This window comes from Heptranchias perlo, chromosome 14, assembly GCF_035084215.1.
Source record: "Heptranchias perlo isolate sHepPer1 chromosome 14, sHepPer1.hap1, whole genome shotgun sequence".
Taxonomy (NCBI): Eukaryota; Metazoa; Chordata; class Chondrichthyes; order Hexanchiformes; family Hexanchidae; genus Heptranchias; species Heptranchias perlo.
The window spans coordinates 7,565,947-7,637,827 of record NC_090338.1 but is presented as its reverse complement, the minus strand read 5'-3'; the positions used below and the strand labels follow the sequence as shown (position 1 = coordinate 7,637,827).

The following is a 71,881-nucleotide window of genomic DNA, read 5'->3' as shown; positions in this document are numbered from 1 at the left end:
ATATTCCATCATTCAGCTTTTGTAATGTGTCTGTCCTTAATTAATCCTCGGCGCTTTTAAAGGAAACGTGTCCAAGTTGTGTGATTTTCGGAGTGAACTCCAATTCGCTGACTGATTCACTATTATATATTTTGCCCAGTGCAAGTTTTGTGTGTGTGCCTGTGTTTCAGAGGGATCGCGAACCTCCCAAATTCAGACGTTGGATTTTCCAGCTCATTAAGTTAGAACCAACATTAATTTCGGAAATTTAAGTTTCCGAGTTCCCGAACCTCAATTTGGCATCTACCCGACAATGTGGAAAATTGCCCAGGTATGTCCTGTCCGCAAAAAACAGGACAAATCCAATCCGGCCAATTACCGCCCCATCAGTCTCCTCTCAATCATCAGCAAAGTGATGGAAAGTGTCCTCCACAGTGCTATCAAGCGGCACTTACTCACCAATAACCTGCTCACCCATGCTCAGTTTGGGTTCCGCCAGGACCACTCAGCTCCAGACCTCATTACAGCCTTGGTCCAAACATGGACAAAACAGCTGAATTCCAGAGGTGAGGTGAGATTGACTGCCCTTGATATCAAGGCAGCGTTTGACTGTCTGTGGCACCAAGGAGCCCTGGTAAAATTGAAGTCAATGGGAATCAGGGGGAAAATTCTCCAGTGGCTGCAGTCATACCCAGCATAAAGGAATGTGGAAGTGGTTGTTGGAGGCCAATCATTTCAGCCCCAGGAAATTGCTGCAAGTGTTCCTCAGGGCAGTGTCCTAGGCCCAACCATCTTCAGCTGCTTCATCAATGACCTTCCCTCCATCATAAGGTCAGAAATGGGGATGTTCGCTGATGATTGCACAGTGTTCAGTCACATTCGCAACCCCTCAGATAATGAAGCAGTCCCTGACCACATGCAGCAAGACCTGGACAACATCCAGGCTTGGGCTGATAAGTGGCAAGTAACGGACAATACCCATCTCCAACAAGAGAGTCTAACCACCTCCCCTTGACATTCAATGGCATTACCATTGCCGAATCCCCCACCATCAACATCCTGGGGGTCACCATTGACCAGAAACTTAACTGGACCAGCCACATAAATACTGTGGCTACAAGAGCAGGTCAGAGGCTGCGTATTCTGTGGCGAGTGATGCACCTCCTGACTCCCCAAAGCCTTTTCACCGTTTACAAGGCTCAAGTCAGGAGTGTGATGGAATACTCTCCACTTGCCTGGATGAGTGCAGCTCCAACAACACTCAAGAAGCTCGACACCATCCAGCACAAAGCAGCCTACTTGATTGGCACCCCATCCACCACCCTAAACATTCACTACCTTCACCACTGGCGCACTGTGGCTGCAGTCAGTACCATCTACAGGATGCACTGCAGCAACTCGCCAAGGCTTGTTCGACAGCACCTCCTAAACCTGCGACCTCTACCATCTGAAAGGACAACGGCAGCAGGCACATGGGAACAACACCAACTGCACGTTCCCCTCCAAGCCACACACCATCCTGACTTGGAAATATATCGCCGTTCCTTCATCGTTGCTGGGTCAAAATCCTGGATCTCCCGACCTAACAGCACTGTGGGAGAACCTTCACCACACGGACTGCAGCGGTTCAAGAAGGCGGCTCACCACCACCTTCTCAAGAGCAATTAGGGATGGGCAATATATGCTGGCCTCGCCAGCGACGCCCACTTCCCATGAACAAATAAAAAAAAACTCTGAAACTTAATGTGAAATTCTATCATATTATGATCACTCTACCCCAGAGGATCCTTAACTATAAGATTACTAATTAAACCTGTCTCATTACACACGACTAGATCTAAAATAGCCTGTTCCCTAATTGGTTCCTCGACATATTGTCGGTGCCCACAAGGATCATGACAACTTTATCCTCCCCCTCCTTCTCCAAGTCCTTCTCCAGCTGCAAGGAGATGTTCTTAATCCTGGCACCGGGCAGGCAACACAGCCTTCGGGACTCGGAACAGTATCTATCCCCTGACTATACTATCCCCTCAAACTACCACATTCCTTTTCACTCCTCCCACTTGAATGGCCTCCTGTACCACGGTGCCGTGGTCAATTTGCCCATCCTCCCTGCAGTCTTTGTTCTGATCCACACAGGTAGCAAGAATCTTGTACCTGTTGGACAAGGGCAAAGACTGAGGCTCCTCCATCACTGCATTTGCAGTCCCCTTACCTGCCTGACTCACAGTCACATCCTCCTGTCCCTGACCACTTACCAAATCTAAACCACTACCTAACCTAAGGGGTGTGACCGCCTCCTGGCTCAAAGTGTCCAGGTAACTCTCCCTCTCCCTGATGCATCGCAATGTCTGCACCTCGGACTCCAGCTCAACAGCTCTGAGCCGAAATTCCTTGAGTTGCAGACACTTACTGCAGATGTGGTTACCTGGGATCGTGCTGCTCTCCACAAACTCCCACATGCTGCAGTCAAGGCACACCACCTGCACTGCCCTCTTTATCCAACCTTGTTTTATTTATTTAATTAGTCAAAGTTTTTATGTAATTAACTGACTTGATTTATTTTTAGTTTTTGTAAACTAATTAATTTATCCAGTTTAAACCAGTTTCCCGCCCTTTTTAACTGTTCAGTTTTAAGGCTTTTTAACTTACACTAACAGACTAACCAATAAAAACACTAAAGACACTAACCACTAAACACAATAACCACTAATTACACTTACCAATAAACTAAATACTTACACTGACTTACCCTCGACGCTCCTCTGTGACGTCACTTCTTGTCTTTAGCTTGGACGCAGCTGCTCAGAGGAGAGACAAGGTGCACTGAAAACTGGGAGGGACAAACTGCAACAGAATAAAGAATTGTTTGGAAAGTGCAGGAATTAGATGGAGGAGAAAAACAAAGCCGACTGGCACGGTGTTGGAATGCAGGTGTGTTGATGTGAGGAGTGTCACAAATAAGGTGGACGAGCTACAGCAGCAAGTTGCCGCATGGGGTTATGATATTGTGGCTTTAACGGAGACCTGGCTTAAACATGGACAGGAATGGGAACTAAACATTCCCGGCTACAATGTACTCAGGAGGGAAAGGGGAGGAAAAATGTCAGGAGGGGTAGGCAGTATTGATTGAGGATAATATTACAGTTCTACAGAGGGATGATACACCAGAGGGTTCAAAGACTGAATCTATTTGGTCAGGGTTAAGGAACAGAAAAACAGCTGTTACATTGCTGGGTGTTTACTATAGACTCCCAAATAGTGAGAAGGAGATAGAGGAGCAAATCTCAGAGAAATGTAAAAATAATCAAGCAGTAATAGCGGGGGACTTCAATTACCCTAAAATAGAATGAGAAAAAAATAAGAGTAAAGGGCAAGGAGGGTGAAGGATTCCTAAAATGTGTACAGGAGAACTTGTTTTCATTTCTTCATTTCTTTCTTTCCTTCCTTCCCCTGCTATGGCCACCATCTTCACTCCTGCAAGGCCAAGGGGCACAGGCTTGGGCCTATCCAGTGCACAACACACTTAACCATCAATCACCATATCAGGATGGACAACAACAAGCACTTTCAGGCCTCACCCTCCTCTGCCAAGTCCGCCTACTACTCCAGGGTCATCCTGGAGAGCAATGATAACCCTCCGCTTCTTTACTGCACCATCAATCATTTCCATAAACTCGCCCCTACCTACCCCTCACTTCCAACAACAAGTCGCGAGGAACTCACTGTCGCCGTGGTGCGCTATCCCCCCCTCAAACTCACCCTCATGGCCCGTAGTCATCGATCACCGTCATGCCTGGGGACTCGGCCTGCTGCAACGCCTGGTGTGGAAGGGCATCTCGGGAGCATGTTGTTAGGGCCAACGCAGAATACGCCATCATTTACAGGGAATAATACTGAAAGAGGTGAAGAGAGAAAGATCGAGGTGTTATTGTGCACAGATCACTGAAGGTTCATGACCAATGTAGAGATGCTGTAGCTGATGCTAACGATATTGGGTTGTATTAATAGGACCATCCAGTACAAATCAAAGGACCCCCTTCTGTCATTATACAGGTCGCTCGTTGGACCACATCTTGAGTACTGCAGCCAGTTTCCTCCCCTCACATGGTGGGTGATATAGTGGCCTCGGAAAAGTTTCAAAGGAGAGCGACAAGAATAATTCCAAGCTTAAAGAACCTCAGTTACTCAGATAGGCATTAAGAGTTCGGTCTATTCACTTTAGAGCAGCGTAGACTTAGATGTGACCTGATAAGAGGGAGACTGGGGAATGGGGGTGGGGAAGAGAGGAATGTGGCAGGATGAGTCGGGCAGAGTCGGGTGCAGCAGCAAGAACATGGTGAGTGGGAGTGACGTCGAGAGAGGAGCAGCGAGTAAAGGGGTGAGTGAAACCTGAGGACCTTACTGTGGGTAAATACTGAAAGATTATTTCCACTGACAAGCCAGGCCCCACTCTATAGAGGGCTGCATGGCACCAATTTATGCCAGTCATTGTGAACCTGGCATCACGCGTGGCACACTATTAAAACTCCACTGTAAAAACTCCACTGTCTGCTGGAGGAGTGAGGCCTCCACATCGAGCAGCCTCCCACCTCGCTTTGACTCTGAAAACACTCCACACCAGGCCAACCCAGCGATTGACTTGCAGGCAAATATGTGGCCCCATGAACGGGCATTGCAAGATCATGTGGGCCTGCTCTGGCCGTTTCTTGGAAGCTGAATTTGACAAATCCACAGCATCGACTATTTTACATAATTTCCTCAAACTAAACACTCTGGGAGAGAGCTGGGGTGACTGATGGGGCATTGTGTGCAGGTCATGGATTGTTTTCAGGTTTATTGGGTAGAAAGTGGAATGGGAGGGGTCACCTTATACATTACAAAGTGAATAGTGACACTGCATCCGTCAAGCTCAAAAACATGATCCAGGTCTAATGGGGAGACTATTCCCCACTTTCCCCGTTGCTCTGCTACCCCCTTGCCCCATTGCTCTGCTCTCCTCCCCCGTTTCTCCCTGCTCTGCTCTCTCCCCCTCCCCTACTGCTCTCCTCCATCCCTTTGCCCTCTGTTCTGCTCGCCTCCTCCCTTTCCCCCCCACCTCAGCTCTGCTCTCCTCCCCCATTCCCCCTTGGCACTGCTCTCCCCCCACTTTCCCCATCAGCTCTGCTCTCCTCCCCCATTTCCCTTTCCCCCTTGGCTCTGCTCTCCTCCCCCCTTTTCCTCCTCCGCTCTGCTCTCCTCCCCCCCTTTCCCCCTCTGCTCCCCTTCTCCCCCTGCTCTGCTCCCCTTTCCCCCTCCGCTTTGCCCGTCACTGCACGCCTTTCACCGGCAGCAGATCGCGATTTTACATCTCAAACTCCTGATGATGGTGAGAATATTGTGAAATATCTGGAGTGAGCCGATAATCATGATGTCACCTTTAAATAGCTTTTCCAGCAACTCGCCTCTCGGCGTCGGCTTTAGCTCAGTAGATACTTCGATCTGCAATTTCAATCCCTCTAGTCGCGAGTTCGTGTCTAGTCACCTACGGGCGCTGTCCGACGTTTTGCTTTATTTTTTCATTATTTTGCTAATTATTCCGCCAAATGATGTGCTTTTCCGAAACGACAAACCAGGGTTATTAGGTTTGTCGTGTTGCAGCAAACTGGGAACAGACACCGATTTCAGTGCCAACTTCCAGTTCTGACGAAAGGCCATCGACCTGAAACATTAACTCTGACCTGCTGAGTGTTTCCAGCAGTTTCTGGTTTTATTCCAGTTCTGCAAAATCTTAATACTTCCCTTTGTCTTTTTTTGAATTTTTTTCCCCTAGTTTATAATTCACTGTGTGTCTTCTGAGCTGTGAAAAATCAGATCCCAATATCACCGTGTCTCTGGAATCAGCCCCTGCTGCACACATGATGGGACCCTTCAAACGCACTCTCTCCTGCTCTCGGCTTTTCGCTTCCAAACAACCAACAAATCCTCATGCTCCGGGAAATGAAACGAGGGAATGAAACCGGGGAAAGTTTTATCACAGTGCACGGGGGGTGAGTTTGTGATCCAGAGAAAGGGGGAACATCGCGATTTCATACATTGAAACTCCAAATGAAATGGGAAACGACTCCAAACCTGGGAAACCTTCCCTTGCTGCACTTTGACCAATGATCTCACCCTTCAAATGCTTTCTTTTTAAAATATATTCCATCATTCAGCTTTTGTAATATTTATGTCCTTAATTAATCCACGGCGCTTTTAAAGGAAACGTGTCCAAGTTGTGTGATTTTCGGAGTGAACTCCAATTCGCTGACTGATTCACTATTATATATTTTGCCCAGTGCAAGTTTTGTGTGTGTGCCTATGTTTCAGAGGGATCGCAAACCTCCCAAATTCAGACGTTGGATTTTCCAGCTCATTAAGTTAGAGCCAACATTAATTTCGGAAATTTAAGTTTCCGAGTTCCCGAACCTCAATTTAGCATCTATCCGACAATGTGGAAAATTGCCCATGTATGTCCTGTCCACAAAAAGCGGGACAAATCCAATCCGGCCAATTACCGCCCCATCAGTCTCCTCTCAATCATCAGCAAAGTGATGGAAGGTGTCCTCCACAGTGCTATCAAGCGGCACTTACTCACCAATAACCTGCTCACCGATTGTCAGTTTGGGTTCAGCCAGGGCCACTCAGCTCCAGACCTCATTACAGCCTTGGTCCAAACATGGACAAAAAAGCGGAATTCCAGAGGTGAGGTGAGATTGACTGCCCTTGATATCAAGGCAGTATTTGACTGTCTGTGGCACCAAGGAGCCCGAGTAAAATTGAAGTCAATGGGAATCAGGGGGAAAATTCTCCAGTGGCTGCAGTCAAACCTAGCATAGAGGAAGATGGTAGTGGTTGTGGGAGGCCAATCATTTCAGCCCCAGGAAATTGGTGCAAGTGTTCCTCAGGGCAGTGTCCTCGGCCCAACCACATTCAGCTGCTTCATCAATGACCTTCCCTCCATCATAAGGTCAGAAATGGGGATGTTTGCTGATGATTGCACAGTGTTCAGTTCCATTCGCAACCCCTCAGATAATGAAGCAGTCCGTGCCCGCATGCAGCAAAACCTGGACAACATCCAGGCTTGGGCTCATAAGTGGCAAGTGACAGACAATGACCATCTCCAACAAGGGAGTCCAACCACCTCCCCTTGACATTCAACGGCATTACCATTGCCGAATCCCCCACCATCAACATCCTGGGGGTCACCATTGACCAGAAACTTAACTGGACCAGCCACATAAATACTGTGGCTACAAGAGCAGGTCAGAGGCTGGGTTTTCTGCGGCAAGTGATGCACCTCCTGACTCCCCAGAGCCTTTCCACCGTTTACAAGGCACAAGTCAGGAGTGTGATGGAATACTCTCCACTTGCCTGGATGAGTGCAGCTCCAACAACACTCAAGAATCTCGACACCATCCAGGACAAAGCAGCCCACTTGATTGGCACCCTAAACATTTACTCCCTTCACCACCGGCGCACGGTGGCTGCAGTGTGTACCATCCACAGGATGCACTGCAGCAACTTGCCAAGGCTTGTTCGACAGCACCTCCTAAACCTGCGACCTCTACCATCTAAAAGGACAACGGCAGCAGGCACATGGGAACAACACCACCTGCACGTTCCCCTCCAAGCCACACACCATCCTGACTTGGAAATATATCGCTGTTCCTTCATCGTCGCTGGGTCAAAATCCTGGATCTCCCTCCCTAACAGCACTGTGGGAGAACCTTCACCACACGGACTGCAGCGGTTCATGAAGGCGGCTCACTACCACCTTCTCAAGAGCAATTAGGGATGGGCAATATATGCTGGCCTCGCCAGCAACGCCTACATCCCTTAACAAATAAAAAAAAACTCTGAAACTTAACATGAAATTCTATCATATTATGATCACTCTACCCCAGAGGATCCTTAACTATAAGATTACTAATTAAACCTGTCTCACTACACAATACTAGGTCTAAAATAGCCTGTTCCCTAATTGGTTCCTCAATATATTGTCGGTGCCCACAAGGATCATGACAACTTTATCCTCCCCCTCCTTCTCCAAGTTCTTCTCCAGCTGCGAGGAGATGTCCTTAACCCTGGCACCGGGCAGGAAACACAGCCTTCGGGACTCGGAACAGTATCTATCCCCTGACTATACTATCCCCTAAAACTACCACATTCCTTTTCGCTGCTCCCACTTGAATGGCCTCCTGTACCATGGTGCCGTGGTCAATTTGCCCATCCTTCCTGCAGTCTTTATTCTCATCCACACAGGTAGCAAGAATCTTGTACCTGGTGGACAAGGGCAAAGACTGAGGCTCCTCCGTCACTGCATTTGCGGTCCCCTTACCTGCCTGACTCACAGTCACATCCTCCTGTCCCTGACCACTGACCAAATCTAAACCACTACTTAATCTAAGGGGAGTGACCGCCTCCTGGCTCAAAGTGTCCAGGTAACTCTCCCTCTCCCTGATGCATCGCAATGTCTGCACCTCGGACTCCAGCTCAACAGCTCTGAGCCGAAATTCCTTGAGTTGCCGACACTTACTGCAGATGTGGTTACCTGGGATCGTGCTGCTCTCCACAAACTCCCACATGCTGGAGTCAACGCACACCACCTGCACTGCCCTCTTTATCCAACCTTGTTTTATTTATTTAATTAGTCAAAGTTTTTATGTAATTAACTGACTTGATTTATTTTTAGTTTTTGTAAACTAATTAATTTATCTAGTTTAAACCAGTTTCCCGCCCTTTTTAACTGTTCAGTTTTAAGGCTTTTTAACTAACACTAACAGACTAACCAATAAAAACACTAAAGACACTAACCACTAAACGCAATAACCACTAATTACACTTACCAATAAACTAAATACTTACACTGACTTACCCTCGACGCTCCTCTGTGACGTCACTTCTTGTCTTTAGCTTGGACGCAGCTGCTCAGAGGAGAGACAAGGTGCACTGAAAACTGGGAGGGACAAACTGCAACAGAATAAAGAATTGTTTGGAAAGTGCAGGAATTAGATGGAGGAGAAAAGCAAAGCCGACTGGCACGGTGTTGGAATGCAGGTGTGTTGATGTGAGGAGTGTCACAAATAAGGTGGACGAGCGACAGCAGCAAGTTGCCACATGGGGTTATGATATTGTGGCTATAACGGAGTCCTGGCTTAAACATGGGCAGGAATGGGAACTAAACATTCCTGGCTACAGTGTATTCAGGAGGGAAAGGGGAGGAAAAATGGAAGGAGAGGGGTTGGCAGTATTGATCGAGGATAATATTACAGTTCTACAGAGGGACGATACACCAGAGGGTTCAAAGACTGAATCTATTTGGTTAGGGTTAAGGAACAGAAAAGCAGCTGTTACATTGCTGGGTGTTTACTATAGACCCCCAAATAGTGAGAAGGAGATAGAGGAGCAAATCTCAGAGAAATGTGAAAATAATCAAGCAGTAATAGTGGGGGACTTCAATTACCCTAAAATAGACTGAGAAAAAAATAAGAGTAAAGGGCAAGGAGGGTGAAGGATTCCTAAAATGTGTACAGGAGAACTTGTTTTCGTTCCTTCATTTCTTTCTTTCCTTCCTTCCCCTGGTGTGGCCACCATCTTCACTCCTGCAAGCCCAAGGGGCACAGGCTTCGGCCTATCCGGAGCACAAGACACTTAACCATCCATCACCATATCAGGATGGACAACAACAAGCACTTTCAGGCCTCACCCTCCTCTGCCAAGTCCGCCTACTACTCCAGGGTCATCCTGGAGAGCAATGATAACCCTCCGCTTCTTTACTGCACCATCAATCATTTCCATAAACTCGCCCCTACCTACCCCTCACTTCCAACAACAAGTCGCGAGGAACTCACTGTCGCCGTGGTGCGCTATCCCCCCCTCAAACTCACCCTCATGGCCCGTAGTCATCGATCACCGTCATGCCTGGGGACTCGGCCTGCTGCAACGCCTGGTGTGGAAGGGCATCTCGGGAGCATGTTGTTAGGGCCAACGCAGAATACGCCATCATTTACAGGGAATAATACTGAAAGAGGTGGAGAGAGAAAAAGATCTAGGTGTTATTGTGCACAGATCACTGAAGGTTCATGACCAATGTAGAGATGCTGTAGCTGATGCTAACGATATTGGGTTGTATTAATAGGACCATCCAGTACAAATCAAAGGACCCCCTTCTGTCATTATACAGGTCGCTCGTTGGACCACATCTGGAGTACTGCAGCCAGTTTCCTCCCCTCACATGGTGGGTGATATAGTGGCCAAGGAAAAGTTTCAAAGGAGAGCTACAAGAATAATTCCAAGCTTAAAGAACCTCAGTTACTCAGATAGGCATTAAGAGTTGGGTCTATTCACTTTAGAGCAGCGTAGACTTAGATGTGACCTGATAAGAGGGAGACTGGGGAATGGGGGTGGGGAAGAGAGGAATGTGGCAGGATGAGTCTGGCAGAGTCGGGAGCAGCAGCAAGAACATGGTGAGTGGGAGTGACGTCGAGAGAGGAGCAGCGAGTAAAGGGGTGAGTGAAACCTGAGGACCTTACTGTGGGTAAATAGTGAAAGATTATTTCCACTGACAAGCCAGGCCCCACTCTATAGAGGGCTACATGGCACCAATTTATGCCAGTCATTGTGAACCTGGCATCACGCGTGGCACACTATTAAAACTCCACTGTAAAAACTCCACTGTCTGCTGGAGGAGTGAGGCCTCCACATCGAGCAGCCTCCCACCTCGCTTTGACTCTGGAAACACTCCACGCCAGGCCAACCCAGCGATTGACTTGCGGGCAAATATGTGGCCCCATGAACGGGCATTGCAAGATCATGTGGGCCTGCTCTGGCCGTTTCTCTGACGCTGAATTTGACAAATCCACAGCATCGACTATTTTACATAATTTCCTCAAACGAAACACTCTGGGAGAGAGCTGGGGTGACTGATGGGGCATTGTGTGCAGGTTATGGATTGTTTTCAGGTTTATTGGGTAGAAAGTGGAATGGGAGGGGTCACCTTATACATTACAAAGTGAATAGTGACACTGCGTCCGTCAAGGTCAAAAACATGATCCAGGTCCAATGGAGAGACTGTTCCCCACTTCCCCTGTTGCTCTGCTCTCCTCCTCCGTTTCCCCCTGCTCTGCTCTCTCCCCCTCCCCTACTGCTCTCCTCCATCCCTTTCCCCTCTGTTCTGCTCGTCTCCTCCCTTTCCCCCACACCTCAGCTCTGCTCTCCTCCCCCATTCCCCCACACCTCAGCTCTGCTCTCCCTCCACTTGCCCCATCGGCTCTGCTCTCCTCCCCCATTTCCCTTTCCCCCATGGCTCTGCTCTCCTCCCCCCTTTCCTCCTCAACTCTGCTCTCCCCCCTTTTCCTCCTCCGCTCTGCTCCCCCCCCCCCCCACTTCGGCTCTGCTCTCCTCCCCCCCATTCCCCCTCTGCTCCCCTTCTCCACCTGCTCTGTTCCCCTTTCCCCCTCAGCTCCCCCTTCTCCCCCTGCTCTGCTCCCCTTTCCCCCTCCGCTTTGCCCGTCACTGCACGCCTTTCACCGGCAGCAGATCGCGATTTTACATCTCAAACTCCTGATGATGGCGAGAATATTGTGAAATATCTGGAGTGAGCCGATAATCATGATGTCACCTTTAAATAGCTTTTCCAGCATCTCGCCTGTCGGCGTCGGCTTTAGCTCAGTAGATACTTCGATCTGCAATTTAAATCCCTCTAGTCGCGAGTTCGTGTCTAGTCACCTACGGGCGCTGTCCGACGTTTTGCTTTATTTTTTCATTATTTTGCTAATTATTCCGCCAAATGATGTGCTTTTCCGAAACGACAAACCAGGGTTATTAGGTTTGTCGTGTTGCAGCAAACTGGGAACAGACACCGATTTCAGTGCCAACTTCCAGTTCTGACGAAAGGCCATCGACCTGAAACATTAACTCTGACCTGCTGAGTGTTTCCAGCAGTTTCTGGTTTTATTCCAGTTCGACAAAATCTTAACACTTCCCTTTATCTTTTTTTGAATTTTTTTCCCCTAGTTTATAATTCACTGTGTGTCTTCTGAGTTGTGAAAAATCAGATCCCAATATCACCGTGTCTCTGGAATCAGCCCCTGCTGCACACATGATGGGACCCTTCAAACGCACTCTCTCCTGCTCTCGGCTTTTCGCTTCCAAACAACCAACAAATCCTCATGCTCCGGGAAATGAAACGAGGGAATGAAACCGGGGAAAGTTTTATCACAGTGCACGGGGGGTGAGTTTGTGATCCAGAGAAAGGGGGAACATCGCGATTTCATACATTGAAACTCCAAATGAAATGGGAAACGACTCCAAACCTGGGAAACCTTCCCTTGCTGCACTTTGACCAATGATCTCACCCTTCAAATGCTTTCTTTTTTAAATATATTCCATCATTCAGCTTTTGTAATGTGTCTGTCCTTAATTAATCCACGGCGTTTTTAAAGGAAACGTGTCCAAGTTGATGTGATTTTCGGAGTGAACTCCAATTCGCTGACTGATTCACTATTATATATTTTGCCCAGTGCAAGTTTTGTGTGTGTGCCTGTGTTTCAGAGGGATCGCGGACCTCCCAAATTCAGACGTTGGATTTTCCAGCTCATTAAGTTAGAGCCAACATTAATTTCGGAAATTTCAGTTTCCGAGTTCCCGAACCTCTGTTTAGCCCAACCCCTAAATCGGAGTTCCCGAGTGATCCAGCGTCCCGAGCAATCCCTGATATGCCTAAATTAAATGACTAATAATCCTTCTGCACCTATCAATATTTTTTTTATTACTCTTTATTTTTTCCTGCTCGCTGCTTCTGAATCTCGCGGTTCGCCAGGTGTTAATACCTCGCTCGACTGACCCGAGTTCGGGGCGTGCAGTCCCCGCCGACACTTATTTCTCCTTCCCTTTTTTATGTCACTGGTTCCTCTCCTGTTTTTGAGGCATTGACTCATTGTTGTGGGAGCGACCCCATGGCTGTTTTGCTCTTTGCTGCCTCGCCCAGGCGCTCGCCCTTCCTGCATCAGCCCAGACAGGGAGCGCCAAGCTGCATAAGCGCACTTTGCCAGCAGGAGTCACTCACTGGGCGGTGATCGGGAGTCACTCACTGGGCGGTGATCGGGAGTCACTCACTGGGCGGTGATCGGGAGTCACTCTCTGGGCGGTGATCAGGAGTCACTCTCTGGGCGGTGATCGGGAGTCACTCACTGGGCGGTGATCGGGAGTCACTCTCTGGGCGGTGATCAGGAGTCACTCTCTGGGCGGTGATAAGGAGTCACTCACTGGGCGGTGATCAGGAGTCACTCACTGTACGGTGATCAGGAGTCACTCACTGTACAGTGATCGGGAGTCACTCACTGGGCGGTGATCAGGAGTCACTCACTGTACGGTGATCGGGAGTCACTCTCTGGGCGGTGATCAGGAGTCACTCTCTGGGCGGTGATAAGGAGTCACTCACTGGGCGGTGATCAGGAGTCACTCACTGTACGGTGATCAGGAGTCACTCACTGTACAGTGATCGGGAGTCACTCACTGGGCGGTGATCAGGAGTCACTCACTGTACGGTGATCAGGAGTCACTCACTGTACAGTGATCGGGAGTCACTCACTGGGCGGTGATCGGGAGTCACTCTCTGGGCGGTGATCAGGAGTCACTCTCTGGGCGGTGATAAGGAGTCACTCACTGGGCGGTGATCAGGAGTCACTCACTGTACGGTGATCAGGAGTCACTCACTGTACAGTGATCGGGAGTCACTCACTGGGCTGTGATCGGGTAAAACTCACTGTCCAGTGATCGGGAGTCACTCACTGGGCGGTGATCGGGAGTCACTCACTGGTGTGGATCAGGAGTCACTCTGGGCGGCGATCGGGAGTCACTCACTGTGCGGTGATCAGGAGTCACTCACTGGTGTGGATCAGGAGTCACTCACTGGTGTGGATCAGGAGTCACTCACTGGTGTGGATCAGGAGTCACTCTGGGCGGCGATCGGGAGTCACTCACTGTGCGGTGATCAGGAGTCACTCACTGGTGTGGATCAGGAGTCACTCACTGTGCGGTGATCAGGAGTCACTCACTGGTGTGGATCAGGAGTCACTCACTGGTGTGGATCAGGAGTCACTCACTGGGCGGCGATCGGGAGTCACTCACTGGGCGGCAATCGGGAGTCACTAACTGGGCGGTGGTCGGGAGTCACTCACTGGGCGGTGATCAGGAGTCACTCACTGGGCGGCGATCGGGAGTCACTCACTGGGCGGCAATCGGGAGTCACTAACTGGGCGGTGGTCGGGAGTCACTCACTGGGCGGTGATCGGGAGTCACTCACTGGGCGGTGATCGGGAGTCACTCACTGGGCGCTGATCGGGTAAAACTCACTGTCCAGTGATCGGGAGTCACTCACTGGGCGGTGATCGGGAGTCACTCACTGGTGTGGATCAGGAGTCACTCACTGGTGTGGATCAGGAGAAACTCTGGGCGGCAATCGGGAGTCACTCACTGTGCGGTGATCAGGAGTCACTCACTGGTGTGGATCAGGAGTCACTCACTGGTGTGGATCAGGAGTCACTCACTGGTGTGGATCAGGAGTCACTCTGGGCGGCGATCGGGAGTCACTCACTGTGCGGTGATCAGGAGTCACTCACTGGTGTGGATCAGGAGTCACTCACTGTGCGGTGATCAGGAGTCACTCACTGGTGTGGATCAGGAGTCACTCACTGGTGTGGATCAGGAGTCACTCACTGGGCGGTGATCAGGAGTCACTCACTGGGCGGCGATCGGGAGTCACTCACTGGGCGGCAATCGGGAGTCACTAACTGGGCGGTGGTCGGGAGTCACTCACTGGGCGGTGATCGGGAGTCACTCACTGGGCGGTGATCGGGAGTCACTCACTGGGCGGTGATCGGGTAAAACTCACTGTCCAGTGATCGGGAGTCACTCACTGGGCGGTGATCGGGAGTCACTCACTGGGCGGTGATCGGGAGTCACTCACTGTGCGGTGATCAGGAGTCACTCACTGGTGTGGATCAGGAGTCACTCACTGGTGTGGATCAGGAGTCACTCACTGGTGTGGATCAGGAGTCACTCTGGGCGGCGATCGGGAGTCACTCACTGTGCGGTGATCAGGAGTCACTCACTGGTGTGGATCAGGAGTCACTCACTGTGCGGTGATCAGGAGTCACTCACTGGTGTGGATCAGGAGTCACTCACTGGTGTGGATCAGGAGTCACTCACTGGGCGGCGATCGGGAGTCACTCACTGGGCGGCAATCGGGAGTCACTAACTGGGCGGTGGTCGGGAGTCACTCACTGGGCGGTGATCAGGAGTCACTCACTGGGCGGCGATCGGGAGTCACTCACTGGGCGGCAATCGGGAGTCACTAACTGGGCGGTGGTCGGGAGTCACTCACTGGGCGGTGATCGGGAGTCACTCACTGGGCGGTGATCGGGAGTCACTCACTGTGCGGTGATCAGGAGTCACTCACTGGTGTGGATCAGGAGTCACTCACTGGTGTGGATCAGGAGTCACTCACTGGTGTGGATCAGGAGTCACTCTGGGCGGCGATCGGGAGTCACTCACTGTGCGGTGATCAGGAGTCACTCACTGGTGTGGATCAGGAGTCACTCACTGTGCGGTGATCAGGAGTCACTCACTGGTGTGGATCAGGAGTCACTCACTGGTGTGGATCAGGAGTCACTCACTGGGCGGCGATCGGGAGTCACTCACTGGGCGGCAATCGGGAGTCACTAACTGGGCGGTGGTCGGGAGTCACTCACTGGGCGGTGATCAGGAGTCACTCACTGGGCGGCGATCGGGAGTCACTCACTGGGCGGCAATCGGGAGTCACTAACTGGGCGGTGGTCGGGAGTCACTCACTGGGCGGTGATCGGGAGTCACTCACTGGGCGGTGATCGGGAGTCACTCACTGGGCGGTGATCAGGAGTCACTCTCTGGGCGGTGATCACTCACTGGTGTGGATCGGGAGTCACTCACTGGGCGGTGATCAGGAGTCACTCTCTGGGCGGTGATCAGGAGTCACTCACTGGGCGGTGATCACTCACTGGTGTGGATCAGGAGTCACTCACTGGGCGGTGATCGGGAGTCACTCACTGGGCGGTGATCAAGAGTCACTCTCTGGGCGGTGATCACTCACTGGTGTGGATCGGGAGTCACTCACTGGGCGGTGATCAGGAGTCACTCTCTGGGCGGTGATCAGGAGTCACTCACTGGGCGGTGATCACTCACTGGTGTGGATCAGGAGTCACTCACTGGGCGGTGATCGGGAGTCACTCACTGGGCGGCGATCGGGAGTCACTCACTGGGCGGCAATCGGGAGTCACTAACTGGGCGGTGGTCGGGAGTCACTCACTGGGCGGTGATCAGGAGTCACTCACTGGGCGGCGATCGGGAGTCACTCACTGGGCGGCAATCGGGAGTCACTAACTGGGCGGTGGTCGGGAGTCACTCACTGGGCGGTGATCGGGAGTCACTCACTGGGCGGTGATCGGGAGTCACTCACTGGGCGCTGATCGGGTAAAACTCACTGTCCAGTGATCGGGAGTCACTCACTGGGCGGTGATCGGGAGTCACTCACTGGTGTGGATCAGGAGTCACTCACTGGTGTGGATCAGGAGTCACTCACTGGTGTGGATCAGGAGTCACTCTGGGCGGCGATCGGGAGTCACTCACTGTGCGGTGATCAGGAGTCACTCACTGGTGTGGATCAGGAGTCACTCACTGTGCGGTGATCAGGAGTCACTCACTGGTGTGGATCAGGAGTCACTCACTGGTGTGAATCAGGAGTCACTCACTGGGCGGCGATCGGGAGTCACTCACTGGGCGGCAATCGGGAGTCACTAACTGGGCGGTGGTCGGGAGTCACTCACTGGGCGGTGATCGGGAGTCACTCACTGGGCGGTGATCGGGAGTCACTCACTGGGCGGTGATCGGGTAAAACTCACTGTCCAGTGATCGGGAGTCACTCACTGGGCGGTGATCGGGAGTCACTCACTGGGCGGTGATCGGGAGTCACTCACTGTGCGGTGATCAGGAGTCACTCACTGGTGTGGATCAGGAGTCACTCACTGGTGTGGATCAGGAGTCACTCACTGGTGTGGATCAGGAGTCACTCACTGGTGTGGATCAGGAGTCACTCTGGGCGGCGATCGGGAGTCACTCACTGTGCGGTGATCAGGAGTCACTCACTGGTGTGGATCAGGAGTCACTCACTGTGCGGTGATCAGGAGTCACTCACTGGTGTGGATCAGGAGTCACTCACTGGGCGGCGATCGGGAGTCACTCACTGGGCGGCAATCGGGAGTCACTAACTGGGCGGTGGTCGGGAGTCACTCACTGGGCGGTGATCAGGAGTCACTCACTGGGCGGCGATCGGGAGTCACTCACTGGGCGGCAATCGGGAGTCACTAACTGGGCGGTGGTCGGGAGTCACTCACTGGGCGGTGATCGGGAGTCACTCACTGGGCGGTGATCGGGAGTCACTCACTGTGCGGTGATCAGGAGTCACTCACTGGTGTGAATCAGGAGTCACTCACTGGTGTGGATCAGGAGTCACTCACTGGTGTGGATCAGGAGTCACTCTGGGCGGCGATCGGGAGTCACTCACTGTGCGGTGATCAGGAGTCACTCACTGGTGTGGATCAGGAGTCACTCACTGTGCGGTGATCAGGAGTCACTCACTGGTGTGGATCAGGAGTCACTCACTGGTGTGGATCAGGAGTCACTCACTGGGCGGCGATCGGGAGTCACTCACTGGGCGGCAATCGGGAGTCACTAACTGGGCGGTGGTCGGGAGTCACTCACTGGGCGGTGATCAGGAGTCACTCTCTGGGCGGCGATCGGGAGTCACTCACTGGGCGGCAATCGGGAGTCACTAACTGGGCGGTGGTCGGGAGTCACTCACTGGGCGGTGATCGGGAGTCACTCACTGGGCGGTGATCGGGAGTCACTCACTGGGCGGTGATCAGGAGTCACTCTCTGGGCGGTGATCACTCACTGGTGTGGATCGGGAGTCACTCACTGGGCGGTGATCAGGAGTCACTCTCTGGGCGGTGATCAGGAGTCACTCACTGGGCGGTGATCACTCACTGGTGTGGATCAGGAGTCACTCACTGGGCGGTGATCGGGAGTCACTCACTGGGCGGTGATCAGGAGTCACTCTCTGGGCGGTGATCACTCACTGGTGTGGATCGGGAGTCACTCACTGGGCGGTGATCAGGAGTCACTCTCTGGGCGGTGATCAGGAGTCACTCACTGGGCGGTGATCACTCACTGGTGTGGATCAGGAGTCACTCACTGGGCGGTGATCGGGAGTCACTCACTGGGCGGTGATCAGGAGTCACTCTCTGGGCGGTGATCACTCACTGGTGTGGATCGGGAGTCACTCACTGGGCGGTGATCGGGAGTCACTCTCTGGGCGGTGATCAGGAGTCACTCTCTGGGCGGTGATCAGGAGTCACTCACTGGGCGGTGATCAGGAGTCACTCTGTGGGCCGTGATCGGGAGTCACTCACTGGGCGGTGATCAGGAGTCACTCACTGGGCGGTGATCAGGAGTCACTCACTGTACAGTGATCGGGAGTCACTCACTGGGCGGTGATCAGGAGTCACTCACTGGGCTGTGATCGGGTAAAACTCACTGTACAGTGATCGGAAGTCACTCACTGGGCGGTGATCGGGAGTCACTCACTGGTATGGATCAGGAGTCACTCACTGGTATGGATCAGGAGTCACTCACTGTGCGGTGATCAGGAGTCACTCACTGGTGTGGATCAGGAGTCACTCACTGGTGTGGATCAGGAGTCACTCTGGGTGGCGATCGGGAGTCACTCACTGGTGTGGATCAGGAGTCACTCACTGGTGTGGATCAGGAGTCACTCACTGGGCGGCGATCGGGAGTCACTCACTGGGCGGCAATCGGGAGTCACTAACTGGGCGGTGGTCGGGAGTCACTCACTGGGCGGTGGTCGGGGGTCACTCACTAGGCAGTGATCGGGAGTCACTCACTGGGTGGAGATCAGGAGTCACTCACTGGGCGGTGATCGGGGGTCACTCACTGGGCGGTGGTCGGGGGTCACTCACTGGGCGGTGATCGGGAGTCACTCACTGGGCGGTGGTCGGGGGTCACTCACTGGGCGGTGATCGGGAATCACTCACTGGGCGGTGATCGGGAGTCACTCACTGGGCGGTGATCGGAGGTCACTCACTGGGCGGTGGTCGGGGGTCACTCACTGGGCGGTGGTCGGGGGTCACTCACTGGGCGGTGATCGGGGGTCACTCACTGGGCGGTGGTCGGGGGTCACTCACTGGGCGGTGATCGGGAGTCATTCACTGGGCGGTGGTCGGGAGTCACTCACTGGGCGGTGGTCGGGGGTCACTCACTGGGCGGTGATCGGGAGTCACTCACTGGGCGGTGATCGGGGGTCACTCACTGGGCGGTGGTCGGGGGTCACTCACTGGGCGGTGATCGGGAGTCACTCACTGGGCGGTGGTCGGGGTCACTCACTGGGCGGTGATCGGGAGTCACTCACTGGGCGGTGATCGGGAGTCACTCACTGGGCGGTGATCGGGGGTCACTCACTGGGCGGTGGTCGGGGGTCACTCACTGGGCGGTGATCGGGAGTCACTCACTGGGCGGCAATCGGGAGTCACTCACTGGGTGGCGGTCGGGAGTCACTCACTGGGCGGTGATCGGGGGTCACTCACTGGGCGGTGGTCGGGGGTCACTCACTGGGCGGTGATCGTGAGTCATTCACTGGGCGGTGGTCGGGAGTCACTCACTGGGCGGTGGTCGGGGGTCACTCACTGGGCGGTGATCGGGAGTCACTCACTGGGCGGTGATCGGGAGTCACTCACTGGGCGGTGATCGGGGGTCACTCACTGGGCGGTGATCAGGAGTCACTCAGTGGGCGGCGATCTGGAGTCACTCACTGGGCGGTGATCAGGAGTAACTCACTGGGCGGTGATCAGGAGTCACTCTCTGGGCGGTGATCAGGAGTCACTCACTGGGCGGAGATCGGGGGTCACTCACTGGGCGGTGATCGGGGGTCACTCACTGGGCGGCGATCCGGAGTCACTCACTGGGCGGTGATTGGGGCTCACTGGGTAGTGATCAGGAGTCGCTCGCTGGCTGGTGATCGGGAGTCACTCACTGGGCGGTGATCGGGAGTCACTCTCTGGGCGGTGATTGGGAGTCACTGGGTAGTGATCAGGAGTCACTCACTGGACGGTGATCGGGAGTCACTGGGTAGTGATCAGGAGTCACTCACTGGGCGGTGATCGGGGGTCTCTCACTGGGCGGTGATCGGGAGTCACTGGGTAGTGATCAGGAGTCACTCAGTGGGCGGCGATCCGGAGTCACTCACTGGGCGGCGATCGGGGGTCACTCACTGGGCGGTGATCAGGAGTCACTCACTGGGCGGTGATCGGGGGTCACTCACTGGGCGGTGATCGGGGGTCACTCACTGGGCGGTGATCGGGGGTCACTCACTGGGCGGCGATCCGGAGTCACTCACTGGGCGGTGATCGGGAGTCACTCACTGGCGTGGATCAGGAGTCACTCACTGGGCGGTGATCAGGAGTCACTCACTGGGCGGTGATTGGGGGTCACTCACTGGGCGGCGATCCGGAGTCACTCACTGGGCGGCAATCTGGAGTCACTCACTGGGCGGTGATCGGGAGTCACTCACTGGCGTGGATCAGGAGTCACTCACTGGGTGGTGATCGGGAGTCACTCACTGGGTGGCGATCGGGAGTCACTCACTGGGCGGCGATCGGGAGTCACTCACTGGCGTGGATCAGGAGTCACTCACTGGCGTGGATCAGGAGTCACTCACTGGCGTGGATCAGGAGTCACTCACTGGGCGGTGATCGGGAGTCACTCACTGGGCGGTGATCGGGAGTCACTCACTGGGCGGTGATCGGGAGTCACTCACTGGCGTGGATCAGGAGTCACTCACTGGCAGTGATTCGGAGTCACTCACTGGGCAGTGATCGGGAATCACTCACTGGCGTGGATCAGGAGTCACTCACTGGGTGGTGATCGGGAGTCACTCACTGGGTGGCGATCGGGAGTCACTCACTGGGCGGTGATCGGGAGTCACTCACTGGGCGGTGATCGGGAGTCACTCACTGGGTGTGGATCAGGAGTCACTCACTGGGTGGTGATCAGGAGTCACTCACTGGGCGGTGATCACTCACTGGTGTGGATCAGGTGTCACTCACTGGGCGGTGATCAGGAGTCACTCTCTGGGCGGTGATCACTCACTGGTGTGGATCGGGAGTCACTCACTGGGCGGTGATCAGGAGTCACTCTCTGGGCGGTGATCAGGAGTCACTCACTGGGCGGTGATCACTCACTGGTGTGGATCAGAAGTCACTCACTGGGCGGTGATCGGGAGTCACTCACTGGGCGGTGATCAGGAGTCACTCTCTGGGCGGTGATCAGGAGTCACTCTCTGGGCGGTGATCAGGAGTCACTCACTGGGCGGTGATCGGGAGTCACTCTCTGGGCGGTGATCAGGAGTCACTCACTGGGCGGTGATCAGGAGTCACTCACTGGGCGGTGATCAGGAGTCACTCACTGGGCGGTGATCAGGAGTCACTCTCTGGGCGGTGATCAGGAGTCACTCACTGGGCGGTGTTCAGGAGTCACTCTGTGGGCCATGATCGGGAGTCACTCACTGGGCGGTGATCAGGAATCGCTCCCTGGGCAGTGATCAGGAGTCACTCACTGGGCGATGATCAGGAGTCACTCACTGGGCGGTGATCAGGAATCGCTCTCTGGGCAGTGATAAGGAGTCACTCACTGGCCGGTGATAAGGAGTCACTCACTGGGCGGTGATCAGGAGTCACTCACTGGGTAGTGTCACTCACTGGCGTGGATCAGGAGTGGGATTTCCTTGGTGAGATTTGTCCAAAGCTAGACTGTAGCGCCCCCTAATGCCTTCTGAGCTGTATTACAGCACGGGGAATTGGACAAAAGGTAATTTCAGCTCAATAGGAAATTGAATATATACTCAAAAAGGAAAAAAATTGCAGGGCTGTGGGGAAAGAGCAGGGGAGTGGGACTACAAAATTGGATTGATGACAGAAGACAGAGGGTGGTTGTAGAGGGTTGTTTTTCAAACTGGAGGCCTGTGACCAGCGGTGTGCCTCAGGGATCGGTGCTGGGTCCGCTGTTATTTGTTATTTATATTAATGATTTGGATGAGAATTTAGGAGGCATGGTTAGTAAGTTTGCAGATGACACCAAGATTGGTGGCATTGTGGACAGTGAAGAAGGTTATCTAGGATTGCAACGGGATCTTGATAAATTGGGCCAGTGGGCCGATGAATGGCAGATGGAGTTTAATTTCGATAAATGTGAGATGATGCATTTTGGAAGATCGAATCAGGCCAGGACCTACTCCGTTTATGGTAGGGCGTTGGGGAGAGTTATAGAACAAAGAGATCTAGGAGTACAGGTTCTTAGCTCCTTGAAAGTGGAGTCACAGGTGGATAGGGTGGTGAAGAAGGCATTCAGCATGCTTGGTTTCATTGGTCAGAACATTGAATACAGGAGTTGGGATGTCTTGTTGAAGTTGTACAAGACATTAGTAAGGCCACACTTGGAATACTGTGTACAGTTCTGGTCACCCTATTATAGAAAGGATATTATTAAACTAGAAAGAGTGCAGAAAAGATTTACTAGGATTAGGTACTGGACCTAATTCTAGGGAATGTGGCCGGCCAAGTGGAAGAAGTGCTAGTAGGTGAGCACTTTGGTGACAGTGACCATAATTCGGTGAGATTTAAGGTGGTCATGGAAAAGGACAGGGAGGGGCCGGAAATAAAGGTTCTAAATTGGGGGAAGGCAGATTTTAATAGGATAAGGCAGGATCTGGCCAAAATGGACTGGGATCAGCTGCTTGTAGGAAAATCCGCATCGGAGCAATGGGAGTCTTTCAGAAGGGAGATTGAGACCATACAATGGCAACATGTTCCCGTAAAGGTCAAGGGTGGTTCCAAGAACTCCAGGGAACCTTGGATGTCAGGGGATATACGAGAATGGATTAGGAAAAAAAGGAGGGCTTTTGGCAGATACAAAAGGCTAAAGACGGAGGAAGCCCTAGAGGAGTACAAAAAGTGCAGGGGGATACTTAAAAAAGAAATTAGGAGATCAAGGAGGGGCCATGAAATAACACTGGCGAGCAAAATAAAGGAAAATCCTAAGATGTTTTATAAGTATATTAAGGGTAAGAGGATGACTAGGGAAAAAATAGGGCCCATTAGGGACAAAAATGGCAATCTGTGTGTGGAGCCGGCAGATGTAGGAGGGGTTCTAAATGAATTTTTTGCATCTGTTTTCACTATGGAGAAGGACGATGTAGACATAGAAATACGGCAGGGGGACTGTGATATACTCGAACATATTAACATCGAGCGGGAGGAGGTATTGGCGGTTTTAGCAGGCCTAAAAATGGATAAATCCCCAGGCCCGGACGAAATGTATCCCAGGCTACTGTGTGAGGCAAAGGAGGAGATTGCGGGGGCTCTGACACATATATTCAGAACCTCTCTGGCCACAGGGGATGTGCCAGAGGACTGGAGAACCGCTAATGTAATACCATTATTCAAGAAGGGGAGTAGGGAAAAAACGGGGAATTACAGGCCAGTGAGCCTAACATCAGTGGTAGGAAAATTATTGGAAAAAATTCTGAAGGACAAAATTAGTCTCCACTTGGAGAAGCAAGGATTAATCAGGGATAGTCAACATGGCTTTGTCAAGGGAAGATCATGTCTGACTAATTTGATTGAATTTTTTGAGGGGGTGACTAGGCGTGTGGATGAGGGTAACGCAGTGGATGTGGTATACATGGATTTCAGTAAGGCCTTCGATAAAGTCCCCCACAGGAGACTGGTCAAGAAGGTACGAGCCCATGGAATCCAGGGTGCCTTGGCACTTTGGATACAAAACTGGCTTAGTGGCAGAAGGCAGAGGGTGATGGTCGAAGGTTGTTTTTGTGACTGGAAGCCTGTGGCCAGTGGGGTACCACAGGGATCGGTGCTGGGTCCCTTGCTGTTTGTGGTCTACATTAATGACTTGGATATGAATGTAAAAGGTATGATCAGTAAGTTCGCTGATGATACAAAGATTGGTAGGGTGGTAAATAGCGAGGAGGATAGCCTCAGTCTGCAGGACGATATAGATGGGTTGGTCAGATGGGCGGAACAGTGGCAAATGGAATTTAACCCGGAAAAGTGCGAGGTGATGCACTTTGGAGGGACTAACAAGGCAAGGGAATACACAATGAATGGGAGGACCCTAGGCAAGACAGAGGGTCAGAGGGATCTTGGTGTGCAAGTTCACAGATCCCTGAAGGCGGCGGAACAGGTAGATAAGGTGGTAAAGAAGGCATATGGGATACTTGCCTTTATTAGCCGAGGCACAGAATATAAGAGCAAGGAGGTTATGATGGAGCTGTATAAAACACTGGTTAGGCCACAGCTGGAGTACTGTGTGCAGTTCTGGTCGCCACACTACAGGAAGGATGTGATCGCTTTGGAGAGGGTGCAGAAGAGATTCACCAGGATGTTACCAGGGCTGGAGCGCTTCAGCTATGAAGAGAGACTGGGAAGATTGGGTTTGTTTTCCTTGGAGCAGAGGAGGCTGAGGGGGGACATGATTGAGGTGTACAAAATTATGAGGGGCACAGATAGGATGGATACTAAGGAGCTTTTTCCCTTCGTTGAGGGTTCTATAACAAGGGGACATAGATTCAAGGTAAAAGGCGGGAGGTTTAGAGGGGATTTTAGAAAGAACTTTTTCACCCAGAGGGTGGTTGGAGTCTGGAACTCACTGTCTGAAAGGGTTGTGGAGGCAGGAACCCTCACAACATTCAAGAAGCATTTGGATGAGCACTTGAAATGCCATAGCATACAAGGCTACGGACCAAATGCTGGAATATGGGATTAGAGTAGACAGGGCTGATGGCCGGCGCGGACACGATGGGCCGAAGGGCCTCTATCCGTGCTGTATAACTCTATGACTCTATGATGCTACCGGGACTTGATGGTTTGACTTATAGGGAGAGGCTGGATAGACTGAGACTTTTTTCCCTGGAGAGTAGGAGGTTAAGGGGTGATCTTATAGAAGTCTATAAAATAATGAGGGGCATAGATAAGGTAGATAGTCAAAATCTTTTCCCAAAGGTAGGGGAGTCTATAACGAGGGAGCATAGATTTCAGGTGAGAGGGGAGAGATACAAATGGGTCCAGAGGGGCAATTTTTTCACTCAAAGGGTGGTGAGTGTCTGGAACGAGCTGCCAGAGGCAGTAGTAGAGGCGGGTACAATTTTGTCTTTTAAAAAGCATTTGGACAGTTACATGGGAAAGATGGGTATAGAGGGATATGGGCCAAGTGCAGGCAATTGGGACTAGCTTAGTGGTACAAACTGGGCGACATGGACATGTTGGGCCGAAGGGCCTGTTTCCATGTTGTAAACTTCTATGATTCTATGATTCTACTTGGACAGCTCTTAGCCGGCATGGGCACGATGAGCCAAATGGCCTCCTTCAGTCCTGTACGATTCTATGAGACTGGAATTCAAACTGGGGAACTCTCGAGTTTACATTGGTTAGTATAGCACCCAGCAATTCATTCATCCACTCACTTCTAAAATGCTATTCTAAACTAATAAAATTCACTCTGTCTATCGCGGGGGAGGGTAGCATCACCTCTTCCAGTTCTGCCCCAGTTACAGTCCAATGCCAAGTGGTTTTGTTTACATTGCTATTTTCATTCCATTCTGCTCTGGCTGTTCCCAACAACATTCTTTGTGACTGTGACTGTGGTACACCCACGTCCTTCTCAATCTCTGCACCGCATGCAACAAGCTAATCCACTCAATGCTCCTCCAACATTTCTCCGTCTCCTACCTTTGCTTCTGCTCCTACCTGTCCCAACACAGCCAGCATACCTCCTGGAATGGTGTTCATTGTAATGCTTGATACTTTTATAAAGTTTGCTGATATGCATGCTGAACTCACCAGAAGATATACAATGGATTTCATAAGACTTTGCAGGTTCCAGTCCTTTGAATGATGGAGCGTGTCTTTTACTAGTACAACAACAACTTGCATTTATATAGCACCTTTAACGTAGCAAAATGTCCCAAGGCGCTTGACAGGGGCACTAGCAGACAAAATTTGACACCAAGCCACATAAGGAGATATTAGGACAGGTGACCAAAAGCTTGGTCATGGAGGTAGGTTTTAAGGAGCGTCTTAAAGGAGGAAGAGAGAGGTAGAGAGGCGGAGAGGTCGCGATTTTACATCTCAATCTTCTAACGATGGTGAGAATATTATGAAATCGCTATAGTTTGTGCATGATCATGATTTCACCTATAAATTGCTTTCCTAGGAAGGCTTTTCACAGCATCAGCTTTAGCTCAGTAGTTACTTTGATTTTCTGTTATGAGTTCGCGTCTAGTTAACTACGAGCGTTGCCTAAACATTTTATTTCACTTTACTTTTTTTTTCCATTATTTTGTTAATTATTCCACCAAATTATATGCTTTCCCGAAACGACAAACCAGGTTATTGGGTTTGTTATGTTGTAGCAAACTGGAATTAGGTGTAAAACGTTTAGCTTTTGAAGGGCGAGCGGTGGTTGTAGAGCTGAACTCCCAGCAAAGAGTCAGCGCCTGCGGCCAGGAAACAGAAGAAAATGGGAGGAAGCAGAGGGGTGTTTTTGGTTTATCTTTCATGGAAACAGACACCGATTTTACAATTTTTTAAAGACCAAATAGGACATGGATATTTCTGTTAAAAAAAATATGTAGCTCACCCAGCACAGACTGGATATCAAACGTAGGACCTACCTGGACTGTGCAGCTCAATACCCCAATGAACTACACATTTGTCAAATGAGGCATTTGGAAATAAGAAAATGATCAGTTCCAAGATTCTTCTAACCCGATATAATCTACTGAACCTACCTGGTGAAGGACAGCATTCACCACCTTTCAGCTCTGTCCTAATTGCAACCCAGTGCCAACCGACTACTTTCAGTTAACTCTATTTCTCTCTCCACAGATGCTGCCTGACCTGCTGAGTATTTCCAGCATTTTCTGTTTTTATCCCAGTTATATTTTCTTTGTTTAAAAAGATCTTAATTCTTTCCTTTCTTTTTCATTTTTTCCTAGTTTATATTTCTTGTATGTCTTTGAGTTGTCAAAAATCAGATCCTAATATCACGTCTCTGAAATCTTTGCTTATAAATGACACCGTGCAATATTAGTTTAGAAAATGCCTAACTCGTGGCGTTAAATTTCCCTGTCTGCTTTTTAAACTTAGTATCAACCTGTTACGTATAATACAAAAGTGGAGGAAGGCTACAACTTTGCCACAAGAGGATAATGACACCGCTCTCACCAATGACTCAGTAGTTTGTGGGTTCAAGTCCCACTCCAGAGACTTGAGCCCAAAATCCAGGCTGAAACTCCCTGTGCAGTACTGAGGAAGTGCTACACTGTGGGAGGTGCCATCTTTTGGATGAGGTGTTAAACCAAGGCCCCTCCTGCCCTCTCAGGTAGACATAAAAGATCCCACTGCACTATTTTGGCCCTGAGAAGGTGGTGATGGGCCGACTTCTTGAATCGCCACTCTCCAATCTGTAGGGACTGTTCCAGAGTCTATAGAATTTTGGAAGATGATCACCAATGCATCCACTATTTCCAGGGCCACTTCCTTTAGTACTCTGGCTTGTACATTATCAGGCCCTGGGGATGTCAGCCTTTAGCCCCATTAATTTCCCTAGCACTTTTTTTTTTACTGATACTGGTTTCCTTCAGTTCCTCCCTCTCACTAGACCCTTGGTTCCCTAACATTTCTGGCAGGTTATTTGTGTCCTCCTTTGTGAAGACAGAACCAAAGTATGTGTTTAATTGTTCTGCCATTTCTTTGTTCCCCCATTATAATTTCCCCCATTTCTGACTGTAAGGGACCTACATTTGTCTTCACTAATCTTTTTCTCTTGACATATTTATAGAAGCTTTTACAGTCAGTTTTTATGTTCCCTGCTAGTTTACTCTCATACTCTATCTTTCCCCTCTTAATCAATCTCTTTGTTCTCCTTTGCTGAATTCTGAACTGCTCCCAATCCTCAGGCTTGCCGCTTTTTCTGGCAATTTTATATGTCTCCTCTTTGGATCTAATACTATCCCTAATTTCTTTTGTAAGCCACGGTTGAGCCACCTTTCCTGTTTTATTTTTGCGCCAGACAGGAATGAATAATTGTTGTAATTCCTGCACACGTTCTTTAAATACTAGCCAGTGCCTATCCACCATCATCCCTTTTAGTAAAGTTCCCCAATCTATCATAGCCAACTTGCACCTCATACTTCCGTAATTTCCTTTATTTAGATTCAGGACCCTAGTTTCAGACCTGTTGGGCTGATTGGCCTGTTTCTGTGCTGTAGTTTTGATGTAGCTGGATATATGGGTTCTGAGAGACCAGTATCTCCACAGCTGTCAGCACCCGGCTCGCTCAGACAGGAGAACATGAGACTCTCCGTCTGAGGGTCGCAGATTCAAGGGGCTCTTGCTGTGCGTGAATTGGCTGCTGCGTTTCCTACATTGCAACAGTGACTAATTCAAAAAAAGTACTTCATTGGCTGTAAACAGCTTTGGGACATCGTGAGGTCATGAAAGGTGCTATATAAATGCAAGTCTGTCTTTTTTTCTTTCAGGAGACAGTGGGAAAAAATTAGAAGTGGGGGGGGGGGGGGGATGCCAGATTTTCCAATGGGATGAGAAAGAACAAGTTATGTTTTCTTCCGCGCGACAGAGGCACCTTTTTGGAAAAAAAACAATTATAAAATTCTGTTTTATCTTTAATAAAAAAAAATGGGTCACATGCCAAGCTCTTATAATGGAAATCACACACATGTATTTGAAAGTGTCGACTGGAAGAAAAAAATAAAGCACAAGTAGAATCTTCAGAGCACTGCACACACAACAAAAAGTAAACCTAAAAAAAAGGAACATCCCACTGCATTCAAATCATTCTTCAGATACAAATCAGTCACCATCTTACTTTCTGATAAAGTTGGTACATAAATTATTACCTTGAGCCAAGCAAACTGAAAAAAATCTCAGGGCAACCAATTACTTCTCAAATATTTATCCCTTGGACAGCTTGTGATTTTTTGGAAATCTTCAAGCTCCTTCCACATTGCAGTAACAAGGAAACAAAAAAAAAATGTAGGTCATATTATTGATGTATTCCTCCCTCCAGCCCTATTACATTGCTTTTACAGAGGGCCACAGTCCCAATCAATGTTTTGCTTAAAGATAACTCGCAAGAACATTCCCAAGCTGGACTAGAGTGTTGGACACACAAGTCTTTAAGGGAATTGGCAAAAGAACCAGAGGGGAGATGAGGAATTTTTTTTTAAAAATATATAAAACGCGGGGAGTTGTTCTGATCTGGAATGCACTGCCTGAAAGGGCGGTGGAGGCAAATTCAATAGCAACTTTCAAATGGGAACTGGATAAATACTTGAAAAGGAAAAAATTTGCAGGGCTGTGGGGGAAAAGATCCTTTTCTCACCAAGTATCCACGGACGTTGATCGGTCCGATTTCTTTTAACCTCCATCTAACCCAGAGTCGTGGCAGTCAATTGCAGTGCCTCCCCCTGCTTCACCCTGGCTGACGGGGATTCAAAACCCGCTATCTGCTGGTCTACACAGTTCAGTACCACACACACACACACACACACACACACACACATTTATCCACCGAGTCACATGGAGGAGCATCTTGTCAATTTTAGTGGTGCGATGCACTTGTGCAACCAGACATCACAAACATTTCAGTGTTCAAACTTTAAAATGCCTGCGAATATCATTAAAAAATAACATAGCAATGAGTTTGATAGGCTTAGAAAAATTTCTGCAGTTAAAAGGACTTTACAACTTCATTCTTGTGGCTTGCTGCTAATTCTCTCCCTGGCATGTAACTCACTCACAGACACACAAACAACACAATTTTCAATTATCTGAATTGTTAGAGCGCCTGAATTAACTCGGATAGTCAACTGGATAATCAACCATGAGATGCTTAATAAAGGATTTTATACCGTTCACCTGGATCAGAAACAAAGGGAGTTTAAGAACTAGTATTTTTGCACCCCTTAAGATTTCTCCTTTCCAGAGTCGTTGATTGCTATGCCGGTGTTTTAGTCCATGAATGTCAGGAGCCCTCCAGGCACCACACCAATGTGGCCATTTTATCATGTGTCAGCATACGTTCAGCTACAAGGAGCATCACAGCTGAACCTGACACTGTCCACACTGCCGTGCTTTCTGCAAGGATCACTACATAACAATCAAGGGTGGGAAACCCTGCCCGATTGTCCCCTCCCTATCCCATGGGATGCAGAGGCCAGTTGTAGCACCTTGTCCCGGCTGTGATCAAGTACCTCGGTACAGATCAGGAACATAGGAACAGCAGTAGGCCCATTCAGCCCTTCCAGCCTGTGCCGCCATTCAGTTAGATCATGGCCGAACCTGGGACATTCCTTGCCTGTAGGGCAGAGCTACCTGCTCACCGAGCTCATGGGAAGAGCACTGCACTCCATCTTTAACAAAAGTAAACTGAGGTGCAGATCAGGCATTATCTAATCAAACAGTGGAACAGGCTCGAGGCACTGAATGGCCTCCTCCTTCCCCGTCCCTAAAACATGTAACAGCTGAAACCAAAAGCACTGCAACCTTCTGAATGCATTCGAAACTATTTGTGTGAAAAGGCCTTGGAGAAAGGGGTACTTGTAACTGTTCTCAACAGCAGAATCCTTTATTAACAAATACATCTTCATTCACGCTATGCACAATCCCACTCCATTGGGGTGGAGAAGGGGGGGGGGGGGGGGGGAGGGAGACAGAGAAAAAAAGTGGGGAAGGGGAGCAAGGGATAAGAGAAAAGTCAGTCAAAGGATGTCCCGTGTCAGTCCAGTGGGGTCGGTCAGCTGCTCTTCTTCGATGAACCGAAGCCGGAGAATCCCATCACTGCTGCCATCTCGTCATCCTCCTCGAACGTCAGCTCCTCCTCCGCTTTCCGCTTCTTCTCCTTCAGTTTCTCTTTCCTGTATGCCTTAGCTTTTTCTTCCTACAACAACAACAACATCTTGCATTGTGAGGTACCAAGGAGCTCTAGTAAAACTGAAGTCAGTGGGAATCAAGGGGAAAACTCTACAGTGGTTGGAGTCATACTTAGCACAAAGGAAGATGGTAGTGGTCGTTGGAGGCTAATCATCTCAGCCCCAGGACATTGCTGCAGGAGTTCCTCAGGCCAGTGTCCTAGGCCCAACCATTTTCAGCTGCTTCATCAATGACCTTCCCTCCATCATAAGATCAGAAATGGGGATGTTCGCTGATGATTGCACAGTGTTCAGTTCAATTCGCAACCCCTCAGATAATGAAGCAGTGCCATGCCCGCATGCAGCAAGACCTGGACAACATCCAGGCTTGGGCTGATAAGTGGCAAGTAACATTCGCGCCAGACAAGTGCCAGGCAATGACCATCTCCAACAAGAGAGAGTCTAACCACCTCCCCTGGACATTCAACAGCATTACCATTGCCGAATCCTCCACCATCAACATCCTGGGGGTCACCATTTACCAGAAACCTAACTGGACCAGCCATATAAATACTGTGGCTACAAGAGCAGGTCAGAGGCTGGGTATTCTGCGGTGAGTGACTCACCTCCTGACTCCCCAAAGCCTTTCCACCATCTACAAGGCACAAGTCAGGAGTGTGATGGAATACTCTCCACTTGCCTGGATGAGTGCAGCTCCAACAACACTCAAGAAGCTCGACACCATCCAGGACAAAGCTGCCCACTTGATTGGCACCCCATCCACTACCCTAAACATTCACTCCCTTCACCACCGGCGTACTGTGGCTGCAATGTGTACCATCCACAGGATGCAATGCAGCAACTCGCCAAGGCTTCTTCGACAGCACCTCCCAAACCAGCCACCTCCACCACCTAGAAGGACAAGGGCAGCAGGCACACCACCTGCACGTTCCCCTCCAAGTCACACACCATCCCGACTTGGAAATATATCGCCGTTCCTTCATCGTCGCTGGGTCAAAATCCTGGAACTCCCTTCCTAACAGCACTGTGGGAGAACCTTCACCACACAGACTGCAGCGGTTCAAGAAGGCGGCTCACCAAGGCTCAAGGGCAATTAGGGATGGGCAATAAATGCCGGCCTTGCCAGCGACGCCCACATCCAATGAATGAATTTTAAAAAATTATACAGCACCTTTAACGTAGTAAAACGTCCCAAAGGCGCTTCACAGGAGAGAAATCAAGCAAAAATTTGACACCGAGCCACATAAGGAGGTATTAGGATAGTTGACCAAAAACTTGGTCAAAAATTTAGGTTTTAAAGAGCGTCTTAAAAGGAGGAAAGGCAGAGAGGTTTAGGGAGGGAATTTCAGAGCTTAGGGCCTAGACAGCTGAAGGCACGGCCGCCAATGGTGGGCTGAAGGAAATTGGGGATGCGAGAGGCCACAATAAGAGGAGCGCAGAGATTGCAAAGGGTTGTAGGGCTGGAGGAGGTTGCAGAGATAGGGAGGGGTCAGGAAGAGGGATGGAGTCAGGAAAGCTAAGGCACACAGGAAAGGGAAACTGGGTTTGTGGCAGGGACTGAAGACAATGCCTTCGGTCTTCCCAATATTTAGCTGGAGGAAATTTCTGCTGATCCAGTACTGTATGTCGGATCAGCAGCCTGACAAATCAGAGACGGTGGAGGGGTCGAGAGAGGTGGTGGTGAGGTAGAGCTGGGTGTCACCAGTGTACACGTGGAATCTGTTTTTTCGGATGATGTCGGCAAGGGGCAGCATGTAGATGAGAAACAGGAGGGGCCAAGGCTAGATCCCTGGTGGAGTCCAGAGGTAATGGTGAGGGAGCAGAAGAGAAGCCATTGCAGGTGATTCTCTGGCTACGACTGGATAGATAAGAATGGAACCAGGCGAGCACAGTCCCACCCAGCTGGACGAAAGAAGGAAAGGCATTGGAGGAGGATGGTGTGGTCAACCATGTCAAAGGCTGCAGACAGGTAGAGAAGGATGAGGAGGAATAGTATGAAGAGATGGATATAAAAAGGAAAGGTTTCAAAATGCCAGAAATCACAAAACAAAAAAAAACAGGAAATATACAACGGGTCTGAAAGAGAAAAGGCAGGTTAGCACTTCAACATCTGTTGAAGGGTCTCTATTCGAAACATTAATGCAACTTTTCTTTTACAGATGCTGACGTACTGGCTGTGTATTTTGGGTATTTTCTGTGTTCAAAGCAGTATCTTTTCCTGCATATTATTCCAGATCCTCAGGATGCTACTATGCTCCAGTTTCTCTGGCACACTCCCCTCCGGGCACCAACTCATGTTAGGGGGATACAGCTCCACTGCCACCAGCCACACATCGCAGCCCAGTCACCTCTCCTCCCAAATGTCAAGCAAGTTATTCCACTGATGGAGCCATCGCAAAAAATCCCAACCTGGTCTCTGCCCAATTGAGTGAGTGGGCAAAACTGTGGCAGATTGATTTCAATGCTTAAGTGTGAGGTCATCTATTTTGGACCAAAAAAGATTGATCAGAGTATTTTTTAAATGGTGAAAAGCTTGGAACAGTGGAGGTCCAAAGAGATTTAGGGATCCATGTACACATATCACTAAAATGTAGTGGTCAGGTACGAAAAAATAATCAACAAGGCTAATGGAATGTTAGCCTTTATAACTAGAGGGCGAGAATATAAAGGGGAGGAAGTTTTGCTGCAGCTGTACAAAGCCCTGGTTAGACCACATCTGGAATATAGTGTACAGTTCAGGGCACTGTACCTTAGAGAGGATATATTGGCCTTGGAGGGAGTGCAGCGCAGATTCACCAGAATGTTACCAGGGCTCCAAGGGTTAGATTATGAGGAGAGATTACATAAACTAGACTTGTGTTCCCTGGAATATAGAAGATTAAGGGGTGAATTGATTGAGGTTTTTAGGGTTTTGAAAGGAGTTGATAGGGTAGATTGAGAGAAACTTTTTCTGCTGGTGTGTGAGTCCAGGACAAGGGGGCATAACCTTAAAATCAGAGACAGGCCATTCAGGAGAGAAGTTAGGAAACATTTCTTCATGCAAAGGATGATAGAAGTGTGGAACTTTCTCCCACAAAAAGCTGTAGATGCTAGCTCAGTTAATAATTTTAAATCTGAGATCGATAGATTCTTGCTAGCCAAAGGGTATAAAGGGATATGGAGCCAAGGCGGGTGGATGGAGTTAGGATACAGATCAGCCATGATCGCATTGAATGGCAGAACAGGCTCGAGGGGCTAAATGGCCTCCTCCTAATCCTATTCTCTGTGCATGTGCACTTTCCAGGAGGACTCACTGGATGCCAATCAGGAGATGAAACGATGGCAGATTCCTGAGCGAACAAGATTAGCCAACTCAGCACAGAGCAGGGATCGAAGCCAAGACCTCTCTGGTCTGTACAGCTTAGCTCGGCACTGGGCACTTATCAACTGAACCATCGAGGGAGCTCCACAAGACTACTGAGCAACAAAATAAACCTTTCATTATCAAAGAACGGTTAAGATTCAGTTTGAGTAGTCAAGAGTAGGGAACAAAGAAAAGGAAGACTTGCATTTATATAGCACTTTTCACAACTTCAGGACGCCCCAAAGCTCTTTACAGCCAATTAAGTACTTTTTTGATGTGTAGTCACTGTTGTAATGTAGGAAACGCAGCAGCCAATTTGCACACAGCAAGATCCCACAAACAGCAATGTGATAATGACCAGATAATTTGTTTTTTTTTTTAAAGTGATGTTGATTGAGGGATCAATATTGGCCAGAACAACTAACTTTCTCTATTGATATGGCAAAATGATGTAAAATAGCCATACAATTAAGCACCCGAGACAAATGCAACGGAACTGCCCTCATTCCCCAAGAGTCTCACCTCCTCCCTGAGTTCCTTCATGCGCTCCTCAAAATCATACTCCTTTTGTTTTTCCTCAATTTTCTTTTTATTTATCTCAAAACGTTTCTTTACTTGGTCCAGCGTCGAGCGTTCTACCTTCATCGACATGCCCAGGTTCCTTTGGTCTGCAGAGCAAAAATAGTATCGTCAAACCGGGTGTGATAAGAGAATGCTCTGACCCACAGTCACAACTTGCAAGAGCAAAAGTCATACGTTAAGGGGGAATAAGGATTTGTATTAACTACACCCTACTCGTCATCAGTACTGCGTTCAGTTCCGGGCACCGGGACTCAGGAAGGATATACTGGCCTCAGAGGGAGTGCAGCACAGATTCACCAGAATGATATCGGGGCTAAATTACGAGGGCAGGTTGCAGAAACTTGGCTTGTATTCCCTTGAGTTTAGAAGGCTGAGGGGTGATCTAATTGAGGTGTTTAAAATGATAAAAGGATTCAATAGGGCAGACAGAGAGAATATATTTCCTCTGGTGGGGGAGACCAGAACAAGAGGGCGCAACCCTAAAATTAGAGCTAGGCCATTCAGGGGTGATGTCAGGAAGCGCTCCGTCACACAAAGGGTAGTGGAAATCTGGAACTCTCTCCCCTAAAAACTACTGAGGCTGGGGGCCAAGTGAAAATTTCAAAAACTGAGTTTGATAGATCTTTGTTAGGCAAAGATATTAAGGGATATTGAACCAAGGCGGGTAAATGTAGTTAAGATACAGATCAGCATGATCTAACTGAATGGCGGAACAGGCTCGAGGGATTGAATGGCCTATTCCTGTTACTATGTATCTCCTGCATAGCATGATAAAAAGGCAAGGAATTTCCTCAACTCCAGTTTCACTAACTGGCTGTTTTGATTCCCTTAAAAAAGACTTGCATTTATATAGCGCCTTCCACAACCTCAGGACGTCCCAAAGCGCTTTACAGCTAATGAAGTAAAGTTGTAATGTAGGAAACGCAGCAGCCAATTCGCACACAGCAAGGTCCCACAAACAGCAAAGCGATATTGACCAGATAATGTGCTTTAGTGATATTGGCCAAGGGATAAATATTGGCCAGGACACTGGAGAGAACTCCCCTGCGCTTACAGATGGGAAAGTGCCCACCGTAACACAAAGTTCGAACCTTCTAAAGTCCGTATCAATCCACAACCGGACGAGTTAAGCGGTGTGTTCCCTGGAGCACTCTAACTCCGGTGCAAATGCGATGTATTCACACAGAAAGCAGATGGCACAAAATTTCCCATTTCTGACGCTCTGTAGGTTCAGATGCAGCAAATTTAAAAGAAAGAAACAGTTGGCACATTCCTTTATTTAAATATAAATGAAAAAAAAATATGAATCTATATAAAACTGAGCTCAGAGATTTAAATGTTTCTATCACTCCTCCCAGGAATTTCACAAACCATCTTTTGTCACCAGAATGATATCGGGGCTAAATTACGAGGGCAGGTTGCAGAAATTAAAATGCCTGTTGGAGCTATTGAAAGGAATGCCTAATGGGAATGACATTCTGACTATTTTGGACAACACTGTACATTTAAATCTATGGTGGGACACGGGGAGATGGGAACTTATATAAAATTCTGACAAAATTATTTATTTTTTTAAAAATTGTCAATTTAGTGAAAGTGCAGCCTAATTTACACGAGATCCCATGTTCTTTTTCCTGAATTGGAACACACCCCACACTAACGCACTTAATTTCGGCTCAGAGTATAGTCACCCAGGTGCTCACACTAATATAAAAAACCATCTCAAGCCCACGGGATTCGGATTGAGATCTCAATCCACCTCCTGTGCCACCGTAATCACCAGTGAATCGCCCTGCGTCTGATTCGAATGTGATGCCCGAGCCCCCGGAGCTTATCCTGGTTCTGCTGGAATGTGCTTTTCGAACACTGTGGAGATTTAATTCTGCTTCTGATCAGCACTGAGCTGAATCTAATCTCCACTGTGATCGGGTAGCAGATTCTACCAAAACAAAGTAAACCGTCTTCAATGACCTACTCTGCCAGTATGACAAAATACTCCATGCTTAACAAATAGTGGAACGTAAGCCATTTTATCTCAAGACAACACATCAGGTTTCTTTTGGTTTATTCAACGTATCATATACAGCACAGAAGGCGGCCATTCGGCCCATTTTGCCTGTGCCAGCTCTTTGAGAGAGTTTTCCAATTAGTCCCACACCCCTGCTCTTTCCCCATAGCCCATGAATTGTTTCCCTTCAAGTATTTATCCAATTCCCTTTTGAAATTTATTATTGATTCTGGTTCCACCACCCTTTCAGGCAGTGCATTCCAGATCACACGTTGCTTAAAAAAAATTTTTTCCTCATGTCGCCTCTGGTTCTTTTGCCATGTAGAAGTCAGAAAAACAATACATTCCAAGGCAAGTGCTGGATTATCGGATCCGTATGGATTATTGCATATTTATTAAGGGGTAAAACAACTTGGGATCATTCGGTTCTCCAAATCGTGAACTGGAACAAACAGAATAGCCGCTTGTTACCATCCGATGGGCCAGTGATTAAAGGTACTGGCTGGGGTGCTACTAAAACAGACCAGCACGTCCACCTTTGATCCCAGGTGCCTGCAAGGTTAGCTCATTTCAGCATGCTAGAATTGACTTCAGTGCCTGCTTAGTGTGGTGATAGTGGGGGGGTGCGGGGACAGAGATAAAGCTACTGGGATTCATAATCATTTCACAGTTATCCCTGCTAGAAAATGCTCATGGGAGGATAGAGTGAGCACATGATCAGGATTGTTTATCACTCCACTGCCCCATTTTCGCTGTTCTAACAAATTTATCTGGGTTGCGTTCTGTGAAAAAAATGTCACGGAAAACAAGCGTAGCTCGGAGGATTTAATTGACTTTGAAACGTCATGAGGTGGTGCTGCAATGGAATTTTACTGAATCACACTATCCTCAAAAATAAAGACTTGTCCTTCTGCCATGTAGGTTGTACTTGTGACACATTCTGAGCCGTATAACACTAGGGCAAGGTACTGTGAATTCCAGGCCTGGTAGAGGTCGGAGCAATTTGAGGTGATGAATTAAGAGCATTGCACAATGCTGAGTGTATTTTTATTCCCCCCTGTAGTGTACTGTCACCAATGTACCAATCAGACCTGGTGACACCCTGTGTACTGAATAACTTTCTGTATAATTGTGCAGCAGCCAGGTAACACTTAACAGGTTCTCCAAGAAACACAATCAATTATAGTTACACTGCTGTCAGCTGCCACCCGCTCCCGTACTGTTCACTTACGTTTTTTGCCATTGATGTGATCCAAGAAATTGATGGAATCCTTCACCACACAGTCACAGACGTTGCAGTAATATCTGCCGAGAGAAATCACACAAAATAAGCTTTTAAGAAAAAAGGGGACAGTGAAAAAGGATCCCTCTTTCGCTCAGTAATTTAGTTATACTGTCTCATGATCCCTGCTGCATGGATATGTACAAGACTCGTGTGTTCAGTCTATTCTCTCTATTACAACTTGTATGTGGGCCACTATTGATCCATTTAACAGAATTTACCTGGGTTTACCACTGGAATAAAACCTAACTGTATCAGTCTTCTCAGTAAAACTAGAATGCCTCTGGAGTGGGGGCTTGAACCCACTCTCGGGGCCACAAGTGCTCATTTACAGGACTCACATATCCCAATTCCACAATCTGCAAATTATACCTTCAAAAAGAGAAACAGGGAACACAGCGGATCAGTCAGCACCAGCCCGAGAGGTGAAGACTGAGATACAGAGGGAGGAGGGCTGGTGGAAGAGCTCCCCAGGAAGAATCAGCATCCTCAGAAGTGGAAAGAGGGGAGGGAAAAAAAGAACAGGAGAGAGAAACATAGCACCCACCCTCCCATTTCACACTGGGGCGTTGTCTTCGTGATGACGATGGTTTTGCCCAATTTCGATTCCAAATCCACTTTATAATCCCGGTGGCGCAGGAGCTCACGTTTGATTGGTACCGGAGGCTTGGCTGAAACAAAAGCAAAAAGCATTAAGATGTGGAAATGAGCTACGTGTTACTTAGAAATACCTCCTGCAATAAAATTGTTAAGATCGGGCACCGTCCCCTTTGCAGGTTCGGAAATGTACATCTCCAGTCCTACGTTTCTCTGCAAATTTCTTAACATGATTAAACTGAAATAGACAATTGTGAAGAAGCACACACAGCATTCCTTCATTCAAAGTTATTCTTTGAAATAACTATAAATTTATTTTTGCATAGAAACATTTCAGCGATTCTCAAGATGCTGGAAATCTGAAATTAAAACGGAAAAGTAGGAATTTGCAGATAGAATCTTACTGCACAGGCGGCCATTGGGCCTGTCGTGCCTGTGCCGGCTCTTTGAAAGAGTTCTCCAATTTAGTCCCACACCCCAGCTTTTTCCCCATAACCCTGCAAATCAGTCCTCTTCAAGTACATGTCCAATTCTTTTGCAAGATCAGTCAGCATCTGAGAAGATAGGCTAACGTTTCAGAGGAAGGACGTGTACATCACAGTCACAGTTTCAATGAAGGATCATAGAATAGAATCATACAGCACAGGAGGAGGCCATTCAGCCCATCATGCCTGTGCTGGCTCTTTGAAAGAACTATCCAATTAGTCCCACTCCTCCTGCTCTTTCCCCATAGCCGTGCAAATTTTTCCTTTTCAAGTACAAGTGTATATCCAATTCCCTTTTGAAAGTTACTAATGAATCTGCTTCCACCACCATTTCAGGCAGTGCAATCCAGATCGTAGCAACTCGCTGCGCAAAAAGAATTCTCATCTCCCCTCTGTTTTTTTTTTGTCAATTATCTTAAATCTGTGTCCTTTGGTTACTGACCCTCCTGCCAGTGGAAATAGTTTCTTCGTATCTACTCTATCAAAGCCCATCATAATTTTGAACACCTCTATTAAATCTCCCCTTATCCTTCTCCGCTCTGAGAACAACCCCAGTTTCTCCAGTCTCTCCACATAACTGAAGTTCCCCATCCCTGGTACCAGTCTAGCAAATCTCGTCTGCACCTTCTCTAAGGCCTTAACATCCTTCCTAAGTGTCTTGGCCAAAATGTTAAACCAGCCTTCTCCTTCAGGTTCTGACTAACTGCTGTTATTTTGGAAGATATAATTTGCAGATTGGAATTTGGATTAGAGCAGAGGTTAAAGGGATTATTTAATAGAGATGTTCAAAATCATGAAGGGTTTTGACAGGGTAAATGAGGAGAAAATGTTTCCAATGGCAGACAGGTCGGTAACTAGAGGACACAAATTTAATGTAATTGGCAAAAGAAAGAGAGGTGAGATAAGGAGAATTTTTTTTAGGCAGCGAGTAACAAATCGCATCCCCAATTTCTTTCACTCCACCACCGGCGGCCGTGTCTGCAGCTGCCTAGGCCCTAAGCTCTTTAATTCCCTCCCTAAACCTCTCCACCTCTCTCTCCTCCTTTAAGACGCTCCTTAAAACCAACAACTTTGACCAAGCTTTTTGATCACCTGTCCTAAAATCTCCTTACGTGGCACGGTGTCAAATTTTGTTCGATAACGCTCCTGTGAAGCGCCTCAGGACATTTTACTATGTTAAAGGAGCTATATAAATGCAAGTTATTGTTATTATCACAAAGCGCACAATTGGCACAAGGGTGTTACGATGTGAGTGCGGGGCACAGACTACAAAGTTGCAGCCTTACCTCTGACCCACGCTCGTGCCTAGTGAGGCTCAGTGACAGCCGCTGAACCACGCAGTCACTGCAGGGTCTTTGACCGTGTTGGGGCATCAGAGCCGAACCTGATCCTGTCCTGGCTGGACCCCGCACTCTCACAAATTCCACCTCGGGTCACTGGATATCAATCAGGAGCAGGAGCAACCAAACCGACTTTCCTCCCTGCCCAGTCAAAGGGGCGCTGAAGCAGAAATGCAGCATTCCTACTGCTGCCCCATCGGCCTCACCTGGGAACTTCCTGAGCGCATCTGCTCTATGGTGGGGGGGGGGGGTTCACATATATAAATCTTTGAAGGTGGCAGGACAAGTTGAGAAGGCTGCTAAAAAAGTATATGGAATCCTTGACTTTATAAACAGAGGGATAGAGTACAAAAGCAAGGAAGTTATGCTAAACCTTTATAAATAACATAAGAAATGGGAGCAGAGTAGGCCATAATGGCCCCTCGAACCCGCTCCCCCATTCAATCAGGTCATGCCTGATCTTCTACCTCTACTCCACTTTCCCGCCCTATCCCCATATCCCTTGATTCCCTTAGTGCCCAAAAATCTATCGATCTCAGTCCTGAATATACTCAACCACTGACTGGTTAGTTACTCGCTGCATAAATCACTGGTTAGACCTCAGCTGCAGTATTGTGTCCAATTCTGGGCATCGCACTTTAGGAAGGATGTCAAGGCCTTGCAGAGGATGCAGAGGAGTTTTACCAGAATGGTACCAGGGATGAGGGACTTCAGTTATGTGGAGAGACTGGAGAAGCTGAGATTGTTCTCTTTAGAGCAGAGATGGATAAGAGGCGATTTAACAGAGGTGTTCAAATTTATGAGGGGTTTTGATAAGAATAAATAAGGAGAAAGTGTTTCCACTGGCGGTAAGGTCAGTAACCAGAGGATATAGATTTAAGATAATTGGCAAAAGAACCGAGGGTGGGGGGGGGGTGGGGGAGGGTGAGATGAGGAGAATTTTTTTTTAACACAGCGAGTTGTTACAATCTGGAATGCGCTGCCTGAAAGGGCGGTGGAAGCAGATTCAATAGTAACTTTCAAAAGGGAAGTGGATAAATACTTGAAAAAAGGAATAATTCACAGGGCTATGGCGAAAGAGCAGGGGAGTGCGACCAATTGGTAACTCTTTCAGGGAGCTGGCAAAGGCATGATGGGCCAAATGGCCTCCTTCTGTGCCCGCATTTTAAGATCGGGTGGATGCGGTAAGGATGTTCCCAAGGATGGGCGAAACTAGAACTAGGGGGCATACTCTTAGAATAAGGAGCTGCTCTTTCAAAACTGAGATGAGGAGAAACTTCTTCACTCAGAGGGTAGTAGGTCTGTGGAATTTGCTGCCCCAGGAAGCTGTGGAAGCTACATCATTAAATAAATTTAAAACAGAAATAGACAGTTTCCTAGAAGTAAAGGGAATTAGGGGTTACGGGGAGCGGGCAGGAAATTGGACATGAATTTAGATTTGAGGTTAGGATCAGATCAGCCATGATCTTATTGAATGGCGGAGCAGGCTCGAGGGGCCGATTGGCCTACTCCTGCTCCTATTTCTTATGTTCTTATATAATTCTATGATTCTAAGTGACTAAATTTGCTAAATACCTAATTGATTTTGCTTTTCAAAAAAATGACAAAAACACAAAAATAAATCAGAACCCTAAATGTTCATTTACTAAGTTTTAATTCCCTCTATATTTTACATGCCTTCACACTCTTTAGTTGCATATTATCCTATCAGATGTGTATACTACTCTTCCCCCCATTATATATCAAGAGATGATCTTAATTTGAAATTCTCTTTTAAATTTTTTTGCGCAGCAGGTTGATGTGATCTGGAATGCACTGCCTGAAAGGGTGCTGGAAGCAGATTCAATAGTAACTTTCAAAAGGGAATTGGATAAATACTTGAAGGGAAAAAATTTACAGGGCTATGGGACTAATTGGATAGCTCTTTCAAAGAGTCGGCACAGGCATGATGGGCTGAGTAGCCTCCTCCTGTGCTGTACCTATGACATTTTTTTATCCTCCTCCGTTTTCTCGAGGCACTTGCCCTCGTTATATTTTCTCAATCATTAAAATGCAGCTTTGCCTACACACTCTCACACTTTTATCTTCCTTTGCCCGTTCAATCATTGAACTATCTGCTTTAGGGTCGAAAGCAAAGCCCTGGCTCATACATTTGGCATGCGCGATCCCGTTCCCTGCAGCTGTTCATTACAAACTAACATGTCGAGTGCTTTAACATTGCACTGCCTGCGAGGTTGAATGGTCCCGATGCTGTATTGAAGAAACCAGGGAATAAAATAAATTGGGCTGTGTCTGAAAGTTTAAAAAAAACAGAAAAAACATATGTAAAATGTCACAACATCTTAAACTTTAATGGGTAAAGGCACTGCGTGTTGTGGCACTAAGCTACGCGGGCCAGAAGGTCAATACCCGGACTGGCCAAGTTCAACCAGGGTGGCAGTGGGAGACTACACAGACTAAGCAGCTGGGGGTACACAAACAGCCAGGGTCCTCACTATTCCATGGCCCCTGCTGCGAAAATACATGTATGTGGACATCACTTGAGAACAGGATGACAGGCCATTTCCCATGTAGATAAGGGAGTGCTATACCTCTGTGGAAGCATCACATGTGCACCAGATCCTGTCCTGCAGCTGCCCACCTGCAACCTCAGCTGAGATCAGTGAACTCAGCACAGAAAGGGGAGCAAACTGGGGTGTTCCTGCCCAGTAAGACTCAGATACTCACTGTATAAACTCACTGAGGGATCAGAGGACTGACTCCTTTTGTTACATTTAGTGACTAAGAACTCTTCGCAGAACTGATAGTCAGAACATGCTTAGACTTTGGAAATTAATAAAATACAGTAACATTCTGAATTCCCAAACTCCAGGATTACGTTCAAAGGGATTACCACCATGTATCAACAAGATTTTAATAGCTGTACAGCAGCAATATTACAAAATAATCCAAGTTTGTACTAAAGAAATTCTGAAAGGGCATCCTCAAACATCTCAAAGGGAAAAATTAAAATACACCATTATTTATTTTGCTTTTGCAAATTTAAATTTGATGCCATCAAAATTTGCTATAACTTTAAATATACTCCCTACTAAACGAATGGGAAACAAAGTGCAAAACTTCCTGTGTGCTGCTAACACAGCAGCATTAAGAGTACATTTTAAGCGACAGAATCACTGCACACTCCGCGCGCCTTGAGATTTTCCAACGAGTATTAAACTATTTTAAAATAAAAGAGTTAACACCAGCGTTAAAACGACACCAATCGGAAAATACAGGCTACTGCCTTTCGGTGGGGGGGGTGAAATCTTCATGCCAGGACATTGACTCACCATCTCGCTTCTCTCTTTCTTCCTGCAACCGTTTCTGCGCCAACTTTTCGTACTCATCCTTGTCCCACTTCTTGCGGAAGTCCATATTTTTCGTCTGCAGGGTGAGGACAGGTGGGTTAAAAATAAAAACTGGGAAAACCACGCTCTAATCAAAGAGTGAAACAGGAAGCATACGCCCCCAGATACTGCCTGTGTCCCTGCAAGTGAATAAGCGAGTGAGGTAAGCATGCAGAGGGTGGGAAGAGAGGAGAGAGAGAGAGAAAGGAGGAATCCAGTTCAGACGGATGGTGGCAATGTTAAAAAACAACATTTCTTCTTTACGCTATCACTCAGTGGCAGCACCAAGCACTCCGAGATCAGATACATTATCTGTCAAAAGTAAGTTACCCGCGTCAAAATTGAGTTTTTATTCCCCGTTTTCTTTCCCTTGTACCTTACCAGATGACACACCCAGGGTCACAAAACTGCCAGACTTGGTAAGGACGGCAGGTTTCCTTCCCTAAAAGGACATTAGTGAACCAGTTGGGTTTTTACGACAATCTGACAGCTTCATGGACAATTTTAACAGTTTTTTTTATTTACAGATTTTTTTTTTTTTAAAACTGAATTCAAATTCTCTGGATTATTAGTCCAGGCCTCTTGGATTACTAGTTCAGTAACATAACCACTACACCACTGTACCTGTTTCATCAGATCAGTAAGAATGTTCCCATCTGGACACTCGTTTAAAACCAGTGCCAAAAAAAAAGAACCTTTTTTTTATAAAAAAAAGTCTAGTTTGCCTTGACAACATTTAACTCTATCAGGAGCTGTCTGAGTAATACAGCTCGACGAGAGAGAGAATGCAGTAAATAAATAGCTGAAAATGCATCACCATTGAATTTACGAGCCGCACTCAAAAACAATATTGCACATTCTGCTTCCCCGGGTTGAGCCTGTATCCAGTCGTGGCCTGCGTACTTTGGAAAGTCATAAGGATGTTTGCAGTCAAACTAATCCTTCCCTGAAATCAACTAGATTGTTATTTGTTTCAGACTGAACCGCACCATACAAATGTCCTGATTTTACTGGACAATTTCCAAATCCAACTGCAAAGCTGCATTCCTGAATTTTAGAACATGGCTCACACATTCTTCCCAAGCCCCCACGAAAAATTCCCGTATGGTTCTCCTACCAGGATCGCCCGAGGCAGATGAAACAACTGACTTACACGTTCGTCCTAAAACTTCTGACTTACGGGAGTCGAGGGGATCAAATCTGGAATGTGATGGATTGTTTTTTCACACTTCTGTGTCAAAGATATCAGCACTTAATGAATTCTGATGTTCCACAGCTCAAATCAGCGAGCTGTACACCATCTAAATACAAGGTGTTAAAACCATTCGATTGAGAGGCGTGGTGGGGAGGAGGGGGGAGAAAGCAAAATCTCAACATAATGCCACATGATTTGGCTTTTCCTTGCAATTAATGGACAGAGTGCTATATATTTACAGGTAAACTCGAGCATTCTTTCCCTTCCTAAGAAAAATCCTCTCTTTTCGAACTGATATCAGGACTCGTTATTGGAGTCTCCCCAATTTTGGTTGCAATTATATTTTTAACATGGATAAATTTGGCCATTTATTCACTTACATATTGAGGGCTTTTTTTTTTTAACTGTGGGATCTTGCCAAGCACAAATCCGCTGCCATATTTGTCTACATGACAACAGTAATTAATTGGCTGTGAAGCACTTTGGGGCATGCGGAGGACATGAAAGGAGCTATATAATGTAAGTTTGTTCTTTCTGTAAATATGTAATCAATAACAACGCATGAGATTCATTCGAACCACACAATTCTGAAAATATTCAATTATTTGCCTATTCATAACACAGAATTACCTAGTACAGAAACAAGCCATTCGGCCCGACAGGTCTATCAGTGTTCATGCTCCACACAAGTCTTCTCCCACCTTACCAGCATCACTTTCTATTCCTTTCTCCTTCATGTGTTTATCTAGTTTCCCCTTAAATGCATCTAATGCAATTCACCTCAACTACACCCTGTGGTAGCGAGTTCCACATTCTAACCACTCTTTGGGTAAAGAAGTTTCTCCTGAATGCCTTATTGGATTTATGAGTGACTATCTTATATTTATGACCCCTAGTTCAGGTTCATCGCAAGCGGAAACATCTTCTCTACATCTAACCTATCGAACCCCTTCATAATTTGGAAGACCTCTATCAGGCCACCCCCTCAGCTTTCTCTTTTCCAGAGAAAAGAGCCCCAGCCTGTTCAGCCTTTCCTGATAACATCTCACAAAGAAAACTAATTTTGGCCCTTTCCCATTTATCTCCAGCACCCCTATCTATTGCCTTCCCTCATTTATTTCCCTCCCTCTTCATGCAGCCTCCCTCCCCCTTCGATCACACCTTCTATTCCCCTCCCTTCCTGTGGGCCCCCTCATTTATTGCCCGCTTCCCCCAATTATACCCTTCCCTTCTGGCAGCCCCTCCGAACATCCTTCCTCCCTCAATTAGTACCCCTCCCCCATTTATTGTCCTCCTTCCCTCATTTATTGCCCCTCCTCCCCTCATTTATTGCCCCTCCTTCCCCCACTTATTGCCCCCCTCATTTTTGTCCTCCTTCCCCCTCATTCATTCCCCTCCTCCCACCATTTATTGCCCTCATTCATTGCCCCTCCTTCCCCCTCATTTATTCCCCTCCTTCCCCCTCATTTATTCCCCTCCTTCATTGCCCTCATTCATTCCCCTCCTTCCCCCCCCACCATTCATTGCCCCTCCTTCCCCCTCATTTATTGCCCCTCCTTCCCCCTCATTTATTCCCCTCCTTCCCCCTCATTTATTCCCCTCCTTCCCCCTCATTTATTCCCCTCCTTCCCCCTCATTTATTCCCCTCCTTCATTGCCCTCATTTATTCCCCTCCTTCATTGCCCTCATTTATTCCCCTCCTTCATTGCCCTCATTTATTCCCCTCCTTCATTGCCCTCATTCATTCCCCCCCCCACCATTTATTGCCCTCATTCATTGCCCCTCCTTCCCCCTCATATATTGCCCCCTCTGGTCGGTTGATGTTTATTTATTGCGGGGAGGGGGAGGGGAGGGGAGGGTGAGGGGAGGGAGGTTGACTGAGGTCAGGCCGGCGGCCCAGCGGCTGTGGTAACCGGCAGTCCGAGGCTCTCGGCCCGCAGGCCGCCGGATCCCCGGCCCCCGCGCTGAGTTCACTCACCCCGCTCCCGGACGCCATCCTCGCCCCGTTCCTCCCTCCCGGCCGCAGAAACAGTCGCGGGGATCCCGCCTGGCCGCCGTGAACCCCGAGGAGGATCCAACACCAACGACACCCTGAAACAGGCAAGAGGTTACCTGCGAGTGGGAGGCCCTGTCAGTAAACAACAGCACCCCCTATAGGACTGGGAGGACCTAATAGTATAAGATATTGCTACAAAATATTGGCGCCTGTAAAAGAAACGTGGCAAGGAGCTGTGACTGCAAGTTACATCCCAGGAGTGCATAATAATATATAGGGACATAAGAAATAGGAATAGGCCGGATGGCCCCTCGAGCCTGCTCCGCCATTCAATAAGATCATGGCTGATCTTCTACCTCAACTCCACTTTCCCGCCCTATCCCCATGTCCCTTGACTCCCTTAGTGTCCAAAAATCTATCGATCTCAGTCTTGAATGTACTCAACGACTAATCAGCTCTCATTCTTCTAAACTCCAGAGAATATAGGCTCATTCTACTCAATCTCCCCTCACAGGACAGCCCTCTCACCCCAGGAATCAATCTAGTGAACCTTTGTGGCACCGCCTCTAAGGCAAGTATATCCTTCCTTAAGTAAGGAGACCAAAACTGTACACACTACTCCAGATGTGTTCTCACCAGAAAATCTTAGAATCGTAGAAAATTTACAGTGCAGAAGGAGGCCATTTGGCCCATTGTGTCCATGCCGGCTGAGAAATGAGCCACCCAGCCTAATCCCGCTTTCCCGCAATTGGTCCGTAGCCTTGCAGGTCACGGTTCTTCAGGTGCACATCCAGGTATTTTTTATATGTGATTAGGGTTTCTGCCTCTACCACCCTCACAGGCAGTGAGTTCCAGATCCCCACCACCCTTTGGGTGAAAACATCTTTCCTCATTTCTGCTCTAATCCTTCTACCAATCACTTTAAATCCATGCCCCCTGGTTATTGACCCCTCCGCTAAGGGAAATAGGTCCTTCCCATCCACTCTATTTAGGCCCCTCATAATTTTGTACACCTCAATCAAATCACCCCTCAGCCTCCTCTGTTCCAAGGAAAACAACCCCAGCCTATCCAATCTGCCATCATAGCTAAAATTCTCCAGTCCTGGCAACATCCTAGTAAATCTCCTCTGCACCCTCTCTAGTGCATTTAAATCCTTCCAGTAATGTGGTGACCAGAACTGTGCGCAGTACTCAAACTGTGACCTAACTAGTGATTTATACAGTTCCAGCATAACATCCCTGCTTTTATATTCTATGCCTCGGCTAATAGAGGAAAGTATTCCATATGCCTTCTTATCCACCTTATCTACCTGTCCTGCTACCTTTAGGGATCTAAGGACATGAACTCCAAGGTCCCTCACTTCCTCTACACCTCTCAGTATCCTCCCATTTATTGTGTATTCCCTTGCCTTGTTTGCTCTCCCCAAATGCATTACCTCACACTTCTCCGGATTGAACTCCATTTGCCACTTTTCGGCCCATCTGACCAGTCCATATCTTCCTGCAGTCTACAGCTTTCCTCCTCACTATCAACCACACGGCCTATCTTTGAGTCATCTGCAAATTTCTCAATCATGCCCCCTACGTTTAAGTCCAAATCATTAATGTATACCACAAAGAGTAAAGGACCTAGTACCGAGCCCTGCGGCACCCGACTGGAAACAGCCTCCCAGTTGCAAAAACACCCATCGACCATTACCCTTTGCTTTCTGCCACTGAGCCAATTTTGGATCCAATTTGCCACATTCCCTTGGATCCCATGAGCCTTTACTTTTTTGACCAATCTGCCATGTGGGACCTTGTCAAAAGCCTTCCTAAAATCCATGTAGACAACATCAATTGCTCTACCCTCATCGATCCACCTTGTCACCTCCTCGAAAAATTCAATTAAGTTAGTTAGACATGACCTCAGACAGAGCCCTATATAATTACAGCAAGACCTCCTTACTCTAATACTCCAACCCCCTTGCAAGGAAGGCTAATATACCATTTGCCTTCCGAATTGCTTGCTGTACCTGCATGTTATCTTTCTGTGATTCGTGTACAAGGACACCCAAATCCCTCTGAATACCAACATTTCTTAATTTCTCACCTTTTAAAAAACATTCTGCTTTTCTATTTTTTTTAATTCGTTCATGGGATGTGGGCGACGCTGGCGAGGCCAGCATTTATTGCCCATCCCTAATTGCCCTTGAGAAGGTGGTGGTGAGCCGCCTTCTTGAACCGCTGCAGTCCGTGTGGTGAAAGTTCTCCCACGGTGCTGTTAGGAAGGGAGCTCCAGGATTTTGACCAAGCGACGATGAAGGAACGGCGATATATTTCCAAGTTGGGATGGTGCGTGACTTGGAGGGGGACATGCACTTAACCTGTCTATATCCCTTTGTAGCCTCTTTGTGTCCTCCTCACAGTTTACTTTTCCACCAAGCTTTGTATCATCAGCAAACTTAGATACACTCGGTCCCCTCATCTAAGTCATTGATAAACTCAAATCATAAAAGCATGGAATCAAAAGCAAAATACTGCGGATGCTGGAAATCTGAAATAAAAACAGAAAATGCTGGAGAAGCTCAGCAAGTGAGGCAGCATCTGTGGGGAAAGAAACAGAGTTAATGTTTCAGGTCAAAGGCCTTTCGTCAGAACTGGAAGATGTTAAAAGAATTAAAGTTTTTGAGCAAGTACAGAGTCAGGGAAAGGGGGGGAGGGAGGGAAGGGGTGGCAATTAGGAAGGCAAATGGTATGTTAGTCTTTATTGCAAGGGGGTTTCCTCCCCTCCCTCCCTCCCTCCTTTCCCCGGCTCTGTACTTGCTCAAAAACTTTAATTCTTTTAACATCTTCCAGTTCTGACGAAAGTTCTTCGACCTGAAACGTTAACTCTGTTTCTTTCTCCACAGATGCTGCCTCATTTGCTGAGCTTCTCCAGCATTTTCTGTTTTTTTTTCTTAAAAGCATGGGATGAGAAAAGGTTACTTATATCATTCTATAAAAATTCTCTTTTGTTGAGTTCGAGCCCAGGGAGCAGTTTAGAAATGTTGGTGCTGAGCTGAGTCTAGGAAGATGTGCCCTGTGAGAAGTGTCCCAAACACCAATCCTGCTGCTCTTTGTGCGATCTCTCGGTTTGATTCAGGTCGGTCTGTGCCGACCCGATTTTAACGTGCTAAGTCCAAGTACAGGTCGGCTTTGACCGAGGTTTCCAGTTCAGAGTTGTCACCTTCACACAGAACTGGAGACGGGGAGAGAGACGGGGCCTGTTAAAAGTGTCATCGACTGGGAGCCCGACCGCACCTTGTGCAGGGGGAATTCTGGCTCTCGTTTCTTGGTAAATATCAGCAGGTTATAGGATTACTACTAGTTACAGGTAGGATATCGGGGCATTACACCTATTAATACCAGTTATATGTAGACTATCAGTGAGTTATTGTATTACTGTTGGTTATGAGGGGAATCTGAGTGATACCAGTATTAGTTATCAGTGCAATGTCAATGAGTTACTATTAGTTACTGGTGGAATCAAAGTTCCCCCCACCTCTGGTTTCCCCTCTTCCCCGCCCTCATTTTCCCCTATTGTCCTGCTCCTGGGTGGCCTCCTGGTTCTTGGAACTTGTCGCAAAAACAGCTGCTGGTACAAAACCACAAGCAAAAATACTCAACTGCAGGGGACCCAATCTACGCAACGTAAATGCAATAATATTTGTAGACGTGACGTGGTCAGACATCGTGCAGTCAAGTCTCCAGCAATGCCTCCAATCGGAGCTATTCACAGAGGAGAAAAGAAGCCTTTACTGGAGGGTTAGGAGAGATGACCGAAAACTAGGCTGAAGAGGTGTGTTTCGAGACGGATTTAAAGGCGGTGAGGAAGGCTCGGAGAGTGGACGGGTTGGAGAGGGAGTTCCAAAAAGTAGGGCCGGTGCTGCTGAAGGCTCTGCCACAGATGCTGGAGGGAAGGAGGCAGAGCAGAGAGATGTCGAGGGCTGGATGTTGAGGGAGAAGGGCGGAAGGCTGAAAAAGATTGCAGAGGTCGGGTGGGATTTGTGGACAAGGACAAAAACTTTAAATTCGATCTGTTGGGAGATAGGGAGCCAATGTAGATCATTACATAGAATTACATAGAATGTACAGCACAGAAACAGGCCATTCAGCCCAACAGGACCATACCAGTGTTTATGCTCCACACGAGCCTCCTCCCTCCCTCCGTACTTCATCTCACCCTATCAACATATCCTTCTATTCCTCTCCCTCTCATGTGTTTATCTAACCTCCCCTGCATCTATGCTAATCGCCTCAACTACTCCTTGTGGAGTGGCAAGTTCCACATTGTAACCACTCTCTGGGTAAAGAAATTTCTTCTGAATTCTGTATTGGATTTATTCATGACTTTCTTATATTAATAGCCCCTAGTTCTGGTCTGCCCCGCAAGTGGAAACATCTTCTCTACGTCTATCCTATCAAACCCTTTCATCATCTTAAGGACCTCTATCAGGTCACCCCTCAGTCTTCTCTTTTCTAGAGAAAAGCCCCATCCTGTTCAATCTTTCCTGATAGGTGTAACCTCTCAGATCTGGTAACATCCTAGTAAATCTTTTTTGCAGCTTCTCCAGTCCCTCTATATCCTTTTTATAATATAGAGACCAGAACTGTTCACAGTACTCAAAGTGTGGTCTAATCAATGTTCTGTACAAGTTTAACATAACTTCTCTGCTTTTCAATTCTCTCTAGAAATTAACCCGTGCTTGGTTTGCTTTTTTTATGGCCTTATTAACATGCGTCGCTACTTTTAGTGATTTGTGTATCTGTACCCCCAGATACCCTCTGCTCCTCTACCCCATTTAGATTTATTTTCCAAGAAGTATGTGGCCTCCTTATTCTCCCTACCAAAATGTACCTTTTTGGTAGAGAGAATAAGGAGAACAAATACCTCACACTTAACTATATTGAAATTCATTTGCCAATTACATGCCCATTCTGCAAGTTTATTAATGTCTTCCTGTATTTTGTTGCAATCCCCCAATTTGGTGTCATCCGCAAATTTTGAAATTGTACTTCCGATTCCCGAGTCCAAATCGTTGATGTAACTGGTGAACAACAGTGGTCCCAGCACCGATCCCTGTGGAACACCACTTCCCACCTTTCGCCAGTGTGAGTCCTGCACACATTGTAAAACTCAATTCCCTGTACCCTTTACCTACCTCTTCTTCCCAGCTTATATGGGGGTAGTTAAAATCTCCCATGATTATTATTCTATGTCCTTTACTCATTTCATATATTTGCTTAAATATTTCTTCCTCCACCTCCTCTGGTCAACAGGAATGGGGTTTAGTGCGAGACAGGACGCAGGTAGTACGAGTTTTGAATGATTTGAGAAAGTTGGGAGGTGAGTCTAGAAGTGATTAAGGCAACAATCAGCGCTATTACTGATGGTGAGATAGCTCCACATCTAAACCTTTCTCTTAACCTCCAGGAAGAGAAGCCGGAGGCAGATTGACTGTGCTGCGAGATATGCAATATTCCTAACCATTGTTGTCAATATAGTGAAAAAAAAGTTAGCAACAAGATTTTTGATCAAAAAATACATGTTGATTGAAAGACTACTTAGCATACATTTACCTTTTAAGAGTGAGATGCATTAAAATAGGTTGATTTTTAACTGGAACAAGTGATTCTGATTTCAAAAGAGTTTATCTTGATGGGTCCAAGGACATTGCTTCATTAAACTCCATCACCTAGCATTCATAATGTGCCTTTAGCATAATTAACAGCCTAAGACTCTTCACAAGAGGTGGGAATGAACGCTGAGCAATACTAGGAGATTAATTAGGAGGAGGTGATCAAAGAGTTAGTTTTTGAGGAGGCTTTTGAAGGTGGGGAGCAGGTGACAAGCTTTGTCTTCCTTTAACTAACTTATGTAAAATTTTCCATTTATCCATCAAAATATCACTTAACTCGCTCTCAACCACTTCAGGATTCACGTCTTCTCCCAAGATCCTTCCCTTTAGTAAAGACTGGTGCAAAATACTTCTTAAATACCTCCCCCATTTTTTAGTCGTCATCTACAAGAACTGACAAAAGAACCAGAGGGGAGATGAGCAGAGTATTTTTTTTAACGCAGCGAGTTGTTATGATCTGGAATGCACTGCCTGAATGCAGATTCAATACTAACTTTCAGATTAGATATATACTTGAAAGGGAAAAATCTGCAGGGCTATGGGCAAAGAGCAGCTGCAGTGGGACTAATTGGATAGCTCTTTCAAAGAGTCGGCACAGGCACAATGGGCCGAATGGCCTCCTTCTGTGCTGCAAGATTCTGTGATTCTACACATTGACAATCCTCTCCTCTCATGAGTTCCATCTCGCTTTTAACAATTCTCTTTTTACTAATACACTTGTAAAATGCTTTACTATTCCTCTTGAATTATTTCCTCGTACTCCTGCTTAGTGTTCCTTGTCTTGCTCTTAACCTCTTCTCTTATTTTCTCCCATTGGATTTTTTTCATTATTATTATTGTAGTTTTAGGGGGTGTTTTGGAGTGTTAGATGTTATCATTTTTCAAAAACATTATGAATTACTGAAATAAAAACAGAAAGTGCTGGAAATACACAGCAGGTCAAGTCAGCATCTGTAAAGAGAAAAAGGCGACATTTCGAATGTATGCTGGCTGATCTAACCAGCATTTTCGAGGTTTCCTTTTTATTTTTAGTATGAATTATTGACTGGCTCAGGTGGATACTGTGAGAGGGCCACAAAGGAACAATTCACCATAACCCAAAAGACACAGATTTTGAAATATATAGTTTTAATGAACTTAAAAAGACAACATTTTCCTCCAACAGAATTTTGCACCAAAAAAAAAAATCAGAACATGAACAAAAACCATAGCCAACTTTAAACCAGAACAAGTTTTCACAACAGTGCAAATTAAATGAAACAAAAAAACTTGTGCAAAAAAAGTAACCAAACCTCAGTTTATGATTAAAACTTTTTGGCAAATCACTACAGACATTTGACTGAAAACCTTGGTTCGTGTCCTCTTGGTTGCGCAGAACCACACACGTGAATAATAGTCAGGTAACAAATAGCGGAAGAGCTGGTGAGGACTGGGGAGCAAAAATCTGTTGAACGATCGAGGCAATTTTTTTTACCTTTTACTATTTATAGCCTCGATGCGGTTATTCCAGGCTGGAACATTGGCGTTCCAGGCTGGAGCGTCGGGATTTCAACAAATACCAAGTGACTAACCAGAGGTTACCCTTTCCCTCCACGTTGCAGTCCATGGTACCATAGCCATTAATTGGCATGATGACAGCAGGTAGACTGGGACATGTTAATTCTGGCATGCAAGCCATAAAATTTAAGCATCGAATCCTCCGCACACTGTACTATAAAGAGCATCTTAATGAAAATCTTTGAGATGGTCACAGACATGAAATTCTGTAACTCTGGAACATCCCAGAGACCTCTGTACTTTGGAAGTTGTGGCCCATTTATTGAGTTCTTTAGTCAGACATGGAACAATATTGCATATATACCTTGGGAGCAAAATCTTAATCCATTTTTGTTTCATTTAGATTCTCACGTACGAGGCCAAGTCTAGGTCCCATTGGGCAGTGCACATCCACAAATAAAAAAAAAATGATTTTGAAAATAGTTGCTGGAACGCCATGCAAATATTTACACTTACAGCCAACACATGAAATGCAGCCAATCCCTAAACACAGTGAACAGAAATCCTTCTAAATTTTACATTTTGGTAAAACAAGAATTCAAAACTCTTTCTTCCCCCCAAGAAATTCTAAAACTGGAAATGAAGCACAGAAATTCAGTCAAATCAAAGTCAGTCAGTTCGAATTACTGTACAATTCTACATTTTTCATGCAAAAAAAGCCTTCAAATTATAATTAGGCACTTTCTATACACGGGGAGAAAAAGGCACTCGAGATAGTTGTAAATACTTCAGATCCTCCATTGTTCGCATATCAGTCAGATTTGTAAATTGACAGGCACTGTCAAAGAGTTAGGAACGAGAATTTAGAAATGTTGGCAGACTTCAATGAAAATTCTCCAAAATCCTGCATCAAAGTCTCTTTTCTTGCATCCTAAAACTTTGGTGAAATTGTCAAAGACTCTTATTGGCACGTTGGAGGTGAACTTTTCTTCACCTTTAGTTTTACGTTATAAAACTGAAAACACATCATGAGAACAGCTCAAAGGATGGTACAGATACAGAAACAAAAAAATGACCAAAACCTAAAACTTAAAGCTAGCTCACTTCCGGCAAGTGTGGAAAAAAACAAAAGTATCCCAGAAGAGCTCACAGTGAATAGGTATACTTACCAAACACAAACTTTAAATATTTTTAAACAGTGATAAATAAACTTGTGCGCAGGTACAATAATTTAAAAAAAAGATTTTTTTCTAAAACAAAAGTGCAGGTGTATTTCACCCAGTAAAAAAAAAACTATCATTCAGAATTGGTTCTCCAGAGTCCAAGCATTAGGGAGATTAAAGCCATCAAAACCCATGGAATGACCTATAAAAAAGGAAATAAAAACCATTAATAGCACACATTATATATTCTATCCCAAGTGTATTAGGTACATAAGGTCAAAACCAGTGTCGACCCAAATTCTCATAAATGGGTCATACCAATGTTACAGAAAAATTATTTGCTCCCTCGTTACAACAGCAGCATTATAAGGAGGCTGAAGGTTTTAACCGCTACTTGGTCTAAAAGCTTTTACACAAATGCAGGGAGCAGCGGAAATCCAGCAGGCTGGGAGAGCTCTAAAAAGCAACTTTTTTTTTTATTCGTTCATGGGATGTGGGCGTCGCTGGCGAGGACGGCATTTATTGCCCATCCCTAATTGCCCTTGAGAAGGTGGTGGTGAGCCGCCTTCTTGAACCGCTGCAGTCCGTGTGGTGAAGGTTCTCCCACAGTGCTGTTAGGAAGGGAGTTCCAAGACTTTGACCCAACGACGATGAAGGAACGGCGGTATGTTTCCAAGTCGGGATGGTGTGTGACTTGGAGGGGAACGTGCAGGTGGTGTTGTTCCCATATGCCTGCTGCTCTTGTCCTTCTAGGTGGTACAGGTCACGGGTTTGGGAGGTGCTGTCGAAAAAGCCTTGGCGAGTTGCTGCAGTGCATCCTGTGGATGGTACACACTGCAGCCACGGTGCGCCGGTGGTGAAGGGAGTGAATGTTTAGGGTGGTGGATGGGGTGGCAATCAAGTGGGCTGCTTTGTCCTGGATGGTGTCGAGCTTCTTGAGTGTTGTTGGAGCTGCACTCATCAGGCAAGTGGAGAGTATTCCATCACACTCCTGGCTTGTGCCTTGTAGATGGTGGAAAGGCTTTGGGGAGTCAGGAGGTGAGTCACTTGCCGCAGAATACCCAGCCTCTGACCTGCTCTTGTTGCCACAGTATTTAGATCCAGTTAAATTTCTGGTCAATGGTGACCACCAGGATATTGATGGTGGGGAATTCGGTGATGGTAATGCTGTTGAATGTCAAGGGGAGGTGGTTAGACTCTCTCTTGTTGGAGATGGTCATTGCCTGGCACTTGTCTGGCGCGAATGTTACTTACAAAGAAAATATTAAGAGGTGCAAAAAGTGAATATGAAACAAAAACTTGAAAGGGATATCAACGCTAACAGTAAAAGTTTTCATAAAATATATTGAGAAAAAAATGGTAAGGGGGAACTAACAATAGATGTAGACGATACTATAACGGAATATAAGGAAATGGTAGATTTGTTAAATGAATACACTATCTGTTTTCACAGTCAAGAGGTCAAAATACCAACAGTACAAGGGAATCTAAAAATAAGTCAAGGGGAGGAATTTATTGGATTCAATACAAGTAAGAAACTGGTAATGGAGAAAATAACAGGGCTAAAGGTAGACAAATCTCCAGGACCAGACAGGATTCCACCCTTGGGTGTTAAAACAAACAGGTGGGAAAATTTCAGATGCATTAGTCATAATTTTCCAAAGCTCTCTCGATTCAGGAACTGTGCCTTTGGAATGGAAAACTGCAAATGTCACTCCATTATTTATGCACCCTATCCTCATAATTTAACCCTCGATGCCTGATTTGTCATTCTGGTGAATCTGAGCTGCACCGCCTCCAAGGCCAATATATCCTTCCCGATATATCCCAAAACTGAACGCGGTACCCCAGAGGGGGTCTGACCAAGGCTCTACACAACTGAAGCATAATTTCCTCCCCTTTGTATTCTAGCCCCCTCAAGAGGGTTGAGAGGTGATCCAGTTAAGATGCTTAAAATGATAAAAGGATTCAATAGGGTAGATACAGAGAAACTGTTTCCTCTGGTGGGGGAATCCAGAATAAGAGGTCACAATCTTAAAATTAGAGGTCGGCAATGCGGGAGTGAAAAAAGGCAGTGGAAATCTGGAATTTTCTCCCCAAAAGCCTATAGATGCTGGGTCAAATGAAATTCGAGACTGAGATTGAGAGATTTTTATTAGGTATAGGTAATCAAGTGTTATGGATCAAAGGCAGGTAAATGGAGATCAAGCCATGATCTAATTGAATGGCAGAACTGGCTTGAGGGGCTGAATGGCCTCCTCCTGTTCCTACAAACCAATGCCACAAATGGATAGGAAAATAGGAACAGGAGTAGGCCATTTAGCCCCTCGAGCCTGTTCCACCATTCAATGAGATCATGGCTGATCATTTCCGCAGAAGATAAATGAGGTTACTCAGTAATCTCTGAATCATATCAATAATCTTAAATCTGTGCTGGTTACCGACTCACCTATTCTATCAAACCCCCTCATAATTTTGAGCACCTCTGTTAAATCTCCCCTTAAGCTTCTCTGCTCTAAGGAGAACAATCCCAGCTTCTCTATTCATCCACATAACTGAAGTCCTTCATCCCCTCAGCGCTTTAAAGACTTCTTCATTTTCTAGTCAATTTTCTCCCCTACCCCAAGACCATTAAGGGGACGGGGGTGGGGGGAAAGAGACAGAAAAGTCTCATTTATTGCCAGACAGAAAGGTTTCATTAGATCACTCGTGAACAATTCAAATCCCAAGCTTTGCTGACCAAGAACCCTGCATGGATGTGCAATCTGTACATCAGATTCACGATCATTTGGTAGGAAGAATAGAAAAGCAGAATACTTTCTAAAAGGTGAGAGACTAAGAAATGTTGATGTAGAGGGATTTGGGTGTCCTTGTACATGAATCACAGAAAGTTAGCATGCAGGTTCAGCAAGCAATTAGGAAGGCAAATTGTATGTTAGCCTTTATTGCAAGGGGGTTGGAGTATAAGAGTAAGGAGGTCTTGCTGCAATTATATAGGGCTCTGGTGAGACTTCAGCTGGAGTACTGTGTACAGTTTTGGTCTCCTAAGGAAGTATATACTTGCCTTGGAGAGGGTGCAACGAAGGTTCACTAGATTGATTCGTGGGATGAGAGGGTTGTCCTATGTTCTCTGGAGTTTAGAAGAATGAGAGGTGATCTCATTGAGAAGTATAAAATTCTTAGAGGGCTAAACAACGTAGATACTGAGAGGCTGTTTCCCCTGGCTGGAGAGTCTAGGACTAGCGGTCGTAGTCTCAAAATAAGGGGTCGGTCGTTTAGGACCGAGATGAGGAAAAATCTCTTCACTCAGATGGTTGTGAATCCTTGGAATTCTCTACTCCAGAGGGCTGTGGATGCTCAGTCGTTGAGTATATTCAAGATAGATCGATGGATATTTGGACACTAAGGGAATCAAGGGATATGGGGATAGGGCGGGAAAGTGGATTTGAGGTAGAAGATCAGCCAGGATCTTAATGAATGGCGGAGCAGGCTCGAGGGGCTGTATGGCCTACTCCTGCTGTTCTTATGTTCTTATGTTTTTATGACTGTGGACAGGAATCAAAAACTTTAAACTACTTCAGATTTGCTTCCCCAGTAAAAGCCGCCTTTTGGACGAGACATTAAACCAAGGCCCCGCCTACTCTCTCAGGTGGACGTAAAAGATCCCATGGCCACTATTTCGAAGAAGAGCAGGGAAGTTCTCCCTGGTGACTTGGCCAACATTTATCCCTCAACCAACATCACTAGAACAGATTATCCAGTCATTATCTCATTGCTGTTTGTGGGATCTTGCTGTGTGCAAATTGGCTGCTTCATTTCCGACATTACAACAGTGGATACACTTCAAAAAAGTATTTAATTGGCTGTAAAGCGCTTTGGGATGTCCTGAGGCCGTGGATGTATCAATGCAAGTCTTTCTTTTTAATGCATGACACGAAGAATCTTCATAGTTCCTTCATCGTCACTGAGTCAAAATCCTGGAACTCCCTACCTAACAGCACTGTGGGAGAACCTTCCCCACACGGACTGCAGCGGTTCAAGAAGGCGGCTCACCACCACCTTCTCAAGGGCAATTAGGAATGGGCAATAAATGCCGGCCTCGCCAGCGACGCCCACATCCCATGAACGAATAAAAAAAAAGTCCAAGCTACTCACCTAAGTACATCAGGACCTGGTGGGCAGCTTCTTGCTTTGGTATGTCCTTCCCTGAAGTGAGATCATCCGGAGTCAGGCTCACCATCCCGCTGAAATAGGCAGGAATTCCCGGAACGAGCACTTTAAAGGAAAAGCGATGTCTGTCGGATCTCAGAGGCTGGATGCTGTAAGTCGGAGTCCCCAGCCGCTTTTTCAAGCAGTATGCGTCCAGGAGTTGAATGACATCGCATCCCGCGTTTAGCGGGGGTAGGCCTTCCTCCGGGTGCGGCCGCCGGGTCAGCCCGTTGTCCTGCCTCGCGAGCACGATGCTGGAGGAGACATCGAGGTGGGGCCCAGAGGACTTGGCGGAGCCCTCCATCGGCAGCACAGAAAGCCCACGGGTCAGTGGTGGCGGCGGTGCCACAGGCGGGCTTGGCTGGGATTCGGAGAGAGGCCTTTGGTGGCTCTTCTGCTTTCCATCTGGTTTCATCCAGTCGACTTCAATGGCGTGGCCCCAGAGTTCAATGCAGCCTGGAAAGATCAACCAAAACTAAAAATATGGTCAACCATAAAAAGAGCTCTTTTATGGCTATTGAATTAACCATAGCTCACGGTAACCAACCTCATCCCTCAAAATAACTAGGTCGAGCAGATTCACCCCTAAGCAAACTTGACAGCAGATCAGGATTCAAACATCATAGATTTAAAGTAATTGGTAGAAGGATAGGGAGTGGGAGTGGGGCTAGCTGGATTGCTCGTGCAGAGAGCCGGCGCGGACTCGATGGGCCGAATGGCCTCCTTCCGTGCTGTGACCTTTCTATGATTCTATCCTATGAATAGAGGGCAGTTGAGAAGAATTGTTTTTACCCAGAGGGTGGTGGGGGGTCTGGAACCCACTGCCTGAAAGGGTGGTAGAGGCAGAAACCCTCATCGCATTTAAAAAGTACTTGGATGTGCACTTGAAGTGCCGTAACCTACAGGGCTACGGACCAAGAGCTGGAAAGTGGGATTTTGTTGGGCTTTTCTTCGGCCGGCACAGACGCAATGGGCCAAATGGCCTCCTTCTGTGCCGTAAATTTCTATGATTTATCAATTCAACGATGGCTGCGTAAATCGAGGAAATGCGGTCTCCACTTTGATACAATTTGGAGACAAGGAACGTGACCATCTTCCCATCAGCAGTGTCAAAGAGTCAAACAAGAGTTAAGTGTTGCAAGATTCAGAACCCGTTTCGCAATACTTTCACATTATTAAAGTTACTCTACAATCCTATAGGTGAAGTCCCAACTCCACAACCAACTGAAACGCAAGAAAACTTGTAGTTATAGAGAATCTTATCCCACTTCTTGGAAATGTCTCAAAGGCGTCACGCGTACAATAATTTACTTCATCCTCCGTGTGATCGGGCCAGCATTCCTCACTCCGTTAACACCTCCAAAACAGGTCAATCGCTGCTTGTGGTATCTTGCTGTGCACAAAATGGCAGCTGCAATTACCAACATTTCAAACGGTGTGTGTGTGCGTGACACACTTTGAGGTTAATTCCAAGAGTAGGGTGCGACATAAAGCCTTTACTGTCTGCAGTCTTGACGTCTGTTCCAGCTTATTCTAAGTTCGCCCAAGAGTAGGTTTCACCCAAAACCTAGTTTGCACAACTTGGGGTAGATTTTTAACTTGCCGGCCGGGTGTGACTGGCATTGAGAATCGGCCAAATTCCAAAATCGGGTGGTCTCTTTAACGGGTGGTCAATCTGCAAAGCCAGTTTCACGTCCAGCAAGTTGAAAATAACCCACCCATCTCTGCGCTCCCTCACCAACCCCCCCATCTTTTTTAAACTAGCACTAGATTTCCAGATACATTTACCCCTCTCTGCTGCCCCCCAATAGTGGGAATCAAATGGCTCCATCCTATACTTCATATTTTCCCACACAAACACAAATTTCCCGCTACAACTGGAACACGCAAGGTTCGGATCAAGAAAGCCCTTCAGACCATAAGGTCTCATCTTTTCAGAGTCAACCCTAGCGCTGTCCCATTACTACTACTACAACAGCATCTAGGAGATTCATAAATTATTTATTACATAGAATTTACAGCACAGAAACAGGCCATTTGGCCCAGCTGGTCCATGCCGGTGTTTATGCTCCACATGAGCCTCCTCCCATCGCACTTCATATCCTTCTATTGCTTTCTCGCTCATGTAGCTTCCCCTTAAATACATCTATGCTATTCACCTCAACCACTCCATGTGGTAGCAAGTTTCACATTCTCACCACTCTCCCAGCCTTAACCATCCTTCATTTTCGTTCCAACTACTAATCACTGAGTGTAAAGAAATATTCTGACCATGGGGCAAGAGTGCTACCAACTGAGCCAAGTTGACCATTCCAATAGCTCACTTGGAACCTACTACTTACTTGGCTAAGTCCAAATAAATGAGAACATAAGAAATAGGAGTAGGAGTAGTCCATACGGTTCTCCAGCCTGCTCCACCATTCAATAAGATCATGGCTGATCTTCTACCTCAACTCCACATTCCCGCCCTATCCCTTGATTCCCTTAGTGTCCAAAAATCTACCGATCTCAGTCTTGAATATACTCAACGACTGAGCATCCACAGCCCTCTGGGTCACAGAATTCCAAAGATACACAGCCTTCTGGGTGAAGAAATTGTTCCTCATCTCAGTCCTATATGGCCGGCCCCTTATCCTGAGACTGTGACCCCTAGTTCTAGACTCTCCAGCCAGGGGAAACAGCCTCTCAGAATCTACCCAGTCAAGCCCTCTAAGAATTTTATACATTTCAATGAGATCACCTCTCATTCTTCTAAACTCCAGAGAGTATAGGCCCATTCTACTCAATCTCTCCTCATAGGGCAACCCTCTCATCCCAGGAATTAATCTAGTGAACCTTCGTTGCACTGCCTCTAAGGCAAGTATATCCTTCCTTAGATAAGGAGACCAAAACTGTACACAGTACTCCAGGTGTGGTCTCACCAGAGCCCTATATAATTGCAGCAAGACCTCCTTACTCTTATATTCCAATCCCCTTTGCCTTTCTAATTGCTTGCTGTACCTGCATGCTAACTTTCTGTGATTCGTGTACAAGGACACCCAAATCCCTCCGAACATCAACATTTCTTAGTCTCACCTTTTAAAAAATATTCTGATTTTTTATTCTTCCTACCAAAGTTGTCTTTTACAGGGTTTGATAGGGAAATGTAGAGAAAATGTTTCCACTTGTGGGAGAGTCCAAAAATAGAGGACATCGATAATAAGATAGTCACTAGTGAATCCATAGGGAATTCGGGAGAAACTTCTTTACCCAAAGAGTGGTAAGAATGTAGAATGCGCTACCATGTGGGGGAATTGAGGCAAATGGTATAGATGCATTTAAAGGGAAGCTAGATAAGTACACGAGGGAGAAAGGAACAGAAGGATTTGCTGATAGTGTTAGATGAAGTGGGGAGGAAGGAGGCTCATGTGGAGCATAAACGCCGACATAGACCAGTTGGGCTGAATGGCCTGTTTCCATGCTGTGGATTCAATGTACAGAGGGAATGGAAGCTTCCTAAATAGTTACCACTAATACTCTAAAGAGTGAGTGAACTATACCTTCCACAAGCATCTTTTTCGCCATTGCTGCTGCCCGGTGATTCTCATACTTGACAAGAGCAAACATCGTCATCTTCTTCCTCCGGTCCGCGCTCAGGTGAAGCGACAAATCTGTCACTCCCTCCGTCAGCTCCTTCAGCACCTCCAGTACCTCCCCTCGTTGCCTCCCCCACGGGATGCCTCCGACACACAGCTCGTTTTTCTCGGTGCTCCGGCACACCACAATGGGGCACCCGTCTCGTATTTGGTAACCGTTGAACATTGCGATGGCGCACTGGGCGTACCAGCGGTTGGCGTATTTGGCATACGCGAACCCTCGGTTCTCACCGCTGAACGTCATCATGAGACGGAACTCGTATAGTTTCCCAGCCGACTGAAACACCGGAATTAGCTTATCCTCGTAGAGGTCCTGGGGTATCTTGCCGATGAACACCTCAGACCCAGTCAGAGGTGGAGCACCAGTCCAACCTGCCGGATAAATGGGACAACTGCACTCTTAACTTGTCCAAAGAACTATAGGTAAATAAATACACTGAAAGAACTTGCATTCCTATTCATAACCTCAGGACACTTTACAGCCAATTAAGCACTTTTGAAGCGGTAGTCACTGTTGTAATGTAGGAAACGCCGCATCCAATTTGCGCACAGCAAGATCCCACAAACAGCAATGTGATAATGACTGGATCATCTGTTTTCGTGACGTTTGTTGAGGGATAAATATTGGCCAGGGCACCAGGGAGCACTCCCCTGCTCTTCTTCAAAATAGTGGCCAGGGGATCTTTTACGTCATCTAGAGAAGGCAGAGGGGACTTCAGTTTAACATCTCATCCGAAAATCGGCACCTCCAACAGTGCAGCACTCCCTCAGTAACTGCACTGGGAGTGTCAGCCTAGATTTTTGTGCTCAAGTCTCTATGGAGGGGGACTTGAACCCACGACTTTCTGACTCAGAGGCGACCATACTACACATCGTCATTGAGCTAACACAAATGGCCACTTCCTATAATTCAATATACATCTTCCATCCACCAAGGAACCAGCTCAGTTACCCATCACATGAAAGTGGACTCACCCACCACCCCCCAACCCTGGTCTTATGTGCATGTTCATTAAAACATACACTTCATTATAAATGACATCCAATGTTGGTTCACAAAATAAGAAGAAAATATCAAGGAACAGTCGGAGAAATCGAATTCGATAGTAGACAAAAAAAGTGAACAAAAAAGAAAGAACGTGCATTTATATACCGCCTTTCACGGCCTCAGGACGTCCCAAAGTGCTTTACAGCCAATTAAGAACATTTTGAAGTATAGTCACTGTTGTAATGTAGGGAAAGGTCATCAAGAGGCACCCGACCATTGGCGGCTGTGCCTTCAGCTGTCTAGGCTCTGGAATTCCCTCCCTAAACCTCTCCGCCTCTCTACCGCTCTCTCTCCTCCTTTAAGACGCTTCTTGAAACCTACCTCTTTGACCAAGCTTTTGGCCACCTGTCCTAATATCTCCTTACGTGGCTCAGTGTCAAATTTTGTCTGATTACGCTCCTGTGAAGCGCCTCGGGATGTTATACTACGTTAAAAGTGCAATATATGCAAGGTGTTGCTGTTAAAAGGAACTTTTCATGCAAAGGGTTATTTGGACATGGAATGCATCGTCACACGAGGCAACTGAAACGGTCACGGGATCTGAGGAATTAGCTAAACATTTGAAGGAACATATTGAAGGGTACAAGGAAACAGCAGGGAAGTGCGAGGCAATGGGATTAGAGAAGTTAGCTCTGTGGAGGAGATATCTGTGGGGAGGTAGCACGGACACAATGGGCAGGAGTTTCTACGATTCGATAATCACTTGTAATTGATGCTACCGTTCCGAAAGAGCCAGTAATGGTGGAATGACAGTCAGGATTCACGTCAGTTCCACCTCATCCCCCACCGCTCCTCCCCCTCCCACCCACCCACCCACCCACCCACCATCATCTACTGGATCTATCAGGCAACAGACATGGGTTAGTGTGCTCCAGAAGCAGCCCTGATAGGTCCACTGTCCACGTCTAGAAATCGGTGGGGTTTCAAACATCCCTGAGATTGCTCCATAACGCACCACCTCTGTCTAGGCGAGGCTGCATTGGTTAAAGTGAGAGAGGTTTCTGTGGGATCTTCCGATCGCTGCAGCAAAGCAGAGATCTTTAGAAGCAGTTGTCCATTTTTTAAAAAATATATTCATTCTTGGGATACGGGCGTTGCTGGCAAGGTCGGCATTTATTGCCCATCCCCAGGTGCCCTAAAGAAGATGATGGTGGGCCGCCTTCTTGAACCGCTGCAGTCTGCGTGGTGAGGCGCACAATCCCGATGTGACTGAAAGCAGGGTGAGCGTTTTGGACTTCTCTCAATTTACCCCCCCCCCTCACAACCCCAGTTTTTGAAACCAGTAAGATTGAACTCTGCCATCTTTGCACACAAACGTAAACAAATCTTTGAAGGCGGCAGGACAAGTTGAGAAGGCTGTTAAAAAAGCACATGGGATCCTGGGCTTTATTAATCGAGGCATAAGAGTACAAAAGCAAGGACGTTACGCTAAACCTTAACAAAACACTGGTTAGGCCTCAGCTGGAGCATTGTGTTCAATTCTGGGCACATGTAAGGAGTCTTACAACACCAGGTTATAGTCCAACAGTTTTATTTGAAATCACAAGCTTTTGGAGGCTTCCTTCTTTGTCAGGTGAGAAGACTCCTTCATCAAGACTCCTTACATTTGTCCACCCCAGTCCATCACCAGCATCTCCACATCAATTCTGGGCACCACACTTTAGGAAGGATGTCAAGGCCTTAGAGATGGTGCAGTGGAGATTTACTAGAATGGTACCAGGGATGAGGGACTTCAGTTATGTGGAGAGACTGGAGAAGCTGGGGTTGTTCTCCTTAGAGCAGAGGTGGTTATGAGGAGATTTGATAGAGGTGTTCAAAATCATGAAGTGTTTCCAGTGGCGGAAGGGTCGGTAACCAGAGGACACAGATTTAAGGTGATCGTCAAAAGAACCAGAGGCGACACAAGGAAGCTTTTATTTAACGCAGCGAGTTGTAATGATCTGGAATAAACTGCTTGAAAGGGCAGTGGAAGCAGATTTAATATTAACTTTTAAAAGGGAACTGGATAAATACTTGAAGGGGAAAAAGCAGGGGAGTGGGACTAATTGGATAGCTCTGGATGGCACGATGGGCCGAATGGCCTCCTTCTGTGCTGTACCATGCTATGAAACTATTGTCTTGGGAACCACAAGACACCGATTCTTAGGGAAAAAAAGGGGGAGAAGGGAATGAATGGAACATGAATCACCAAAGTGGGGACTCGGCAAAAAAATAATTTGGGAACCTCTGCATTGGAGAACCTGAACTGCTAATTGCTGAGGCATTAACAACAACAACTTGCATTTATATAGCACCTTTAACGTAGTAAAACGTCACAAGGCGCTTCACAGAAGTGTAATCAGACAAAGTTTGACACCGAGCCAATTAAAGAGAGCAGTGACCTAAAGGAGGAGAGAGAGGTAGAAAGGCAGAGTGGTTTAGGGAGAGAATTCCAGAGGGAATAATCAGCACAGATACAGTTCCCCAAAATAAAGATTTCATGTTAGCATGACACCAGAGGCATATTATCATGAAGGATATGCAAGCTGTGGCCAAATCTTTATTATTGCTTGCCAACCTGCCTTAAGGTTGTTAGGTCCCCTGTCATTTTAAATCCATTATGGCAAGGACAGCAAACACTTGCTTTAATTCTTCTTCATCTGCTTATCTTTGTTCCAGATGTTTGTTAGAAGAGTGTCTGCTTTCTCATCACCAAGACTCTGTAGCGAGTTTATGACGTTGCCCAGGAGATTTAGGAACCGGAGGAGGCCATTCAGCCCCTCGAGCCTGCTCCGCCATTCAATTAGATCATGGCTGACCCTTACCTAACAAAAATCTATCAATCTCAGTCTTGAAATTTTCAAATTGACACCCCCGCCCTCACCGCAGCCTCAAAAGCTTTTTGGAGGAGAGAGTTCCACATCTAACCAACTGCTTGGTGACTTTCTAAACCCAGCTTCACACTGCGCTGAGATTATACTGCACCCATTGCCAAGCCCGAACAGTGTAAGGGCGGTGTATTGATGGGGGTCTCGCAGCATTTGCTTTATTTTAAAGAGACCGCCCCTCCCCCCACCTCCTCCGAGTGGCCATTCTGTATTCCAAAATGAGACGGGGACCTGACTCCAAAGGTTATGCTGCCATGTTTGTATGGAAGGTGCATCCAAAAATACTTTGCTTCGATGCAAAAGTGGCAGAAAAACTGCAGCCCAAAATGGTCTCTGTCTCACTCAACCAACCCAAACCTTTTACTGGAGCTAAAAGGTTTAAATTATGAGGACAGGTTATGTAGACTAGGCTTGTATTCCCTCGAGTGTAGAAGATTAAGGGGTGATCTAATTGAGGTGTTTAAGATGATTAAAGGAATTGATAGGATAGTTATTTCCTCTGGTGGGGGGAGTCCAGAACAAGGGGGGCATTACCTTAAAATTAGAGCCAGGCCGTTCAGGGGTGATGTCAGGAAGCACTTCTTCACACAAAGGGGAGTGGAAATCTGGAACTCTTCCCGCAAAAAGCTGTTGAGGCTGGGGGTCAACTGAAAATTTCAAAACTGCGATCGATAGATTTTTGTTAGGTAAGGATATTAAGGGCTACGGAACCAAGGCAGGTAAATGGAGTCAAGATTCAGATCAACTATGATCATAGGAACATAGGAACAGGAGTAGGCCATTCAGCCTCTCGTGCCTGCTCCGCCATTTGATAAGATCATGGCTGATCTGTGATCTAACTCCATATACCCACCTTTGGCCCATATCCCTTAATACCTTTGATTGCCAAAAAGCTATCTCTCTCAGATTTAAATTTAAAAATTGAGCTCGTATCAATTGCCGTTTGCGGAAGAGAGTTCCAAACTTCTACCACCCTTTGTGTGTAGAAATGTTTTCTAATCTCACTCCTGAAAGGTCTGGCTCTAATTTTTAGACTGTGCCCCCTACTCCTAAAATCCCCAACCAGCGGAAATAGTTTCTCTCTATCCACCCTATCTGTTCCCCTTAATATCTTATAAACTTTGATCAGATCACTCCTTAACCTTCGAAACTCTAGAGAATACAACCCCAATTTGTGTAATCTCTCCTCGTAACTTAACCCTTGAAGTCCGGGTATCATTCTAGTAAACCTACGCTGCACTCCCTCCAAGGCCAATATGTCCTTCCGAAGGTGCGGTGCCCAGAACTGCTCACAGTACTCCAGGTGCGGTCTAACCAGGGTTTTGTATAGCTGCAGCATAACTTCTGCCCCCTTGTACTCTAGTCCTCTAGATATAAAGGCCAGCATTCCATTAGCCTTCTTGATTATTTTCTGCACCTGTTCAAGACACTTCAATGATCTATGTACCTGTACCCCTAAGTCCCTTTGGACATCCACTGTTCTTAACTTTTTACCATTTAGAAAGTACCCTGTTCTATCCTTTTTTGATCCAAAGTGGATGACCTCACATTTGTCTACATTGAATTCCATTTGCCACAGTTTTGCCCATTCACCTAATCTAGCAATATCACTTTGTAATTTTATGTTTTCATCTACACTGCTTACAATGCCACCAATCTTTGTGTCATCGGCAAACTTAGATATGAGACTTTCTATGCCTTCATCTAAGTCGTTAATAAATATTGTGAATAATTGAGGCCCCAAGACAGATCCCTGCGGGACTCCACTAGTCACATCCTGCCAATGTGAGTACCTTCCCATTATCCCTATTCTCTGTCGCCTTTTGCTCAGCCAACTTCCTAACCAAGTCTGTACTTTTCCCTCGATTCCATGGGCTTCCATCTTAGCTAACAGTCTCTTATGTGGGACCTTATCAAATGTCTTCTGGAAGTCCATATAAATAACATCCATTGACATTCCCCTGTCCACTACTTTAGTCACCTCTTCAAAAAATTCAATCAGGTTTGTCTTGCACGACCTACCTTTCACAAATCCATGCTGGCTCTCTCTGATTAACTGAAAATTCTTGAGGTGTTCAGTCACCCTATCCTTAATTATAGACTCCAGCATTTTCCCCACAACAGATGTTAGGCTAACTGGTCTATAATTCCCTGGTTTCCCTCTCTCTCCTTTCTTAAAAAGCGGAGTGACATGTGCAATTTTCCAATCTAGAGGGACAGTTCCTGAATCTAGAGAACTTTGAAAGGTTATAGTTAGGGCATCTGCAATGTGCTCACCTACTTCCTTTAAAACCCTGGGATGGAAACCATTTGGTCCTGGAGATTTGTCACTCTTTAGTGCTATTATTTTCTTCATTACTGTTGCTTTACTTATGTTAATTTTATCAAGTCCCTGTCCCCGATTCAATATTAGTTTTCTTGGGATTTCCAGCATGCTATCCTCTTTTTCTACTGTAAATACTGACGCAAAGTAATTGTTCAACATGTCCGCCATTTCCCCATTGTCAATGACAATATCCCCACTTTCAGTTTTTTGGATCAAATTGAATAGCGGAACAGGCTCAAGGGGCTGAATGGCCTACCCCTTTTCCTAAGTTCCAAAGCATTGGCCGGTCTGCATGATACCTTTAAACTCAAAAAGGAATTGAGCAGGTGCTACGGTGGTGATCTCACCAGATTGGGATTGTTACTGCAAAAATGATGGAAAATTACACTGGCAGCATGCAGTGCAGGAGTTGGAGAATATGCTTCACGACTAACCTGGGGGAGGCCCACCAAATATCCTTTGGCCATTGACCTGGACCAGACTGATGCCTGTCGCTTCTACCCATGCTTCGAATGCCAGCTTATTCACAGAGTTCAACAAGATGCTTGCCATCATCTGTGCGAGATATTAAAGCAGCACATTTAGAGTTTTACAACGGAAATTCTACTGTACACCACTCTTAACGGGAGGGGGAAAACGTCCTCTGTTACAGATCCAAAGGACCCAGAAGTTCCCTGCATTAAGGCGCAGCCTTTCTGTATCAGAACGTCGCCGTACAGAACTTGGGCCGTGCGCCGAACAGGACGCGGGCCGTGCGCCGAACAGGACGCGGGCCGTGCGCCGAACAGGACGCGGGCCGTGCGCCGAACAGGACGCGGGCCGTGCGCCGAACAGGACGCGGGCCGTGCGCCGAACAGGACGCGGGCCGTGCGCCGAACAGGACGCGGGCCGTGCGCCGAACAGGACGCGGGCCGTGCGCCGAACAGGACGCGGGTGTGTAGCCTTTCTGTATCAGAATACAAATGGAAGTATTTCTTTCAGTTCAGACAACACTGGAATGCTTTGAGTTTTGGAGTAGATAGAATAGTCTTTACAAACAGTTTAGCTCCACCAGCACAGGGCACAATGGATAGAATTGCCTCCTTCTGTGCTGTAAGGTCTACGATTCCAAGCTCAGCAGCTTCCTGTGCTAGGGGAATGTTCAAATCAGCCCAGATCTCGCTCCTGATCGGTATCCCAGGACCCATGGTGTGCATGTGCAGGCAGGCACTCTGATGCTCCTCACACACATGTCGCCAGCCAACCCTCACGGTCTCAGCTCACGCATGAAGGAATGGTCACTTGGGTAAAGTACCCGAGGGGCAACTGGTTCACGTGGAACTGTACCCCAGAAGAGACTACCCATGCTTCGAATGCCAGCTTAGGAGGTGGGGGTGGAAGAGAGAAACCAGGCAAAAAGGGAAAACTGGCCTTCAAAATTTACTTTGTGTTTGAACAAGAGTTCTTCTAAGTACAATGGAAAGTCCCTTTACGCCAATGAAAACAGGACACTGGATAACAAGATTGATTAAAGCCCACTCCTCAACATAAAGTTACAGTAAGTGATTCCCATTTAAAATGTACAACAAATAATGCAGACCGCACACCATATAAAATGCAGACCGCACACTATTTGTAAACATAGAAAAATATGTTACTAGGATATAAGTGCCAAGAATTAAAAGCCCATCCACCTACCGGTTCTGGGTGATCGAAACTACACGCCACATTCAGCCTATCCCCACCCTTCGCTCTGACGCCCCCTTTTTATAGCCCAGCGCGGAGTCTCACGCTGCCCCGCACAACCGCACCATTGGCCAACACTGACACCGCCTTTCCAACCTGTGCTGGAGTAGAGGTCGGGGGCGGGGGGAGGGCTTCTCTTATTGGGGCGATGGGAGGGGGGGGGGAGGGGTCCACTTAGTGGGGCGGTGGGTGGGGGGTCCTCTCAGTGGGGAGGAGGGGGTCCAGTCTCAGTGAGTAGGAGGAGGGGGGTCCTGTCTCAGTGGGACGGTGGGTGGGGGGTCCTGTCTCAGTGGGACGGTGGGTGGGGTGTCCTGTCTCAGTGGGGAGGAGGGGAGGGGGGTCCTGTCTCAGTGGGACGGTGGGTGGGGGGTCCTGTCTCAGTGGGACGGTGGGTGGGGT

At 47.2% G+C, this 71,881-nt stretch overlaps 2 protein-coding genes across 3 annotated transcripts; both read right to left on the bottom strand.

Annotated features, from left to right (window-relative positions):
• Positions 1-28,854: 28,854 nt before the first annotated feature.
• Positions 28,855-47,458, bottom strand: zmat2 (zinc finger, matrin-type 2). Of its 2 annotated transcripts, XR_010965622.1 has the most exons (7): positions 47,335-47,458; positions 44,105-44,198; positions 38,898-39,021; positions 38,300-38,373; positions 35,001-35,146; positions 29,227-31,143; positions 28,855-29,190 (listed from the first exon to the last, which is right to left on the bottom strand). XR_010965622.1 is itself a non-coding variant. In XM_067996010.1 (6 exons), exons 1-6 carry the CDS (start codon positions 47,350-47,352, stop codon positions 31,000-31,002), a joined length of 600 nt encoding a protein of 199 aa, XP_067852111.1. In that variant the 5' UTR covers positions 47,353-47,458; the 3' UTR covers positions 29,221-30,999. The 2 variants fall into 2 exon arrangements, 1 of the variants encoding a protein (XP_067852111.1); XM_067996010.1 differs by lacking the exon at positions 28,855-29,190 and having other exon boundaries at positions 29,221-31,143.
• An 8,351-nt stretch (positions 47,459-55,809) lies between these two features.
• Positions 55,810-70,312, bottom strand: dnd1 (DND microRNA-mediated repression inhibitor 1). Its single transcript, XM_067996593.1, has 4 exons — positions 70,192-70,312; positions 63,421-63,888; positions 59,828-60,337; positions 55,810-55,874 (listed from the first exon to the last, which is right to left on the bottom strand). The coding sequence occupies exons 1-4, from the start codon at positions 70,310-70,312 to the stop codon at positions 55,810-55,812; spliced, it is 1,164 nt and encodes a 387-aa protein (XP_067852694.1).
• Positions 70,313-71,881: the final 1,569 nt, after the last annotated feature.

Excerpts from the sequence above, each read along its gene's own strand:
- zmat2 (XM_067996010.1), bottom strand. Across the intron at positions 39,022-44,104 it reads AGAAAGAGAGAAGCGAGATG|CCAAGCCTCCGGTACCAATC; the intron begins GTGAGTCAATGT and ends CTTTTGTTTCAG. Across the intron at positions 31,144-35,000 it reads TGAAGGAACTCAGGGAGGAG|GAAGAAAAAGCTAAGGCATA; the intron begins GTGAGACTCTTG and ends TTGTTGTTGTAG.
- dnd1 (XM_067996593.1), bottom strand. The coding sequence starts at position 70,312 with ATGATGGCAAGCATCTTGTTGAACTCTGTGAATAAGCTGGCATTCGAA. Across the intron at positions 60,338-63,420 it reads GAAAAAGATGCTTGTGGAAG|GCTGCATTGAACTCTGGGGC; the intron begins GTATAGTTCACT and ends TGATCTTTCCAG. Across the intron at positions 55,875-59,827 it reads CCAGGTCCTGATGTACTTAG|GTCATTCCATGGGTTTTGAT; the intron begins GTGAGTAGCTTG and ends CCTTTTTTATAG.